The sequence below is a fragment of the Phodopus roborovskii genome, unplaced genomic scaffold, assembly GCF_943737965.1.
Source record: "Phodopus roborovskii unplaced genomic scaffold, PHOROB, whole genome shotgun sequence".
NCBI lineage: Eukaryota > Metazoa > Chordata > Mammalia > Rodentia > Cricetidae > Phodopus > Phodopus roborovskii.
Genome location: NW_026126433.1, coordinates 38,044,835 through 38,116,327, shown reverse-complemented (window position 1 = coordinate 38,116,327; position 71,493 = coordinate 38,044,835). Strand labels below are relative to the sequence as shown.

At 46.0% G+C, this 71,493-nt stretch overlaps 1 protein-coding gene across 1 annotated transcript; it reads left to right on the top strand.

Annotated features, from left to right (window-relative positions):
• Positions 1-11,861: 11,861 nt before the first annotated feature.
• Positions 11,862-69,687, top strand: Uck2 (uridine-cytidine kinase 2). The gene is made up of 7 exons (XM_051186191.1): positions 11,862-12,320; positions 57,801-57,960; positions 58,722-58,818; positions 61,934-62,076; positions 66,135-66,232; positions 67,638-67,686; positions 69,413-69,687. The coding sequence occupies exons 1-7, from the start codon at positions 12,222-12,224 to the stop codon at positions 69,550-69,552; spliced, it is 786 nt and encodes a 261-aa protein (XP_051042148.1). The 5' UTR covers positions 11,862-12,221; the 3' UTR covers positions 69,553-69,687.
• The last annotated feature ends 1,806 nt before the right edge of the window (positions 69,688-71,493 follow it).

The following is a 71,493-nucleotide window of genomic DNA, read 5'->3' as shown; positions in this document are numbered from 1 at the left end:
CAGGGACAGGTGGATCTCTGTGAGTTCGAGGCCAACCTGGTCTACAGAGCGAGTTCCAGGACAGGCTCCAAAGCAATATGGAGAAACCCTGTCTCAAAACACCAAAAATTAAAAAAGAAAAAGCCTGGTACGTGTACCATTATGTCTTACATAAAGCAAGTTACAAATGCTCCTCTCTGGCAGAATGTGTGTGACCCTGGTGTTAACTCTAATATGGGTCACTTTTCTACTGCTTGGTAAAACACAACCAGCAGGGTAACTTGCAGAAGAAAGGCTTTATGTGGGCTATGATGGTAGAGTGAAGTCTTGATGAAGCAGAAAGCCAAGCTCACATCTTCAACCTGGAGCAGAAAGCACAGAGAGCGCACTGGGAATGGAGGAGGCTTTAGAACTGCAATTCTGATTCCAGGGGTAAACTTTCCCCAACAAACTGCATCTCCTAAGCCTCCCCAAACACAGCCATCAACTGGGGACTGAGTGTCCACGTGCTGGACACTACAGGGGATAGCTTGCTCAAAGCACCACGTTCTATGAATGTTTGGTGGAATTCTCTGGTGAAAATAACCAGGCCTCCTGGTTCATTTTGTTTGACAAATTTTGAATTGGATGCCACTTTTTCCAGAGGAGAGAGATTCTATGCAGCATGGGAAAGAAAGCCCCCAAAACTTTGCCTTTCCAGCAAGAATGGTGAACTGATTTGAAGAAATTTAAAAAATATATATTCATGTGTTCGTATATATGTATGTGTGTGTGTGAGTGAGTGAGTGTGTGGGTATGGGAAGACCACAGTATGGACTTGGAGGTCACAGGACTAGGTCTTTCCTTCTACCATATGAGGTAAGTCCCAGGGACTGAACTTGGATTATCAGCCTTGGCAGCAAGAGCCTCTACCCACTGAGCCATCTCACAAACCCAGTGTCAGTTTGAGATGGAGGTTTTGCTTCAAGGTGTAAAATGGTAAGAAACTTAACATGTGCATCTTGGTAAGAACACAGGCAGACCAGGAGCTCTTCATAGCTCCTTGGCTGAATGGGACACTGAAGGGACTGAAGGGACTGAAGGGACCTGGAGAAGTCCAGCCTCAAAGTCCTTGGCATCCTCCAGTCCACATGCACACAAGGTGGGTGCCAAAGGGCTCAAAGTGTGAGTGCAGCCCCTGCCTATGCCTTTGCATGGCTGCAAACCTAGGCAGCTACTGAGGCCAAACAGCCAGCAACTTAGCCAAGAAGGCAGGCGAAGCAGACACAGTAAACCAGCAAAAGCTAGACAGTGGAGGGCTGGTGGAGTCCTCAGCAGGGTAAAGATATTGCCACCAATTGTGCCAACCTGACCCACATGGTGGAAAGATAAAACTGACTCCCAAAAGCTGTCTGACTTCCACATAAACTCTCTCTCTCCATCTCTCCCTCCTCCTCTCTCCACTCTCCACTCTGTCTCTCACCATCTCTCTCTCACACACACACACATACTCTCTCTCACCTACTTAAACAGAACCATGAAAACACCAATAAATGAATGCTCGGTTGCTGAAACAGAGTATATAGTTTAAACCTAGATATGTTATTGGAAAACAAGAAAAAAAATTAACCACTAGAGGGGTATAGTGTTGCAAACTAGTAATCCTTACCCTTGGGAAGCTGAGGCAAAAAAGGATTGTGATTTGGAGGCCAGTGAGATGCCGTGGGTGTAGCTGGGTTAGTAATTTGTCTAGCATGCATGAAGCCTTAGAAGTTGGATCTCTGGCACTATATAAATGTCTTGTTATGGAGCGTGCCGGAAATCCCAGTACTCAGGGAGAATCAAAATTTGGTCACCTGAGTCTGAGGCCAACCTGGGCTGTCAGGCCTTGTCTCAAAGCAAGTAAGGACTGAAGTAATGAGTCAGCAATTCACAGCACTCCAGGCAGACAGAGTTTCCAGCACCTACATCCAGGAGTATCCCATTACCTGTAACCCCAGTTCCAGGAATCCAACACCCATTCTGGACTCGGAGTGTCCGCACCCATGTGATGCAGATATGGATGAGCAGGTGCGCGTATGGTGCGCATACACACAAAGTCTTTACAACACACACACACACCAAAACAAATTCTCAACCCACAGTTCTCTAGTAAGACTTTTTGTAAAACAAAATAAAGTCATTAACAGATAAGAAAAAACACAAAACAAAAACCAGAAAGAACACGTGGTTGGCTGACCTATTACCCTGCAAGCAGACCCATCATAGATTGTTAGCCTGGATAAGGTGGCAAGCGAGATCCTATTACAGGCTGTCAACGAGAGACGTAGTTTAGATTAATGAGCACAAGTCTATTAAAACTAAAAGTCTGGGAAGGACACACTATATAAACAGTAATTAAAGAGTTCTGGGGCAGGCCAGTGGTGGCGCATGCCTTTAATCACAGCACTCAGGAGGCAAAGGCAAGCAGACCTCTGTGAGTTTGAGGCCAGCCTGGTCTACAAAGCAAGTTTCAGGACAGCCAGGGCTTTAATATCAGACAAGCTGTTTTGGGTTCAAATGGTTGAACTCAGGGCCTCTTGCATGCTATGGAAATGTTATACTGCTGACTGAGCTATGTCCTGTGGTTCCAAATAGGTTTAGAACAGAGGATTTGCTAAGGACATTTTCTTTTTCTTTTTTTTTTTTATTTAATTTTATATAACAAAGTCCAATTAAATGAAAACAAACATTTATACACAATATTTGGGAATTTGGGCGTCGTTCTTTCCAAACTACTTCCTGCTGGTAATGGGCACTGTCATGGGGGATTCGAAGAAGATTCAGATATCCTGGCTGTAGTCTGTAGGGCTGTTTTGTCCAGCTGTTTTGAATGTAGGATCTCCTTGTACTCTGTTTCAGGCAGTCTGGCGTGATCAAACCAGCTAGGGACATTTTCTAATAAGAAGTAATATATTTAAAAATGGAAACAATGGAGGCTGAGAGTTTGCTCAGTTGCTAGAGTGCTAGCCTAGCGAGCATGAAGCCCTGGATTTGATTCCCAGCACTGAATAAAATTGGGCATGGTGGCCTGTAATTGCAGCCTCTGGGAGGTAGAGTCAAGAGCAGAGCATCAGAAATTCAAGGTTATTTTTGTCTGCATTGTGACTTTGAGACCAGCCCAGCATATATATACATGCTTCTAAGGAAAGAAAGAGATAAGTAGAGTGGGAACATGTCTTGGGAGGCTGAGAATAATGAATTTGAGGCAGTCTAAATTATAGCAAGACTGCTAAAAAAAAGAGCATCATATACATGAAGGAAAAATGTTGATGTACAAGGAAAAAACAAAGTATACAACTATTCAATTTAATATATTTTATTTTTTTAGACAAAATATTGCTATTTAGCCGTGGTTGCCCTGGAAATCATGATATAGACAAGGCTGGCCTTGAACTCATAGAGATTTTTCTGCCTTGCATCCTGAGGCAACAATTTGAGCTTGACATTTTACTACTTCAGGCCCAGTGTATGTCAGCCTGAAGTGCCCACTTGCCTACAGGACCATACATAGCCAAGATGCCCAGCTCTTGGGCTCTGAGACTGACGGTTGCATTTGCTCCCTGGCCAGTGCTACCTTGGTCTACTTCCAACCAATGAATGGGAGGAGTTGGGATACCAAGTCCATTTCCAGGAAACAGCTGGCTCTTCTGATTGTCAACAGCTTCAGCTTGAAAACTCCTAACAACTTGGTACAGTCTTTCTTGTCTAGGAGTTTCTACCCGGTCTTGCTTTTGCTCAGGGCATAGCCTGTATTGCAATTTGAAAGCTCTCCTAGGCTCGCTCTGTATTTTCTATTCTACACAATCCCCTTATAATGTTCTTTGAGTGTGTAATTTCATCTTGACACCTGTGTTTTGGAGGGAGCAGACCAAGAAGACAGGCTTTGGCGGGGGCAGTGAGAGGCTCAGAGGGCCAAGGCACTTGCCAACAAGTCTGAAGACCTGAATTCAGTCTCCAGGCTCCACATAGTGGAAGGAGAGAACTGACTCCTGAGTTATTCTCTGACCCCAACACACTTGTTCATCTGTGCTGAAGTAGGTCAGTGTCCCTCTCCACTAAATAAAAATATGATGATCTTTGCATGAGGATCTCTTCCCTTCCTGTCTTCCTTCCTTCCTTCCTTCCTTCCTTCCTTCCTTCCTTCCTTCCTTCCTTTCTTTTTAAATACATGGTCTTACTATTTACCTCTGGGCATGCCAGGAGCTTGCTATGTAGACATGGTTGGCCTTGAACTCACAGAGATCTGTCTGCCTCCTGTGTTTGGTTAATCATTAAGGTGTGCCACCACATCTAGTGTGATCTCTGTCTGTCTGTCTCTGTCTCTCTCTGTCACTGTCTCTCTTTTTGTAAAGAAAAGGTTAGTAAGATGAGGATTTCAGGCTAATTCACATCTGCTCAGTAGAAGGAGAAGGCTATCCTTCCTGGGAAGTGGGTGTGGATTCCTTTAATCCTGACACTCAGGGGATGGGGATAGGGGGTGGGATCAGGAGTTCAAGATCATTCTTAGCTACACACACAGGGAATCTGAGGCCAGTCAGGTGCTACAAGAGAACCTTCCTCACAAGAAAACAGCTACAACAACAAAATAAATCAAAAGGCAAAGTCCCAAACCAACTCCATAGAAAGATTTCTCTGGCATTGACCTGTGACAATATCATTATTGGGAAATGCAACGGAAGGGACTGATGTCCTAACTCAGTACTGCAGGCATTTCACAGACAAGGACAAAAGGACACTTGCAAAGACCAAAGGGTGCTAAATTGTTCTGACACTTTACATAAGGATCCTGGGAGGAAAAGTGGTATTAAATTCCCAATCATTTTTCTATGCATTTGTCCATTTATGTTGCCAGTTCCTAACCTCTCCCTTGCTTTTTTAGCTACATGGTTTCTCTAGCTCTGACTGGCCTCCAATTGAGAGAGATCTGTCTGCCTCTGACTCCCAAGTGTTGAACCCAACTGGGTGTACCACCACACTGGACTCTCCACCTTATTTCTCAAGCCACGATTTCTTAGTGAACATGGAGCTTACTGATTTGCCTGCACTGGCCGGCCAGCAATCCCTGGGGACCCTCATGTCTCCACCTTCCTAGCCCTATGTATGGAGGCATGCTGATTCTGTACTTTGTGTGGGTTCCGGGGATCTAACTTGGGGCATCATGCTTTTGTGGCAGAATGTTTACTGACAAGAACATCTTTCTAGCCCCTCAATGTTTTACAGTATGTTCAAGATTATGAAACCATTACAACCTAAGGAATTCATAGTCACTAACCCATTTCCCCCCAAGATAATTTATTTCTGACTTTATACAGTTCCTATTCTGATCATTCTTTAAAAAAAATGTTTTCACAAAATTTAATTATGTGCATACCTGTGTGATAGGTTTAGTTGCCTGTGAGTACAGTGTCCCATGAGGCCAGGAAAAGGTGCCAGCTTCCCTGGAACTGGAGCTATAGTGGGTTATAACTGGTTGACTGGGTACTGGGAGCCGAACTCAAGTCCTCTGTAAGAACAGCAAGTGCTCTTAACAGCTGAACCCTCTCTCTAGTCTCAACATTATCCTCTTGTTTGTGTTATTGCTACTTTGAGGCAAGGTCGCTATAGCCCCTGTACAGAGTGAGACCCTGTCTCAATTAAGTGGTAGCTCTAAACAGATAAATAAAACATAAAAAGTGGTACATGTTAGTGGTGTATTATGGAATGTTTATATTTATTGTATAATGTAAATATCAGCTTAAACATTTGATTCTTCAACTATTTATCATTTCTTTTTATTTGGAGTTTTTTTTATTATGTGCATGTATGTCCATGCATCGTGTGCATATTTATCTTATCTTTATGAAAGGACAGTATGTCTTGGTGTTTACTAGAAAGAGCCCTTGGGGATTAGGAATACTTCCTTTTGGAACACCTAATCCCCAAATTGTATATCCTGTGTAATGCAGACAGCTATGAGAAAGAGCAGGGATAGGACATCTTAGCGATGAAAGTGTGGTAGTTTGTAATGATTTTCACAGCCATTCTGCAGTTTGTTATCACTTAGCAGTGCTAATGTTTACAGACTTGAAATAACTTGCCAAAAATTACAAAGCTAGAAACAGGGCCGAGGCTGTGGCTTGCTTGATGGAGTACTGTTGTGGAATATTATTTTAATGGGGGCAGAGACATGTTACATTTGCTTATGCTGTGGAATATTTAACTGTGTGCTACTTTTGTTTGTGCTGCATTTGTTTAATGATTTAAGGATGTTTGTTTAGTTATGTAAAGATGTGTTGCTATTTCATCTTGCCTGCTTGAGGCACCTGCTTGGTCTCATAAAAAGCTGAATGGCCAATGGCTAGGCCGACAAAGGATAAGTGGGGCTGGCAGGCAGAGAGAATAAATAGGAGGGGAAATCGAGGCTGGAAAAGAAAGAATGAGAGGATGCGAGAACGAGGGACACACGTGGGGCAAGAAGCCAAGCAGAGGCTAGGCAGCAGGACATAGAGAAGCCGTGAAAGTAAGACATGTAGAGGTAAGAACGGTAATGAGCTCAGAGGCAAAAGGTAGCTAAAGAGAAACAGGTTAATTTAAGAAAGCTAGCCAGAAACGTGGCTAAACTAGGCCAAACACTCAAAGCTATGTCTCTGTGTCATGATTTGGGAGCTGGTTGGTGGTGGCCCAAAAGGAAAAGCCTGGTACACAGTGCTGTTTGCTTAGCATGAGCAAAGCCCTGGGTTTGATCCCCAGCAGTACATGAACAGTGCTCTGCAATTAAAGTTTGTAAATCAGGCCGGCCTGGGGTAGGTGAGACCCTGTCTCAAAGTTATCATCAAAGCCAGGACATAAACTTGGGTTTTCTAACTATCTCTTCTTGTCCTCAAGCTGGGTCAGTGGTTCACTAACTTCAGTGGGCAAAAGAATTCTCTAGGAGCTTATGAAAGACTGCTTGGAGGCCTATCTGATGATTTCCTGATTCACAACTTCTGGGGTGGAGCCCAAGCATTAGCATCTCCAGCCGCACTGGCACTGTTGGGAGATGGGCTGCAGCAGCTGCTGCTGTTGCTGCTGCTACTGCGGGTCTGACACTGCACTGTGTCGCTCCCCCCCCCCGCCCTCCCCCTGCCCAGGCACTGTGCTTTTATGCCCGATAGCATCAGCAGCATAAATGATGAAGGCCATGGGGTGGAGGTTGAAATGGCCTTCCTATCAGAAGGTCATCTTTTCAGAACAGTTATGTATGGCTTGTCAAAGCAACTGCTAACTGAGGGAGAGGTGGAAAGAAGTGAAGGCAACAGAGAGGACAAAAACAAAACAAAACAAATTGTTCAGGATGGTGCTGAAATGTGGTAGCCTCTTTTCTTCTGGTGGGGGTAGGGGGGTGAATAGGCAAATGGAGAATTGGTCATTGTTCCTGAAGCACTTGCAGGGAGAAATATTCAGTTGGCTTTTCAGAAGGAGGGGGAGCTGGTGCTTCGGGGAGAGGGGGCAGGCAGACAAAGGACTGTCAACAGCAGTGTCTCATTGCTCTTTGGCTACAGCTGTAGCTGCATACTCATGCTGACTTCATTCCCAACCCTTATCCAAGCCAGGACTTGAGCTGGCTGAATCTGTATAAAGGAAAAAAGAATGATTGTAGATAACAAGAAAACACATTTTCTTGATTCTGTCGGAACTCTTAATAAATCCATGTATACACATATGCTACACACACACACACACACACACACACACACACACACACACACACAATTTCTTTTCCTTGATAAGAGGGTCAGAGGGCCAGACTGAAATCACTTAATTCGGATATGCAGTGTAATTGCAGAGTGAGCATCCCTGGCTATGGGATTTGTGCCTGGCTCTCAGGAGAGGATGACACAGCACAGGGAGCAGCAGAGGCAGCCTGCTTTGCTCTATAGAGAGCAAGGCACTTAAGTCCTTGTTGAGGTCACCGTCCTGAGAGCACTCTAAATACTTGAAACAGAGGGCAACTTCTGTGTAGGCAAGCCAGCCCTCCCTAAGGACCTGGAAAGGAAAGTGAAATCAGTTTTGTGCACCTGCCCTCCTCTGCTAACCAGGCCTTACCTTTACATAGAAAGCACCCAACATTTACAGAGAGTTATTGTGAATATTCACTCCCATACAGAGGTCAAATACTATTATTAAATTAGTGTTGAGCAAGGTACAAAGAAATGTGTTGAGTTAACTTAGCTGTAAGGCAAGCTCAGCTGCAGGCACCACGGGGACTAGCTGTAGAAAGTTCCTGTGTAGTTCTAAAGAAGGCTTTGGAAAGTAGGAAAGCCGTCAAGCATGGCCGCAGGGTCTATGAGGGACTAATTTTACCCTTCATCACAACATGGAAGGCTTCTGGTGAGGCTCTTATTTTATGCTTCATCACAATAGGGAAGATGACAAAGCAAGGTCAGGGTGTGGAGAGGGGGTTGCAGATGCTGTGGGGGTGCAATGTGTGAGAAGAAGCAACAGAGAGCCAAGGACCACACTGACGATACTGACTTTCCCTGGGCCAGCTCCATCCATCCCACAGGGACGGTGGAGCTTCTGTATCTGTTCCTCTTAAAAGGTTCCGAGAACTTTTTATACTGTTACCTAGGGAATCAGTTTGAAATTTTGGTGGAGACAAATGTAACAGCTGGGGGTGAGGGATTCAAAAATAAAATCAGTAGAAGAGTATGTTGGTCAATTCCTCTAACCCCAGCACTTAGGAGGTAGAGGTGGGTGGATCTCAGTGAGTTCGAAGTCAGTCTGGTGTACAAAGTGAATTTCAGGACAGCTAGGACTGTTACACAGAGAAACTCTGTCTTGAAAAAAAAAAAAAAGTTGGTACTTTCTTTGTGCATTGGTGTCTTGCCATGGGTGTCTGGTCCCCTGGAACTGGAATTACAGTCATGAGCTGTCACGTGGGTGCTTGGAATTGAACCTAGGCCCACTGGAAAAGCATTCAGTGCTCTTAACCACTGAACCATCTCTCCAGCCCCTTTTTGATATCTTTTTACCTTATCCTCATTAGTTCACTTTTTCATTCAACACCCATACATCAAATGCATCCTACTTGCTTGTCATTCTCCTTGGGGGACCTTGGGAATGCAGAAATAAGATGTCTCATTCATCCAAGGAACATTCGCTGAAGCCCTACTATATGCCAACCACTGTTCTAGGAGTTTGGGATGTAGTAATTAGGAGGGGGAAGGCAAGAAATGTCAGTTCAGAGTAGGCTAACTAAAACTATCAAATAGGTCCTCAGACAGAAGTATCTTCATGGGTAGAGGGATGGGAACATGACTAATCACATGATATCAGTGGTGCATGGATGCTAGGTATATTGTGGGTTTTGTTGTAGTGCTTTTGTTTTTTTTAGTGGTGGTTTGTTTTTGAGACAAAGGAGTCTCTCTATGTAGCCTTGGCTGTCCTGGAGTTCACTATGTAGACCAGGCTGGCCTCCAACTCACAGATATCACTTGCATCCAGCCTAGGTATGTTGTTTAAGATATTTCAAACACATTTGAACATTTTTGTTTTAATGTATGTTAAAGCTAGAAGAGATTTTGGAAAAGTTCATGATGTGGCCTTTTATCTTTCTCTTCTTCTGAGCTAGCTCCCTGCTATCCCCATGCTAATCTGTGGACTCATTGGACTCTAACAGGCTCATACTAGGTTATAGAGACCTGTAAATCTTTGATATTTCCCCGGAACAGACTTTTGGTAGAAGACAATCCACCTACACTACCTCGGCTATTTGATGGGATGGGATCTAGCCAATCTCTCTCATATGCCACCTGCAGATACCAGGCAGCCCCTCTCATCTTGGTTTCTTCACACTGGAGTTTAGTGTTGATGACATAGAGGAAAGACAAAAGGATGTTTGTAAGCTGGACATGGTGGATGCCCGTAATCCCACCATGTGGGAGGTGGAGATTGGAAATCAGGAAGGTCATCTTCAGCTAAGTAGGGAGTACAGGGTCAGGGTGGGTTAGATTCTATTCTCAAGCTGGGTGGTGGAGGCACAGGTCTTTAATCCCAACACTCAGGAGGCAGAGGCAGGAGGATGTTTGAGTCTACAGTGCAAGTTCCAGGATGACCAGAGCTACAAAGAGAAATCCTTTCTCAAAAAAACAAATGAAAGATCCTATTTCAAAAGAACAAAATGTCCACAAAACAAAAAATGTGGTTTTTTTTTTTTTTTTTTTTTTTTGTAACAGATTTCTCTTTGTAGCTCTGGTCATCCTGGAACTTGCATTGTAGACCAGGCTGGCCTCAAATTCAGAGATCCACTTGCCTCTGCCCCGTGTTGGGATTAAAAGTGTATGACACTACCACCCTTCCTAAGTCCTTAGTGTTTTTCTACTTAAGAATTGGAAGTTTTGGGCTAGACAGATGTCTTAGAAGTTAAGAGCACTGGCTATTCTTTCAGAGGTCCTGAGTTCGATTCCTAGCAACCACATCTATAATGAGATCTGGTGCCCTTTTCTGGTATGCAGGCATACATGCTGGCAGAATACTATATATATGATAAATCTTAAAAAAAAATAATTGGAAGTTTATAGCCAGGTGGTGGTGGTGGCTACACAGAGAACCCTTCTTCTTGGGGAAAAAAATTGGAAGTTTCTTTTTTTGTTCTTGAAGTCAGTATGAACAAAGATGTGGGTCACCATGCCTGACTGTGCTTGATACCCTTTAGCCATGTTTTCAAAAATAGTATTTTCAAGTCAATGTGACAGGCTCTCCTAAATTTTTACCCTTTTAAAACTTAAACCTTGTTTTATGTATATAGGTGTTTTTCCTGCATGTATGTCTGTGTTCCATGTGTGCCTGATACAGACCGGGGACAGAAGTGGGCATCAGACCCTCTGAGTTACAGTCCTGAGCTGGGAATTGTATCCCAGTGTCTCTGGATGATCAAAACCGCTGCTTTCAATTGCTGAGTCATCTCTCCAGCCTCTTAAGATTTTTTTTTTTTTTTTTTTTTTTTTTTTTTTTTAGGGTCCTATCAGTTCACTGACAAGGTTCACTTAGAGTTCAGAGAAGCAGAGATTCTAGTCACACCTTTCAGGTGTGCCCAGAAAAACTGCCCTTTCTGGTTCAGTCCTTTAGTAATCTTTTCAAGCCCCAGTACAGGCTCAACAGTGATATTAATTTATGCCCAACAAAAATCCTAGGGTGTGAGCATCATTATTATTCTCATTTAATAGATGGGAACCCTAAGGCACGAATCATTTGCTCATGGACCTTGGTGTGAATGAAGAAATCTGGCTCCGGAGATGAGGACTACACCTTAGTATTTATTTGATAATGTATTCCTAACCAAGTGACAAATGGCCTGCCTCTAATAAACTAGGTCATCAATGGATCTAAATGGCATCGTTATGTTTCTATTTTCATTAACCCTAGCTTCACAGGGATGTCAGTCCAGGATGCTGTGGTGTGGAAGGGCACTGATTTTCCAGGGAGGGGAAACCCTCCTCGAGTCACCCTTCTTTTAGGGGGTCACACGAGGATAGACCTGCTAAAGAAAATGGCACTTGGGGGTTTCCAAGACAGAAGATCTCTAAGTCATGTGGCTGACACACTATTTTAGCATATGGGAGGTGGGAAAGGGGAGTCTCCGAAAACACAAGTTTTCTTGTGGATAAAGGGTCCAGGCATTAACTATGCTCCATCTCCATCTTCCCAGCCTTTTCCAGTTTTGCGTCTCAAACCTGAGGCACTTCCTCCATTCTCGAATCTGCTCAGCAGCTTCTTTTGGTCTCCTTTGAAACAGGAGGCAGACTGGCTCATTAAAACGCTGACCAAGCCTGTTTGTTCTCCCAGGCTCCGTTCGGGAAAGGGTTAATCGGGCGGGTGGGGAGGGGAGTGGCGCTCACACCTTTCCCAGAGACCTCGGGCGGCGGCGGCGGCGGCGGCGGGGCCCGGGCGGGGCGGAGGCTGGGGCCAAGACTCCTGGCGAATAGCAGCGCGCAGCCGGCCCGGATTGGAGCAGCCTCATCACGCTGACCTCTGCCTGGGATGTAAACCCCGAGGGCCGCCACGGGCACCGCAGAGCTCTCTGCACCTCCGGGAAAGCCACCTCGGCCTCCCCTCCCAACCTCCTCCCCGGCTCCAGCCGCGGCCAGACCAGCCTCGACCTCGGCAACCAGCGACCGCTGTGAGACGCCGAGCGAGCCCGGTCGCGGGCGGGGAGCGTGCGTCGCTTCGTAGAGGCTGCGAGAGGAAGAGCGGCGCGAGTCATGGCCGGGGACAGCGAGCAGACCCTGCAGAACCACCAGCAGCCCAACGGCGGCGAGCCCTTCCTGATCGGCGTGAGCGGGGGCACAGCCAGCGGCAAGGTACGGGTTCCGCGCGCCCTACCCGCTCGGCGGGCGCCACACGCGGGCCGTGGCAGTTGCAGCCTGCCACCGCGTGGCCCGCGCGATCCTCGCTCCCGGACGCCGCGCTCAGGCGCTGCCAGCCTCGCTCAGGCTTGGGGCGCGGCGTTAGGGACCGGTGGGGTACTGGGACGACTGAGGGTCCCCCCCTCCCCGCAGGGATGGTGCGCTCCCTCGCCGGTTCCCGGCGGCGGCTGCGACTCGTGGTTAGGGTCCTGTGGGGGAGGGGCAGAAAGCGGATGCTTATTGTTTTGCAAGTCCGGGTTGGGGACGAGGCTTTCGGGGCTCCCCCACGAGCCCCTGAATTCTCCGCCCCGGCCTGGCCCTGGCCGTCTGCCCAAGCCCGTGGGCTGCAAGGGTGGCGGGGATGCGCGAGATGGCGCGCCGGCTGCGGGAGCCCACATGGGGGTTGCTGGGCTTTCGGGGAGCAAGGCAAACCCGGTGGGCGCTGTCGCGGGTGGGATGACAGTAGGGGTTGGGAAGAGAAAAACGGGATCATTCTCAGTGAGAAAGTTGTTCTGGTTTCTTGCTCTTCGGCGTCCGGGTCTCTTTCTCCTTGGATCCCAGGGAAGGACTACAGATTCTGACTTTACGAGGAACCTCTGTCCTTCCACCACCCCCGCCCCCCACAGGGACAGGAGTCTTGGCTTAACCTCGGGTCTTTTCTGCAGGTGGAGAAGGGTGGAGCCCTCCCAGATGGTTCTTTCTTTACTCCCCTCGCTGCCTTTTCAGATGTGGCTGCTTGCTCGCCTGCCGTTTAACAGCCTTCTGGTTCACTGGGCACTCGGACTCCACGAGGGGCGCCTTGTGGGAGCTGGGCGCCGCGTGCGGCCGCTGGTGAGGCGGGATCGCCCGTCCCGAGGCTGAGGAGCGCGGAGCAGGAAGGCTGGATGGCGCCATGAGACGCGCGCCACGCGCCACGCGGTTTTTTAGCTTCCAGCCCATTTCTCCTTGGCCCCTCCTCCATTTTGATTTTTTTTTTCGTATTTTCCCTCCAGGTCTGGAGTACTTTAGGCCAGCAGCCCAGACTCAGCGTTGTGTGCTGTAGAACTCCAGTGTTAAGTTCACCTCGTCTTTAGCTTCCATGGCTAGCGCTCCACAATGCTGTTTATGTCTCTGAACTTAGGTTATTTGCCCCTTTGACTTATAATATGTTAAGTTTAAAAAATACGTTCTTCATTAGTGCGTCTAGGAATGCTAGACAAAACTAGGGTGCCAATCCTATCAGGACTCCTTATCAGCTCTTTTTGGCATTACCTCTGCCACCCTGTTCCCCCAGTGTTCCTGCTATAAAGGGGCTGTATTCCCAGAGTGATGGCCTGGAGTGAACTTGGGGGTAGCATGCTAGCCTAAAGTCCACTCCTTAGTGAGGAAGAGACCAAAAGTGGAGAAGAATGGAACATTTAGAAACAATGACCTTGGTTATCACCTGAATAATTCAGTCACCACAGAGGCAGAGAACATCCTTATTCTCTGTTACTTAACTGTTAAACTGCATTGGAGGTTGATGGGAGGGTTGGGTTTTAAGGGTCTCCTAGACAGCTGGAATGGGAGGAGCAGTTAGCCACTGTGGGAGTAGCCAGCTCTTTGCTAACCTCAGCAAGGAAGAAGAGGAAGGGAACTCCCAAGGAGAGAAGGGTCTCTTTGTGCAGTTTTCAAAATGTACATTTTGCATATGATGGTTTGTTATAAAGAACCGAGTGTGTCTATCAATCTATTTTAAGGCATAGTCTCCTGGCCTGCTTGGAACCCTTTATGTAGCTAGACTAGGCTGGCCTCTCTGGGAGATCCACCTGTCTGTCTCTGCCTCTTTAGTAGTGGGATTAAAGGCATGGGCCACCACACCAGGCTGTGTGTGTTTATTTTTTAAAAAGTCCAGCTGCATGTGGTTCCTGATGGAATATGAGGCCAGCCTGGGCAACTTAACAAAACACTGTCTCATTGGACTTCTAAAAAATTTCATGTTGTGGTCAGTTTGTTGTAATTATGCCATAATTTTATTGTTCCAGTCTTTAATTATTTTCCCGCTGAAGAACTGGATGCTTCTTTCCACCCTTTTTGTTTTGAAGTCTGCATGAACAAAACTGGATTTCCTTTGGGAGTCTCAAATCTGGTGCAATAGGGGCTAGAAGCAAGGCAGGTTTGATACCCTGTGTTCTGGAGAAAGGACATTGGAAAAAGACAAAGGGGTTGAGGTAAATGGCAATTTACAAGGAACCTCAGACCCTCTGGAGGCCAACAATCTAATTACCTATTTTAAAATTTATGTGTTGGGGTGGTCTTGTTGTACAGGGCTTGCACATGCATTGTCTTCATGTGTAGAAGAGCAACATGAGGCTGAGCTAATAACGTCTGCTGATCACATAGTTAGTGGCAGAGCTGGCACTAGAGCATCACTACCCAGTCCCTGCTGCTGGCTGACTTCTTTAAGATCCGAGACACAGAGCTATAGTGTAGCTTCACACTGTCAATCCAGAAAGGGAATATGTGGAGAAAGCTGGGAAGGAACACTGGGGCTCACAGCTACTTAATTAACCCACAGCAAATTGGCGGTACCTTGAAGCCCTACATTATATATAGATCCCAACTTCCCTTTCTAGTCTCTCCTGAAGAAAAGACCACTTGTTGGAGGTATAAGAGGCCTTTTCCTATGAGACTCCCTTGTCTCAATGTCTTGGCTGTCCAGAGTACAAATATTTTATCTCAGACTGAATAATGATTACAGCTCCATGTATTGCATTGTATATTTTATTTATTTATTTATTCATTTATTTTTGAGAAAGGGTCTTTCCATGTAGTTCAGGCTGGAACTGGACTAACTCACTGTATTCCAGGCTGGTGATCTTGCATGCTAGGATCACACAATGTACTGACACTCCACTCTGTGCCACTTTTTGAGATTTGTTTTATAGATGAAGATGAATGAGAAATTTAAACTTTTCTAGGCAGACCAAGCAAGTCACTGTTAGGTCATCTTAAAATTCCCCATTGGTGTTGGTGGTGGGGAGATGGCTCAGCTGATAAGGGCACTGGTTGTTCTGGGGTTTGATTCCTAGCACCCCAGTACTAGGAGATCTGATACAATTTCTGGCCTCTGCAAGCACCAGGCAGGCAAAAACATTCATACACTTAAATTAAGCTGGGTGTGGTGGTGAACACCATTTTACCTAGCACTTGGGAGGCAGAGGCTGCTGGATCTGTGAGCCAGGCCAGTATGGTCTACATAGTGAGTTCCAGGTCAGCCAGGGCTACACAGTGAGATCTGCCTAAAAAAAAAAAAAAAAAAAAAAAAAAAAGTACTCACTAAGGGATGTAACTTCATGCTAGAGCTTTACCTACTATGCATAAGGTCCCCTAAAAACCTCAAAAACATGAAATCATTCTATGTAGTGGGTAAGAAAGTTTTTCTGACTTATCAAAAGCCAGACTCTTATTTCCTTCTAAATAACAGGTCCAGATGATAGCAAGAAATAACATTGGAAGGGAGGCAGAAACAAGCCCCCACCAGCCCACCTGTCTTTGAATTTTGCTCTTGACCCTGACCAGTAGAAAAAGCCCATGGCAGGGGCTTATGGATCTGCTCCTCGTCACACCATCCCAGGTGGTCTTCCTTGTGTTAGCTCTTGCTGTCACCCCTTTTCACACACCTTGATGTCTCTCCATGGTCCTGAGAGTACAGGTCAGAAATTCAATAGCGTGCCCCAGGGGCCTTCTGATGCGGTCCTGGACTGTGTATCTTGCACATGTCTAACTAAACTGCCTTCACTCATGCCAACGTGTTGCTCATGTCAACACGTGTCTGTGGGTGTCTCAAAGGGTGGGGTGCTTTTCTAGAAGAGACAGTGCATGTTTTGACTTAGGGAACAGAGGTGGGACTGGGATCCATTTCTTCTGAGTCTGCCTCATTTGAGTTTTTCTGTGAGCAGTGACCACCCCTCAAAGGTATTTTTGGGGAGGTTGGGCTGTGAGTAATACAGGACAAGCGGTCCCTTCTGAGGTGTGGGCTGATAGCTCAGCTTGACTGTGTGTGAGTCAGCACCTGCTTTTGGGCTGCTTCAGAATGCTGTAGGGCCATGTCATCTTTGCTTCTGCTGCCTCATTCCTGGAACCTCAGCTGCCCCCTTCTGTCCGATGGCTTATTCCAAACTCGTCCAGGGTGTGGGCTTTGTTCCCCGGGCTGTTTCTTGGGGCAGGCACTGTGTGTTTTTCCTCACCTTAGTTTTGGTAGTGCTCTGAGCCCTGGTGCCTTTCTGCCATCTGCCAGTCTCATGCTCCTGCAGCCACTACCTCTAGATGTGCCCTGCTTTCCGTCCTACGAGGTCCTCTCTCCTGCCTGCATTTATTTCAGTGCACACATCCACCTTGTGGAATGAAGGAGCCTCCTGCAGCAGCTCCTCTTCCCGGCTGCCTTCCTCCCCTTGCTTGATTTGGCTGAGTGTCTCTGAAGTGTCCTTTCTGATGCTCAGCCCCTGTGCTCATTGGACTCCATCTTGGTATATGTGGCTTGCTTAAGTCTTGGGCTTGATGTAATTTCTTTGTAGAATCTTGCTTTAAATTTTCAAAGGAGATGTAGTCTGCACGTGTACAGACACGGTGGAAGGAGAGAATTGACTCCTAGTTCTCAGAGTCTAGCTTTTGTCAGCTTCTGTAGTGCAGACAGCTTGCATTTGGGGATTCCACTGGAAGTGTGAGATGTGACTTTTTGTGCTGGTGGGTTCTGTGATGGTTGAAACTGTTCAAGGTCTTTGAGGGTGTCTTTTTTTTTTTTTTTTTTAAAACATTAAAAATGTTTGAGGGTGTACTTACAGTGTATTATATTCTTGTCCTTAAAGTCATTTTTATCAGCTTTATCATGTTTGTCTATTCCGAGTATGTATGTATGTTAGTATAACCCATGTTTCTATGAACTGACAGAATAGGGATAATGAAGGAAGGAAATGGTGAAAAAACATTTAAAAATGTTTCTTCAGTGTAGAGAGCCTTTCCTTTTTTCACTCTGTAGACCAGGCTGACCTCAAACTCACAGACATCCACCTGCCTCTGCCTCCTGAGTGGTTTCTGTAACTCACATGGTAGAATAGAACTGAGTCCCAAAAGGTATCCTCTGGCCTTCATATGTATGCCATAGCGTGTGCCCAGACACACACACGTATTTTTAAAAGGCCCTTAAAAAATACCTGAATGTTAGGTGAAACAGAGCAAATTGTTTTATTCTAATTTGAGTGAGTACAGGTGTGCCAATGTCATGGCCTGTGTGTAGAGGTGGAGGGTGGAGCATGAGAGTACTGGGAGTTGGTTTTCACGTTCTAGCAGCTGTGATCTGGGGATTTAATTTAAGTCTTCAGGCCTCTAGTAAGTTCTCCACATGGTAGCCATCTGCCTGGTCCCCTTCAATGTTTATTTATCTGTTTGAGATAGAGGCCTGTGTTTTCGAGGCTGGCATAGACAGGACTAGCCACAAGCAATTTTTTAAAAAACATTTTAAAAATATTATCTATTTTTAGGCTGGGCGTTGGTGGCACACGCCTTTAATCCCAGCGCTTGGGAGGCAGAGGCAGGAGGATCTCTTACTCGAGCCCAGCCTGGTCTACAGAGTTCCAGGACATGCTCCAAAGCAATACAGAGAAACCCTGCCTCGAAAAACAAAACAAAACAAAACAAAAAAATTTAAAATATGCATTGGTGTTTTGCCTGCATGTATGTCTGTGTAGGGTTGTTGGAATCCCTTGAGTTGAATTGCAGCTATCTCCAGCCTCTTTTTTTTTTTTTTTTTTTTTTTTTTTTTAGGAAAAGTCCACATAGAGGTCACAAGGGGCTGTAAATGGCTCTGTTGTGTTGACTTTCCCTGGGATGTATTTTCCCTAGCTGGAGGTGGTAGCACAGTTATCTCTGGGTCTAATTGTCCTGCCAGTAGACTGGTTGTGGCCTGCTCTCTCTTGATTTCCTTGAGTGTTTGCTCACAATCCTTGGAAAGTAAAGGGTATGTGAAGAGCTCATCTGTGGCGTGGATGGTTAAAGAATGGAATGCTTCTTCACCTACTTACCTACCTCTTCTAACAGCTTTTTTTGTGGTGTTGGGGTTGAACACAGAACCTCATTTTGAGCATGCAGTCCCCACACTGAACTACCCTCCCGGGACTGTTTCAGCGTCTCAACCCGTTTGCCTTGACTGTTGCTGGAAGATGTGGGCAGTGCTGTTCACACTTGTATGTTCTCTTCGTCTGGAAGGGGCTGCTGGCATATTCTAAGTCAGGCATGTTAGTATTCAGGCATCTGTACTGGCCTGTCCTCGGAGTTTTGACAGGATACACCCTCAGCTGCAGCCATTAAGAGCACCACCTGTGCACATTCACTACCATATTCCCTTTTAAAAGGGCCCTGCCCACCTCCCATCCATCTTTCTCTCTTTCTCTCCCCCTCTGGTCCCCTCTGGAGACCCACTCTCTGTCTCCTCTGTTCCCTTCTCTCTTTCCTTTCTCCTCTCTCCTGCTGCTCCTGTCTCCTGAGGCTACTTTCCCCAGCTTCCCCTTTCCCCCTTTTACATCCCTTTCCCTAATAAAAAGCTCCTCTGCTTGAACTCTGTGCTTAGCATCTTTTTCTTAAATTACAACAATGTGGCTTAATGTAAGTGCACTTGTTTGATGGCTTAGAAAAATGATACAATAAACTGGAGAGTGACTTGTCATGTTTTCACAGTTGTCATCTGTTTTGTTTAGGCAAATGCTTACTGATAGGAACTGGATCTTCAACCCAAGAGATCCTTCTAAGAGTTGACAGTTGTAAACCCAAACAATTATCTTCTAGGCAAAGGTAGATCTGTTCTGCTCTGGTCAGTTATCAAGGGCCTCAGCAGGGGCCTTTTATAATAGGGATTGGAATTGGGCCCTGCTGAGCAGTTACCCTGTGGGAAAACTGGTAGGGTGTTTTCTTCCAGACACATACTTCTCTCCCCTCCCTCTACCCCCTCCCCCCTTCCCGGTCCTCCCAGTGTTTCTGGCCAGACTGTCAGGAACTCAAACTCACAGAGATTAAAGACATGTGCCATCACTCTGTGTGTGTGTTTGTGTGTGTATGAGAGAGAGGGAGAGGGAGAGAAAGAGAGAGGGAGGGAGACAGAGAGAATGTATGAGGATTATGTTGTGCAGGGGTGCAGAGATGTCTGAAGAGGGTGTGGCCTGGAGCTGTGTAGGTGCTGGGAATGAAATACAGGTCTTCTGCAGTAGTAAGCAGTCACAGTCCTCCAGCTCCGCCATCACAAATCTATTAGAATGGAAAACACTATACATGCTCACAGTTCACACTGGCTTTGTGTACCTTTCAAAAAAAAAAAAAAAAAAAAAAAAAAAACCATTCAAAATGCAGTGTCTAGGATCTTAAGGGGAGTTTATAATACATAGAATTATATTATCACCTGTCCTGAAGGAACAGTGATCCTCCAAAGGAGACAATACAGAGTGACACATAGTGTTTTTAAAGTCTCTGATCCAGTGGAGGCACACCTGGTTCCCCAGTAACACACTAAATGTAGCAGCTAATAAGTTTCAGCCTGGAATGGTGGAGCACACCTTCCGTCCCATCACTAGGGAGGCAGAAGCAGGTGGATCTCTCTTGAGTTCAAGGCCAGCCTGGTCTACTACCTAGTGAGTTCCATGACAGAGCTATATGATAGATCCGGTCTCAACAACCCTCCTCCACAAACAAACAAACAAAGACTTGTGACAGTATGGGTAATGAGTAGTTCTGACTAGGACTCAGCATTCAGGGTTGGAACTGGGGCTGCAGGTATCCCACAGGCTCACCTCTGCAGACAGTGTGTTGGGAACGGAAACACAGAAGCAGCTGTGATAGCTCTCAGAAGAGAGCTCGTGCTGCTGCTTTTGTGTGATGTATTGATCGTCTGAGGGGACTTTGAAATGTCTTCAGAAGTCCCATTTTGGGGAAGAGACTGCTTCTGGAGCCTTGCTGTATCTGGTGGCTTATTGATTGTTGTCTGGAGGTCAGATGTGCTATTTTGATTAGCCAGTGGCTCTCTTGTGGGGAAAGCAAACATTTGAGAGCAGAACAATGTGGATAGGTACACCACATTTGAATGAGGGAGGCTTGAACACTGCTCCAGAGAAAATGCAAGCCACACCACACCCTGTAGCTGTACTGACCTTTTGCTTTCTGGATGAATGCAGGGGAGGCACACATTGCTTGAGAAGAACTCCACCCAGCCTTCCAGCAGAGTGTGTTCTTTGGGGGTGGGGCAGGGTTGGGGCAGGGGTGGTGTAGCATGAGAATTGAGGTTTTCATCATGAAAGGAAGGTCTGTGGTGTTGTGTCCAGTTTGCATAGAGACCCCTCAGGCTTGTTGTTGCAAACGTGCTTTCAGGTGAGGTGGGAACCCCTGGCTTGGTGAACACACATAGCCTTGGCACTCTGTCAAGCTTGTGTTCCTGATCTGGCCTGATCCATTTTCATCTGTTTCTTCTGAACCCATCCCTACCTCTGTGAAGAGGAGATAAGGTCTAGCTTGTTGTAATTAAGCATGGCCGCCCAGTGTATACATAGCAGTGTCTGAACTGGGGTTACACCTGCATTCACAGTCTAGAGCCTGGTGCTGTCGTTGGAATAGCCCCTTTGATCAGTCTGTTTTGTTGAAAATACTCTCAGGGTTTGTTTAATTGGGGAACACTTTTTAAAAATAATGTATTTGTTGATAAATGTTCACATTGTTGAATGGCCAAACCCCGTAACTGACGCCTCCATCACCTTGCTGTTTGAAAACACTTAAAATCTAAACTAAGGGGTGCAGCCAGGTGGTGCTTGGAATGGAGTACAGAGAGCAACGAGGTTCCTCTATTGTAGCCTCCTTGCCACTGTCTATTGGATGTTCATGTTCATAACTTAGGGCATTAGCCAGAGTGGACTTCTCAGTTCACTGTCTCCCCTCACCCCCCTTCATTCTCATGTGTTCCAAGCTGGCTTTGAACTTGCTATGTGGCCCAGGATGACGTTGGGCTCCTGCTCCTCTTGCCTGCACAGCCCCACCCCACCCTGCTCCCCCTTGCCATTGTAGCAGTTACTTTTCTATTGTGATAAAGCACCACGATCCACCGAGGCCGTTTATAGAAGGGAAGGTTTACTTTGTGCTAGAGGGTTAGTGGCCATAACGGACAGCAAAGACAGCATGGCAGGCAGGAGACAGACATGGCAGCTGGAGCTGAGCTCCTGTCTCACACCAAAAGCAGGAAGCAGAGAGCTAATTGGGAATGGTGCCTGGCATTGAACCCTCAAAGCCTTGGTAGTTACTGTACTTCCTTACTCAGCAAGGACATACTCAACTGCCCAAACAGCGCCACTAACTGGGCACCAAGCGTTTCAATCCGACCACAGCAGCTGGTTTGTTCTGTGCTGGGGTACAGCCCAGGGCTTGGTGGATTCCAGGCACTGTCCTGGTTCTTTTATTCTAATTAGCAGTTGTTTGCTGTATGCCTTAGCTGGGCCTTTTAAAATCTGATTTAGTTATTTTTATTTAATTTTTTGGTTTGGTTTTTCGAGACAGGGTTTCTCTGTGTAGTCCTGGCTGTCCTGGAACTCAGTTCTGTATGTAGATCAGGCTGGCCTGAATTCACAGAGAGCCACCTGCCTCTGCCTCCCAAGTGCTGGCACTAAAGGTGTGTGTCACTGCAGCCCGGCTATTTTTACTTTCCTGAGGCAAAGTCTTGCTATGTAGCCCAGGTTTACTTCCAACTGATTGTGGAAGTCGCCCGCTTCCTCCCTCCTGCTCCCACCTCCCCAGGGCTGGCATTATAGGCATGTGTCTTTCAAAAGTATTTCAACTTAAGATTTAAATCGTGAACCTTTTATTACCTGTGGGTGTGGAACTAACTGCCTGTGCCCTCTCACTTTCGTGAGGCTTCCAAGCATCACGTTGAAGTAGTTAGGCCTTTGTGGCAAACGCTTTCACCCCCTGAGCCACCTCACTGTCCCTACAACTTGAGGGGAAGGCACAGTTTAACCTTTAAAAATTACTTTAGTTAAAAACACACAGTATACCAGTTTATAGGTGTGATAATCTAAATTGCCACCAACTGAACCCACCCATGTTAAGTCCCAGCCCCTCATCATCCTGCCTCCCATGCCCTAGTCACTACTACCTCTATGAATGATGTCTTGATCGTCCCCTTAATCCCCCAAGGCAGGGTAGTGTTTTACTATTCAGTTTATGGAGGTCTGTGTGACTGAGGCACTTACGTGGTGTTCCTACATAAAGGAAAGGCATAGATATGAAAATAAGATAAATAGCACTGACTGTTCTTCCAGGGGACCCATGTTCAGTTCCCAGCACACATGGTGACTAACAACCATTTGTAACTCTAGTTCGAGGTACTCCAGTGCACCCTTCCAGTCTCCAAGGACCCCAGGCACACACGTGGCACATATACATGCAGGCAAAAAAAACAATATGCACATATTAAAAAGAAAAGCAAATAATAAAAAAAAAAATATTTTTGAGGCAGGGTTTCACTATTTAGACCAGGCTGGTTTCAAACATCCAGAGATCCACCTACCTCTGCCTTCTGAGTGCTGGATTAAAGGCATATGCGGCCATGTCCAGCTTAATATTTTTGTTTTTTTGTTTTTTTGATAGAAGAAAGTGGTTTCTATGTGCTTAGCATGTTGTGAGCCATGCGTGGCTGTGCACATCTGTAATCTTACTATTGTGTGCATGGAGACATGCACACATGTCTAAGCCTTGGAATCTACAGCAAGACCCTGTTACAAACAAAAACCACAGTGACTCTTTAGGAGCCTTCACTCCTTTATACTCTGGAAGGAAGAAGGCGCTTTCTTCCTCAGCTAGGCGCTCTTCACTTGGTACATACGATTTGAATGTTGATCGTGTGCTGGGGTTCTCTAAGGTATGGAGTATGGCAGTGCCTGAGAGAAAGCCCCTGACCCCAGAGATCCCCAGGGATCTTGCTCCTTGTCAGGTTCTACATCATCCCTGTTAATCCAGCCCATGGTATAATGCCTGGTCACTGGGTAGGTGCTTCGAGCACATCTGCTGAGGGGGACTAGATTGGGCCCCTTAAGTCATTTCCTGGAACATTGTTCTTGTGTCATGGTTGACTGTCCCTGTGATTTTGTGATTTCAGGATAATGGGTGCAGGTTCGCGCTTTGCATCCTCAACTTCGTGCATGGTGATTGAGGGGCTGATGATGTGGTGGATGAGTGCCACATGAGTGGTAGTCAGGGCTGGGCAGGTCAAGAGGAGCTGGAGAGTGTTAATGTCTATGAAGAAGCTTTTCTAGCTGGATTCGAATGCAGTCACCCAGTCTCTGGATCCTGCTAAAGCCATGGGTTCCTAACCTCACCTTTCTGTATGGCATGGCTGCTCTGTACTCTGGGAAGCGTGTCTCCGGGCTCTCTCACTGCCAGCTGCCTCTCACTGTTCTCTCAACTGCCTCATGTATTCATTCTGCCTGGACAGGGCTCCTGGCTCAGAAGCCCCTTACTTAGCTCACTGCTTTCCTCCCTGTCTAGAGTCTGTTCTCATTTGTCAGTGATTGTCTGGTCAGTCATATCTTGTGTCGGCCCCTTCTCATTTTTTCAGCTGTTACTTTGCATTTCTACTCAGTGCAGGAGAACTGGGATCCTGCTAATCCTTGCCCAGCTTCCTCACCACAGACCTTACTGTCCAACCTGCACGTTCTCTCCAGCCATGAATGGAGAGACACTTTGTCACCTCTGTCAGCCTGCAAATCCACGTCCTCCCACATCCGTCCAGGCTGCTCATCCCATCAGTTCCACTTGCCAATCTTTCCTGGAATCTTACCCTGCTTCCATCATTTCCGGACAGCATGACTCTCCAGTGGCTGACTTCCCAATTGGACTACCTCCAGAACATTCTCCACATTGCTGCTGGAGTGATCTTTAAACAAATACAGCTCTGATTCTGCCCATCACTCCCAGTGCATTCTTTGTGGTTCTGCCTCTCTCCTCTCCTGCCCTCAGCATTCCGCCCTCCCCCCACTAGGCTGTAATCGTAGTCTGTCATTTTCCACACACCACACCTGTCCTTCCCCTCCCTAATTGCCAGCCACTTCCGGGGCCCTGATCTCAGCTCTGCTCCACACCTGTGAGCTCAGAGCTGCCTCTGTTGAGCATTCTTCCCCTCTTCTTCCACCTGGGCAGCTTGTGTGCATCTTCAGAGCCCTCTTCAGCTATCCTCTTCCTGTGCTTGTACCTGCCACTCCACTTACGTCTGGACTGGGATTCCCATCCTAGGTGTTTATCTTCCCAATAGGAAGCTATAAGGACACAGCTCTAATGTCTGTGTAAGATGTAGCCGGTGCCCAGGCGCTGGAGACAGTGTATTCAGGTGTCCCTCCTTGTTGTCAGTGGAGTTTGTCCCTTTCCCCCCATTCTAACTTTCGAATTTGAGATCTGAGAAGTATAGTTTCACATGCTAATTCTGGGAAAAACCAGCCTTAAACAGACCCTGTGTCTGTGGCAGAAACCATAGCTCTTCTGTTGAGCGTTTGGACAGATGTTTGAGCTTCAGGAAGTTGTTGGCTCTGTTTTTTGAGGTGTGGCACAGCCCTTGACTTTATTAGGGAGAACAACCTTTCCCTGGTCTGCTCCTGTCCGTCTGTCCCCCACCCCAGACAGGGTTTCTCTGTGTAACAGCCCTAGCTGTCCTGGAACTTACTTTGTTCACCATGCTGACCTCAAACTCAGAGATCTATCTGCCTGCCTCTGCCTTCTGAGTGCTGGGCACACCTGGCTTGTTTTCTCTTTCTTAATACACTTTTATTTAACACACACACACACACACACACACACACACACACACACACACACACACGAAGCTTTAGGGCAGCTAAGGTTACATAGTTGAGATCCCTTCTCAAAAAAACCTTAAAACAACAGAATAAGCCTCCAGATAACAGTGAAAACTAACCATCACCTTTTGTCATATTTATTCCATCATTTCTTCTTCTCTTCTATGTATTTATTTAGTGTTTTTTTTCCCCCGAGCATGAATGTGGAGTTTAGAGGATAACTTGGAGGTGTAGGTTCTCTGTGGGTCCTGGAGATCAAATGCAGGTTAGGCTTGGCAGCAAGGGCCTTTACCCACTGCACCATCCTCCCCAGCCCACCTTGTTTCTCTTTAATATAAAACACGTGTTCTTGTAAAGCCCTGACCTAGTGCTGTGAAGTCCCCTTACCATTCCATCTTAATTTTCCTTCTGTCGCTGACACCACCTAAAGTTCCTAATGTTTGTTGTCCCTTTCCTTTGAGTAAGCTCTGCTTATAATGGTGTCTGTGATTCTCCTGCATCAACTGACCAGTTTATGTGGAGGGTTGTGGGTGGGGTTTGAGATATTCTCATGTATCCGAGTCTGGCCTGGATGTCACCCATGCAGAAGGATGATCTTGATTTTCTTGTCTGGATGCTGGGTGCACACCACCATACTCAGCTGTAGGTTTGTAACCACAGTTTATGGGGTGCTCAAAATGGTGTATGAATCACTCTGCCAGCTGACTGCATTATATCCCCAGCCAATACCTTCTACATTTTTAAAATGTGGTTCCAATAGATTATCAAATTTGAACCCATCAAAGAATTTTGGGCTAGGTGTGGTGGCACAGGCCTTTAATCCCAGAAGAGGTAGGTAAATTTCTGAGTTCTAAGGCCAGGAGATCTACATAGAGTTTTCCAGGTCAGCCAGGGCTACATTAGTGAGATCCAGCCTTAAAAAAAGCAAAAACAAAGCAAGCAAAAAACAAAAAATAAAAAACAACAAAAAGAGTTGATCTGTTGATGAGGACCAGATTCTTCATATTGATCTTGAGACATCCAGGGAAGGGAAAGGAGGTAAACATTGAATTTATCACTGTGAACTGTGTAGTAATCAGTCAAGCTTGTAAAATGAAGCTTCCATAAAACCCAGCAGGGTAAGATTCAAGTCTGACCGCTGGATAACTGAATGGGCAGAGATGCTGGGGGGAGGCACCCACACAGTTCGGATACACTGTGTGCCATGTGCCTCTTCTGCTGACTATTCAAATGGTCTATAATGGTGAACCTAGGAGATCTCCCTGGGTTTTGTGGTCTTCCCTAATAAACTAATTTTGCCCAAGTAGGGAATAGGGCCACACAAGCTGGGGCTCGACTTGAGTGTCTGAGGTGGGGGAAGTCTTATGGGCCTACGTCCTTAAACTGCAGAGCTGATTCTGTCTCTGGGTTGGGTTCATGAAGGCAGTTAATTGTAGTGCACCCATCTAGTCCGTTGGAGAGTTGACTGGTTGCTGATGGCAGAAATTCTTACATATTTTGGTGAGCAAGGAGGAAATACTCTGTAGGGAGTCCAGAGGGGGAGCTAAGGCAGTAGCTCTCAAAGGCTTTTCTTCATTTCAGTTGTAGACACACATTTCTGTACAGAGCAGTACTTACAAGTTTTCTCTTTCCGATAGGGTCCCACTGTATACTTGGAACTTCTTCATCATGAGTGCCAGGATTACGGGTGTGTGACACACACACACACACACACACACACACACACACACACACACACACACACACCCCATACCCCAGGATCAAACCCATGGCTTCTTGCATGCTGGGTAAACACTCTTCCAACTGAGCTACAGTCTTAGTCTTTGTTTTGTTTTTTAAGTGGAAGGTGACTGTGTCTCACTATGTTGTCCAGTCTGGTCTCGAACTCCTACTTCAGTCTTCTTAGTGCTGGGACTACAGGCATTTACCAGTTTGCCCAGGTAGATTCAGTGCATCTGTAGAAAAAAAAGTATCCTCCTTGGCAAACACATTTCTTCTTTCTTTTTTAACTGACTCTCTGGGATATGACATTATCTTGACTATGTGGCAATCAGATGGATCCTAGCTTGTTTTACATGAACGAAATGCCAGTCTCCTTGAAGTTTGGGAAACATTTTGGCCTCATCAGCAATATCCTATCAGGAGCACTGCTGTTGGTGTCTACAGTCATTCATGTTCTGTGGATTTTGACAAGAAAGTGGCTACCCTGTGAGGAAAGTTAATGTTCTAGAATATCCAGCATATCCCTTCTGGAAATTTGAGTACCTGTGTTATTGACTGAGTTGGTCTGTTTCCTTTTGTCAAAACAATATACCCAAGGCCAGGTAATGTGTAAAGAAAAGGGCTCGTTTACTTTGCAGCTTTGAGGCTGGAAGTTCCAGGTTGAGTGACCCCATCGGTTTGGTCTCTGATGAAGGGCCTCATGGCTGATGGTGCCATGGTAGAAGCCTGTGTGAGAGACAAGAAACCAAAGAGTGTAGATGCCAGGCTTACCCTTTAATAACCACACATTCTCAGGCATTAACCAAGTCCTGTGAGATCCACCTTAATCACTTCTGAGAACCACGCCACTACCAACTGTAGATCCACCCATTGGAGGCCCCACAGCCTTCCAATACTGTAGTGCTCAGCGCTGAACCTTCTACATCCATGAACAAACCATCTCTAAACCAGAACACTGCTGAAAACACCTGGGAAGGTTCTGGCCCTGTGTTCCTACTCCTGAAAGTAGACAGTTTCTCTGTAGGACAGATTAGTTAGAATATCAGGGGAGAATGTCCTTAGGGAGCGGTGTTCATGGGCAGTTTCAGGAAGGGCCAATTATCCCCTGAAGCTGCACGTGGGATTTTGTTGAGCACACATTTCCCAGGACAGGCATTGCATTCTACCTCCCCTGTGCTGGACCTATAATTTGATTTTGAGTTAATGGGATATTGTTTCTTTGGGGACAAGGACATTTGATGCCGATTTGGTTATGGGATTTGTGTGTGTGTGTGTGAGTGAGAGAGAGAGAGAGAGAGAGAGAGAGAGAGAGAGAGAGAGAGAGAGAGAGAGAACAAGTATGCACATTGTTGTATTTTTGTAATTTAAGAAGTAAAGTGATGCAAGTCAAGTCAGAGAGAGCAGTTTGGATAGTAGTAGTTCTTGACATTGTAGCTCTTGACATTGCAGGGGTTCTTGGTCATTGTGAAGCTATGCCTGCCTGGTGTCAAAGGAAAAGCTGACAACCTGGCATTTAATTGGCTATTTTTATTTTCTGCTGCTTCCACAGCCTGTGTGTGCCTGCATGTCATTAAGAATTTAACCGATTAAAACACATGTGGGGTTGAGATGCTTGGGTAAAGAAAGACTCTTGCTACCAGACCTGACAGCCTGAGTTTGATTCCTGGGACCCACGTGGTGGAAGGAAAATTGACTCGCCTTGAAAATTGTCCTGACCTCTGTGTGCATCCTGTGGCACCTGTATACAACCCCCCCCCCCCAGAAATAACTGATATTATTTCTTTAAAAAAAAAAAAAAGATTACTTTTGTAATTACAGAAACAATTGTATACACCACCCATCCCAAATTATAAGGACAGGTAGATGGCTTGAGAATTTGAGGGTTTAGCCCATTATCACATGTCTGGAAGCATTGCAGCAGGCAAGCAGATACGTTGCTGGAGAGATGGCTGAGAGTTTGAGATTTGGATCCACAGGCAGCAGGAAGAGACTGGGAGACACTAGGCCTGTCTTTAATGGTTGAAACTTCAAAGCCCACCCCCAGTGAAACTTTCTCCAGCAAGGCCACACCTACCAACCAGGCCACACCTCCTAATCCCTGTCAAGTAATGCCACTCCCTAATGTCCAAGCATTCAAATCTGTGAGCCTATGGGGACCATTCTTACACAAAATCTGAAAGGGGGCTGGGGATAAAGCTCAGTGGTATAAGGCTTTGTCTAGCTTGCGGAAGGCCCTGGGTTCAAGGGCCCAGTAATAGACAAAGTATATGTATGTTGCTGGGTGTGGTGTCACACACCTTTAAATTCCAGCACTGTGGTGGGAAAGGCAGTTGGATCTCTGAATTGTAGGTCAGTTTGGTCTACATAGAAAGTTCATACCATCTAGATCTGCACAGTGAGACCATATCTTTAGACAAACAAAAACCAGACCACACACTCACACACCCACACACAATATCTCAGTCTGCCAAGTCCTGGGGCAATGATCTGGGCCAAAGGTACTTACTTCCTGTGTCACTTTTCTGTAAAGTGGGTTCCAAGTCAGAGCTTGCCTGTGTTGTGAGGACTATGCAGATTACATAGCTTAATACAGGGAAGGCAATTATGAATGGTTGCCTGGTGCAACAGGGGCAGTTTAGGCATCATCTCATGGTGATGATGATGGTGGTGGTGACAGATGGTTGATGTATTTCTGATGATAACGGTCATGATGCTGACAGCTACCCCTCTTGAAAGCCCTGTCCCCCCAGATCAACAGTCCTCCCTGTATTGACTCATCCTGTTTCCCAGAGAATTCCATTCACCCCTTCTGGTTATTTCTCCTTTTATTTATCTTAGCATTTCAAAACAAATCAAACAACTATACTGTCATTTCTCCACCCCCTCATCTGTATTAGGCAGTTTTATTGACTTCCTTACAGAAGAACAGATTAACTGGTCCTTCTCCATTTCCCATGTCTCCTGATTTATAATTTTGTAGGAGTTTGGTTAAATTGACAATATTTACATTCTCACGAATATTTTAACTGTTAAACTGAATTGGAAAAACAGACCATGGGGCTAGAGAGACCACTCAATGTTTAGGAGCACTTGGCTACTCTTACAGAAGACTGAAGTTCCATTCTTGTAACCCACAAGGCACTCACAGCTGCCTTTATCTCCAGTTCGCCAGGTTCAGTGGCCTCTCCTGGCTTCTACACTGTGTATACACATACAGGAAGGCAATACTTATGCATAAAATAAAAATAAATCTTTTACAAAGCAACAACAAACCAGTATTGAAGAGTATTGTGGACAGACAGCCATGGGCCATGGCCGCTGAGGTCAGCCTGGTCCCTTGTTCTCTGAGGTGCTTGTGCTGATTTGAGTCACCTTGCTTTATATGTACTTTGAAGAGTTTCAGAGGTTTAACTTAAACGTAGGTCTTTCTACATAGCCCTCCTGTCTCACTCAGTCTTCTGAGTGTTAGGAGATTAAACTTGTGGAGAGATATTCATGCTTCTGGATGTTTGCCTTAGAAAGGGGTGATCAGCAAGTCTGCACCTTTTGATACCATCTGTCTTTCCAAACCGTATCCTTAAGCTGAGATTGCCATCTATGGTTAGGAAGCAAGCCTTCACATCTTCCAGAAAAGGTTGTGAGGTCACAGGGGAGCATGCTCTGGACTGTCCAGTTGGCTGTGGTGATTTACTTGGTAGTTTACCAAGTAAGGGAAGGGTGAGGGTTAGGAGCAACTAGCACTTGTGGCTTTCTTTCTTTCTTTCTTTTTTTTTTTTTTAAAGAGCTCTGGTGGTTTTATTAAAGGAAGGCTTTTCTGGTTTACTACTTCTCACCAGTCTGTTCTGGTGATGCTTCTAATAATATCAGAGTCACCTGGGTCAATGATAGCCAGTGTGCATACTCTGTAGTATTTTCCACATGCTGTGCCCAATTCAATGTTATTGCCACTGTAGTGATGGACACCGGTTTTAGCCAACATGGCATAGTATTCTATTTCAGATTTCCTCAAAGCCGGGCAGTTGTTGGCGAGGATAACCAACTTCGCTTTGCCCTGTCTGATCATCTTGAGAGTCTGTTTGTATCCCAGCACGTACTTCCCACTTTTCATAACAAGCTGGAGCCTAGAGTTGATGGACGAGGGACTTTTTCGTCTTCTTTGTGGCCACCATCTTCCTGCCTTAGGTGCGGGACAGCCCCCAACCAAGAGCAGCCGCCAAGATGGCCGGGGATCGAGAAAGGCACTTGTGGCTTTCTTGAGCTCAATCTTTTGCCAACAAACCAGATGCAAGAGGTCAGGTGACAGAGCCTGGGTCTGGGAATCTGAGCCAAAACCCCATCATTGCAGCATGTGGTGGAATTGTGGGTTCCTGGTCTGGGAGATGGGGGTGTGTCACATGAGGAAAGCAGAGTGTCTATAATTCAGTCCTGAAGGGATCTGCCCCTTCTTCCCCTCAAGGGTGCAATGGGGCAGGGCAGGGCAGGGCAGGGCAGGGCAGGGCAGGGCAGGGCAGGGCAGGGCAGGGCAGGGCAGGGCAGGGCGAGCCAAGGAGAAGAGAGCCAAGCTGGATTCCCTTAAGGAAGCCATGCTGGACACTAATAATAGTTCGACCCTAAGTGACCAGATCCATCAAGGAGTAAGGAACTCATATTTTCTGAACACAGTTCTTTTTTTTTTTTTTTTTTTTTTTTGCCTGTGCCCCTAAATGTTGAAATGAGGGAATAGGAAAACCAGGAGAAATGGAAAAGTTGCTTTTATTAAAATTTTCTTATGTATGTGTGTGTCAGTGTGAGCACACACTTCCTCACCCTTTGAGGTCATTTCTCTGGACTGTGTTGTTTCTGAGGGTCTAGTTCAGATCGTCAAACTTGGCACCAGCCAGGCAACTTTGCCCACAGAGCTATCTCTGCAGCCCCCAAGTTACCTTTAGACAGTAAGCTCTGGCTCCTGGCTGAGCAGCAGAGGGTGTGGCTCACGTAGCCTTGCTCTCCTCTGTTCTCTCTGGTGTCTTGCTGTAGTTTCTTCATCCAGTCTCAACCAAGTTTTGCTGAGCAGCTCCTGGCAAAGCCTTGCCTCTGGAACTTGGTTATCTTCCAGGAAAAGTAGACACAGTTAGTTAATCGTACCTATTCCTCAGTCTGTCTGGATTAACAGGTTAGATGGTTGACTTGGTGACTCCAAATAGCTTGAAATAGTGAGAAGACCCTAATGTCTGTGTGTTCTTCTCAGAGCTGCATGGAGCCACTCCTAAGAGTCCCTTCAGGCCATGCAGCCTGCTGTCTGCCTGTCTTGTCTGAGGACCTGGGTCATGCACTGGTGCTGCAGAGTAGTAGGATGCTTTGTAAAGGCCCCATGTGTGTTATGTGTGTCTCCTGTGAAGGCCCCATGTGTGTTACGTGTGCCCCCTGCTGCCCCCCATCCTGGATTGGCTCCACCCCTCCCCCACCCCCCATTTCTTTGTCTTACCTTCCCTTTGAACATGTGAAAACTCATCCTTTTGTGGTTCTGGATGTGGTTCTCAGTAGTGACCTTACAGCCCAAGCCTAGATGTTCCATACATTGTGGATTCCTTTGAACAGTATGGAAGGTCCTTTTATAGAGTGACAAGGATCAAAGCCACACTAGTAAAGTTGTCGCAGATGATTTTGTGTAGATACTCTATCCCGCCCCACCACCCCAAGTGTGTCATCTGCCACACTAAGTCTGGGTGTCTGGGGAGAGGGAGAGGATTGGTATATACGTGGGGCAACTGGGCCAGGAAGTAGGTGGCCCTGTAGATGAGGCCCAAGCTAGCTCTAACAGGCACACGTCTGTCAAACATCAGGATCATTTTCCTCTTAGACCTTACTTCCAAGGTTGCCCCTGCCAGTGTCCTGGCTCCTGTTTCGTTAGTGTGAGTTAGTTGTATGGATGCTAGGCTCTCAGTCCTGCTTCCGTGTGCACCCAAGCACAGGCTTTGAAACTGCACTGGCGTCGGGCTATGGGGCTCATGCCTGGAGATACCATATGATCACAGCTCTCTCCTGGGTCTGACCAGAAATGGTGATTCCCGCCCCCTTCCCACGCAGCTTCCCTCACACACAGTGTCTTTTCCACTCCACCAATAACTATATTAAATTCTTTATTCTCCTTCTCACATTCTTTCTTTATAGGTCCCCAGCACTTAGGAATCCTTTAAAGGGGCTGTGGAGATGGCTCAGTGGTTAAGAGCACTGGCTGCTCTTCCAGAGAGAGGACCTGGGTTTGATTCCCAGCATCCATCCAGGTGATGGCTAACAATCATCTGTAACTTCTTCCAGGTGATCAACACCCTCTTCTGCCCTTGTGGGCAGTACATACATGCAATCAAAACACTCAGACACATACTTTTTTTTTTTTTTTTTTTTAATTATTGATTTGGCCTGTTTTGTGTGTTTGGCTGAATGGATATTTTGTAACAGTTGGAAAAGGTCTCTGAGGGTCTGGAGAAGATGACTCTGCCTGAGAGCATTTGTCTTTCTTGTAGAGGACTGAGCTCCCACATGGTAGCTCCCAACCATCAGTAACTGCAGTTCAGAGGACCTGATGTCCTTTCCTGGCTCCCATGGGCATGGGTATGCTTGTGTACATACATATGTGCAGACAAAACACTCATACACCTAAAATCAGTCTAAAAACAGATTTTTGAGGGAGAAAGAGACTGATTTGAATGAGAACGGGTCCCATGGGCTCATAGATTGGAATGCTTGGTCACCCGGGAGTGGCACTATTTGAAAGGATTAGGAGGTGTGGCCTTGTTGGAGGAAGTGTCCCTGAAAAGCTAGGCCTGATTGGCTTTCCCTTCCTGTTGCCTGTGTATCCAGATGTAGAACTCAGCTTCTTCTCTCACACCATGTTTGTCTGTGTGCTGCCACACTCCCCACCATGATAAACCGTAGATGCCTCAAGTGGATGCTTTCCTTTGCCATGGTCTTGGTGTCTCTTCACAGCAATAGAACACTGACTCTAACACAGAGATCATAGCCACACAGTTCTGCGATGCTCCCCACCATGATAAACCGTAGATGCCCCAAGTGGATGCTTTCCTTTGCCATGGTCATGGTGTCTCTTCACAGCAGTAGAACACTGACTAACACAGAGATCATAGCCACACAGTTCTCTTTAGTGTCACTGTTACAATAATTCTATTAATAGTTATGGTCAATTTCTTATTATTATAAACTAAACCTTATCCAGTGTATGGTTGTATACAGGAAAGTGTGTAGAGCTCATTGTTAATCTGAGTTCAGGCAGGAAAGAGGAGACTACTGCAGTGCAGAGTGCTTGACAGCCCATGTTTTCTTTCTCATTTGTTTTTCATCATTTATTTTTCTGCACTGCTGGGTCTTAAGCCAGAGCCTCACCTCTGCTGGCCAAGTGCTACTGTACTACACTGCCAGCCTACTCTTTTTTTTTTTTTTTTTTTGGAGACAGGGTTTCTCTATAGCTTTGTAGCCTGTCCTGGAACTTGTTCTGTAGACAAAGCTGGCCTCGGACTCACAGAGATCTACCTGTCTCTGCCTCCTGAGTGCTGGGATCAAAGGTGTGCACCACCGACATCAAGCTGCCTATTCTCCTCCCCCCCCTCCCCCCCCAGGACAAGGTTTCACTGTGTATACCTGACTGGCATGGAATTGCTGTGTAGAGGAGGCTGGCCTCATAAAAACCAGGCTGATCTCATTTTTACAGACATCAGTGCTGGGATTAAAGATGTGGGTGACCATATCCAGCATTCATTCTCTGTTTTAAGCTGTCTTACTATAGAGGGAAATCAATGGAAAAAAAAAAAGCCATTGTTTTCCTCTGGTATGGCAGATCATGATGAGACAGATCTGTCTGGGTGTGTTAAGAAGTTCTTAGCAGCAGGCCTCAGTGTGGAGGGCATTTGCAAGGTGTCAGGTTTTCTGAATTCAGTTCACAAAACCTCATTCCCGGTCCCTGTCTGGATGGCTTGTTATTTTACAAGAAAGACGGCCCCAAAATATGACATTTATATATAGCAGCAGCTCCTGCTTCCTCCCATCTTGCTGCAGAGTGGCACCCACAGTTAAACAGGTCTCAACAGCAACAGACTCCAGCATGGCAGGAAGTAAAACTGTCTCACATGTATATTCAGTCACTTTTTTTTTTCTCCTGCAAGCTCCTTCTGTCCTGCCTAACCCACATATCGTCTGTGAGCTGAGTTGTACATTCCAGGGCTTCTGTGGGTGTCTGAACAAACGCAGGGCTCCAGAACATCTTATCATCACCACAAAGGGACACTGGGAAGAGGTACAGAGAAGTGGGACTAGTCTGCTCAGATTCTGCATGCCCCAGTGCAAGATGGTTAACTCCCTTGTGTGTGGGTGTGTGGGTGTGGTGGGGTTGCTGAGGTTGCTGGGCATTAAACCTAGGACCTTGAGCATGCTAGACAGTACTCTACCACCAATCTGTACCTCTAGTTGAAATCTCTGGGTTTTGATCATCTTTGAAATGGAAGAGCATCCTGCCTATGGCACCCTTGGTGTTATGAGAATAAAAGGGGAAAATAGGTATACAGTTTTAAAACCATGAAGAATTCTCTATAAGTGATTTTATATGTATTCCAGTGCAGCATATCATGTAATTTAAAAATATTTCTATATATGTAAAACCTAATTCCAAGGGGGCTGTAGTTCCTTAAATAAAGTGGTATGATATTTGCAAATGACCTGTGCATGTTCTACCGTGTACTTGTTAGCTTTTAACAATACTGCATTGTATTTATTTGTTGTGTATGTATGTGTGTATGTGTCTGTAGGTGAGAGGGTACCTTGTAGGAGTTTGTTAGCTTCTTTTTTTTTTTTTTTTTTTTTTTTTTTTTTGACAGGGTATCCCTGGTAGACAGGCAAACTTGGCTGGCCTGGAACTTGCAGTATAGACCAGTCTGATCTTGAATTCAGAGATCCACCTGCCTCTGCTGCTGAGTGCTGGGATTAAAGGTGTGTACCACCATGCCCAGCTTTTTCTAAGCAACTTGTAGTGGTCTTCAATGTAGTGACTTACATTTAAATTTTAAATAAATATTTATTGGGACATGGTATTTTCCTAGTTACTTTCCTACTGCTGTGATAAAGCACCATGACCAAGGCAACATATAAAAGAAATTGGGAGTCACAGTGCCAGCAGGTTGTGGAGTCTGTGACCAGCCTGGTGGGAAGCATGTTAGTGGGCAGGTGTGGTACTGGAGCAGTAGCCTAAGAGCTTTTAGCTTGAGACAGCCACAAGGGAGATGCGGGAGAGGGGGTACATGTGAGCTAGCACTAACTGGGAATGGTACTCCTAAGTGATACTTCTCCTCCATCATGGCCACACCTCCTAATCCTTCCCAAATTGTTCCACCAGCCGAAGACCATTCAAATATATGATCTTATGGGGTCCATTCTTATTTAAACCTCCATGCATAGCTTATATAACAGACAGACTATAGCTGAGTACCTCACCCATTGGCACTTAGTCTGTCATGGGGTTGGGGATAAAACTCAGGACCTTACAGGTGTTAGGTGCTCTGCCCCAGAGCCCCCACCTCCAGCCAGTTGTAAGTCTTAAGGCCATAGTTGATGTTCTGTGTATATTTATATTTATGCTGTAATTGGCAGGGAAGTATCTTGGAAGGAAGAGAGACTTCAGATGATTTCAGTCAATATTTTGGGGATTGTGACACATGATCATGACAAATTGCATCTGTTCACTTTGCCCGGAGTGAGTTCCCTGCTAGCCTCTCATCAGCTCTCTGGCTTTGGGCTTACTGGGTGGAAGCTGGAAAGCTGTAGTCGATAATTAACTTGAAACACACTCCCAGAGTGGATGTCATTCCTCTGGCAGCTGCACATGTTAACTGGGGCAACTGTCCACAGCCAGAAAGTTAAGGGTATGTGTTAACTAGGGGCCCTTGACAGGCCCCGGAGTTTCTTTTCGGTTTCCACTAACACATTGACACTGTCCATTATGGGAGGTGGTGTCATGTGCTTTGGCCTCTTACCACCTGCAGAGATGATTTAAAGATCTCTGGAAAGCATTCAGGCTCAGCACTCATGGCTCACAGTTGTTACTGTTTCTTACACCTGTCTTCTCAGCTGATCCTTAGTCCACCAGAGTTAAGTGAGGAAACTGTGATGCTCATCACCCTCCCCACCCACCAAAAGAGCTGGGGGTGTAACTCAGTTTGGGTGATTTTGCCGGTGTCTTCAGATTTGTTGTTCCTCTAAGTCACGTGAGAAATTTCAAAGAAATGAGCTATAACATTTTAGTTTTTATTTACGTATTTATTTAGTGGGCAAGAGTTTTATACAGCATGGGCTGATCTTAAACTGAGGCCCTCCTGTCTCAGTTTTGCCTGCCCAGCATGCTTGCTTAGCATGCAGGAAGCCATGGTTCGGATCTCTAGCACCACATAAAATTGTGTGTGGTGGTGCACACCTATAACCCAAGCAGGATCAGAGGTTTAATGTCATCATCTCGGGCTACATAAGGTAGGGGCTAGTCTGACCTACAGGAAAGAGACCCTATCTCAAAACAACAACACCACCACACACACACACACACACACACACACACACACACACACACACACACACCCTCTCCCCCATAAATTTATGGTAAAATTAAGGCTGAGAAGACAAGTCTTCCTAAGGTACCACAGCTGGTTTTGACTCCTATATTATACCCAGCTGGTCTGAGCTCATCAAGGCATTCTTTGGGCAGTCTGTTAGTCAGGGTTCCCTAAAGGAACAGAACTAATAGATGTATTAATTATTATATCATAGCAGGTTATTAGAGTGGCTAACAGACTGGTCTGAGTAGTTCAATAATGGCTGTCTCCTGACGGATAGGTCAAGGACCTGGTAGTTGTTGAGCCCACCATACTGGATGTCTCAGCACTGTCAGTCTGGTGCTGGAGTCCCAGGAGAGTCCCAGAGAGTGGCCAGTTTTTAGCTTGTGATGGAATCCCAAAGGAAAAAGAACAGAACACCAGTGGAGAAATGCCTCAGGAACAGGGTGGATGGACTTGGCAGGGACAGTGAGCGCAAGCAGGCAAAAAGCAGCCACATTCTTTGCCAACATGTCACGAGAATAGTCTCTAGCCCAGTTCCTAATGTTATTTCACCCTGAAAACCTTGAGCTGGGCCTCCGTAGTCCACATGGCTCTTGGCACTACTGCCCTCTAAGCGCCTTGCTAGAATGTACTATGAAGTTTTCACAATTTTCAGTAAAACATCATGGTCAGGCCTGCTACAGCAATATGCAGTATCAACCTGTCTCAGTTACTGTTCTATTGCTGTGAAGAGACGCCACAGAAGAAGGCATTTAATGGGGGTGGTTACAGTTTCAGAGGGTGAGTCCTTGACCACCATGGCACAGAGCATGGCACCAGGTAGGCAGACATGGTGCTTAAGCAGTAGATAGCTACAGGGTGGGGGTGGGGGAAGAGGACACACACACACACACACACACACACACACACACACACGAGATCACGTTCCAGTTACATTGACTCTGTTATGCAGTTCACTCTTACGCAAGTCCTCAATGAAATACAAAATGCATAGCTTAAGGAGAAAAAGAACAACAGGGAATTTAATGTTCAAGCTTTGGTTTGTGTTGAAGCAGATAAGGAGAAATGGGGATAAAGGCAGTGGCACTCGCAGGGTAAGAACCCACCCAGCTAACCCTGCAACTTATGAGAAGAAAAGTGATTAAGACAGGCATCCTAAGTTGTAAATATACCTGACTCATTCCCTGGCAAGCGAAGATGTGCAAGGCAATAGACAACTGATATGAGTGAGCCACATGATACCGAGTGCAGAGTAGCAGGGAAGTACCACCACATTGGTAGCAGATGTGCTGGGGAGAGGCAGGGGAGGAGGAAGATGGCAAGAAAGTGATGACTGAGCAGGAATTAGCCAGGATGAGAAGGAGGGTGGGGCCAGGCATGGGCAGGGTGGCACTGGAGACAGCTGGCTAGATTATCTTGGAAGGCTGTGTGTGCTCACACTCAGAATGCTGTAGGAATTGGAGACAGGTGTAGCAGTTTGGGGTCAGTTTGACAGACATAGGCTAATAGCACAGCTCTTGAATGATTGATGTACCATTACCATCATCAAATTATGGACCAAGTGTCTAGAATTGGCTCTCTGAGAAGGTCAGGAATGTGCATTGAAGTAGAACTGGGAAAAGTCTGATCCTATCAGACCCCTTCAGAAGCTGTTTTGTGAATATATCAGGCTTATGTGTGAGATGGGGATTTGAAGGACCATTAGTGTCGATGGAGTGTTCCAGCCACTACATACAGTACATAGTGGACAGCCTGTGTGCTGTGTCCTGAGGGGTGAGGCACTGGTTAGTTTTCTGCTACACTGGAGAAAGCAAATGGAAGCACAGGGCAGCTCCGAGAAGCCGAACAGTTTTCCCCGGGGTTGCCTGGCTAACAAAAGGTGGAAACAAGGATTCAAGTGTGGGTCTGCCCAGCTCTTCCTCCAAGCCCTATGCTTCCATGAAGGTGGGTGTATTAGTAGTGCCCTGCTTGTCCTGCAGAGTGGCTGTGAGTCCCCATCTGCCCCCATGGCAGCTTTGCTTACATTAGCTGTTTGCTGACAGGTGAACAAGCAAGCAGCCAGCTGTTCTGTTTGGTCTGGGATCTTGCCTCTGGAGAGAGTGGCCAAGTCCTGGTTTTGAAGCAGACATGCTGGCCAAGTCCCCAAATCTACTGAGCTTACAGCTCCTGCCTCACATCCCAAGCTGTATGTCTCTTGCACTGACCCCTGCTTGGTCTTTATTTACCTCAGTCAGCTTAGGAGAGACCCAGCTGGAGAAGGAGGCAGGTTTAGCACTTTGGGTATTGGTGCCATAGAAACTTTACCTTCCAAGGAGATGTTTGCAATGGCCTGCTCAGGCACCATTCTTGCAGACGGATGAGGCAGGGAAAACTAGCAGACTAGGCCTCTACTCAGTGCAGAGCAGTAGTTAACTCCTGAGGGAGTTGGTACTATTTTATATGTTCATCATTTCAAGGCCCTTAGGGACTATTGAGTTAAGCTGTGAGAATACTGCTGCTGATTAAATCATAAATTCTTTAGATAACAGCTTCTTTTAGAAAAAAAGTTAAATCAACTATGTTGTGTATATATATATTTGTTGCCCACAATCCTTGGTGATCAGGAGTTAACCTGTGGAGTTAGTTCTCCTACCATGTGGATCCTGTGGATTGAACTTAGGTCATGAGGCTCAGTAGCAGGTACTGCTGTCCACTGAGCCATATTGAAGGCCCTAGATTACATACAATTCTTGAACTGTCGATTGTGACCTGATATATGTAGGCTGTGTAACTCAATGTAGGGGTGGCGGCAAAAAAATGTTGCAACAGGAAAATGCTTCTAAAAGCACAGTGACTAAAAGTTAATAATAAAAAAAAATGAATTGGTTAATGATCATGGCGCTTCCAGCAGTTACTCCGAAGCCGCCTTGGTTCTGAGCACTGAGTACACTGTTGCCCTGTGTACCGCTGCCAATCAATCCGAGACTGTTGAACCTCAGGAACTGCAGTGTTTTTACCGAACATACGAAGTGCTCAGGTCTTCTGGAAACTTAGTTTATGAGCAACAAAGACTTAATATTTCCTGATGTCATCCATCAGCATGTAAGTGTTAGGTCAGTATATCTTGGATTTTGTTGTGTTGAAATGCTTAATTTTAAAAGTTGCTATTTGGGGGCTGGAGGGCTGCTCTTTCTAAAGGTCCCGAGTTCAATTCCCAGAACCCACATGGTGGCTCACAACCATCTGAAATGAGGTCTGGTGCCCTCTTCTGGCCTGCAGGGACACATGCAGGCAGAACACAGTATACATAATAAATAAACAAATCTTTAAAAAAAAAATAAAAAAGGAAGAAGATATTAAAACAAAATAAATCTAATAAAGAAAGAAAGAAAGAAAGAAAGAAAGAAAGTTGCTATTTGGCTTGCTGACTTGAGGTTTCTTAATCACCTCATGACTTTTGTTTAGAATTTGGAAAGAGTTCATAAACTTTGGATATGTTATTTAACAGTTATCTGTCATTTTGTAATTATGGGATAGGGTTCTTCAGCAGTACCAAATATAGAGTAAAAATAGTAGTTCTGAAAAAATGTTGAAGATGATCTATGTCCTTCATTATCAAATCATGAGCCAAGATTTAGTCAAAATTTAAAGCTTTTTTTGTATGTGAGTGTTTTGCCTACATGTATGTGTCTATGTATCACATGCATGCCTGGTGCCCTCAAGGTTCAAAAGAGGGGCTTTGAATGCCCTGGAACTGTGTTGTGAGCCATCTTGTGGGTTCTGGGGACTGGGTCCAGGTGCTCTTAAATCTAGGAGTCAACACTAAAACCTCAGCATGTAGGTATGTGTGTATTTATTTATCCATTTAGGCAGACAGGGTCTCACTATGTAGTTCTTGCTACCCTGGAACTTACAATGAAGACCAGGCTGCCCTTGAACTCACCTGTTTCTGCTTCCCAAGTGTTGGTATTAAGGGTATACATGTGGCTGAGATTTATGTTTTTACAAAAATAATTTAAAACTACTTATTGATCACTCTTCACCACTGTTTACAAGTAGGTAAATAGCATCTAGGTGGATAAAACTCTGATACTGCAAGTTTATTTTCCTGAGTTTCTCTGTAGAAAGTAAGGAATTCTTAATGCAAAAAATAAGCAAGCCTATCCTTCATTAACATTCTTTTATCTTTAATGAATGGCAAAATTATATATTATCAAGAGGCTTGTTTCAAAATAAACCTCAATATTGAATAATAAATATTTGATCTGTATCTGGGGTTGTATAAAATTTCTCATGTAAAAGTGAAATGAGTTGAAGAGATCTTGCTCTAGCATGGCACCAGCTGCATGCATGGTCAGGTGGGATTGCTTTTGTTGCTACAATATATCAATAGTTGTGTATTTTGAAGAAGAAGGATGTTAACTGAGTTTCATCATCACTAACAGGGATAAGAACTGAAATCCACCAAGGGTAAGCTGTCCTTTCATTCTCTCATCCTCCCCTGTAGAGAAGGCTGCCTGCCCTCCGGGAAGAGAGGTGACACCAGTGGCTATATTATCCCGAATTTTCTGGTTGTCTGGAGAAGGAACCCCTTTGTTCCAGCCCTCATCTCCTTCATCTGTCAGAGGCTTGCTTTCTGTCCATGGGTGTTGCCAGACTTGCTCTGGTCTTCTGGATGACTGTATTATGTTCCGGCTCTCAGTGAAGTGACATTCTGTCCCTTCGGGCTGACATCCTTGAACCTGTAAATAGTACAGTGTCCTCACACAATGGGTTTGAGGGAGAGAAAGGTGTGTTGTGTCCCCTACTCCCCACTCCATCTCCTCTTTGCCTGCCACTGGCCTCCTGAGCCTGCTGCAGGGGCCTGGCGCCAGGGTCCCAGCCTCGTTATGGGTGCCCAGCTCTCACTCTTTGTGTTGTGCCTGGAGCCAGAGCCTTCAGTGGTCATTGTTTAACTCTGATGCAGGCCCAGATCCCTATATGTCCCTGGGATCCAGACCCCCAGACTTGGATCATCATAACTGCCCTTGATGCTGCAGGGCAAACGTGAGGCACTCAGCCTGCATCTCTGTTTCAGGCTGGATCAGTCACTCTTAGAGTTGCTGCTCTTTTCTGTGCATGTTCCCCCCCCCCCCCCCCCCCAAGTCACACAGCACTCCTGGAATGCCTCCTTTCTCTCTTGAAGCCCTTGCTTGCTCTCACCATTTTCACTCCCTGGTTTCTGTCAATGCTGTTAGACCCCTGACAACTGATGACGAGAGCATAGGGTGTTTCATTCAGACTTTTAGTGCTTACTGGTTTACCAGGGGTAAATAGGGACTTAAAACTGCTCTCGTTGAAGAAAAAGAAAATAATAAGCTACTGTCTGTCTCTCTGCTAGGTTTGTTAGTAACAGGGCATCATCGATTGGGTAATTTGTACACAGATACAGATTGCTCACAGTTGTGGGACTGGCAGAGTCATTGTCTGGTGAGGGCTCACTGCATCATAGACAGTGCTATTGTGTACTCTCACACAGGAAAGGCCCGAGGGCTCCCCTAACCCTCTTGCCTAAGGGCACCATTGGAATCTCACATAATTACTTCCCAGAGCCCTTCGTTTTAGTGCCATTGCATTGAGGATTAGGTCTCAGCAAGTGAATTTGGGGGTGGGGGTAGGGTAGGGGGCAACCATCAGACTCTAGCAGCAACTTGTCAGACGAGTGAAAAATAGTTGGCTCTGGCTTATATTATATGCCTGCCTGTGCAAGACAGCTGTCCCCCAACGGGTCATCTCACAGATGGAGAGAGTTGATTGGGAGGAGGGGAGCCACAACATCTAGAAGTCAGACATGGTCTGGTTTTGTCCTTGTCACTATTGTTGTTTTCTCACTTTATTGTTTCCCCTCCAGCAAAGTCATGCCATCTCCTTTCTAGTCAGTTATCTGATCACTTTTTGCTTAGGAGGATGATAATTTTCGGGCACTCCTTGAGATCAAAGGGCTCTGATGGAGACCTTCAACATCTTTATTCTTTTATGATTCCCTCATTGGACACCCTTGCCAGATGCTTGACTGGAAAACACTAGTCACCTGGTTTAGCGTGCCTCAGTCTCTTTGTTCACATGCCTTTTCTTTCTCACTTTTTTTTTTTTTTTTTTTTTTTTGAGATGGGGTCTAGTCTGGTTTTGTAGTCCAACCAGGCCCCCTGGGTGATGAGATTTCAGGTGTCTGCCACTGCACCCAGCTGCACAGTCCCTTAATCGCTTTCTCTTTCTTTTGATTATTCAGTCTCAGGTGATAAAACTCTGGGCTGCTAATCTTGCTTCTGGCCCCAAGGGTGTCTTCATGCAGCCTGACAAAGCAGCCTTGCCCTTTCCCAGTCATCTGGGGCAGGAACTGCTGTATGCTCAGAACACACAGTGGGGTGATTATTGGCCAAAGCAGTCTTAGTGACCCCAGTTAGGGGCAGGGAGCACTGGAGGCCTCTTGCTGTCCCCTCCAACCCCCAAATCTGGAATCTGGAGGTCACTGGGGCTTTCAGAAATGTGTATGTTCGTGCATGTGTACTCACATGTAACTAAAGGACAAAGGGCAAACTTGGGTGTCCTAAGGCACTGTTCATTTTGGTTTTTGAGGCAGGATCTTAGGTGACCTGATCTGGCTATGCTAATTGGCCTCTGAACCCCAGGGATGCTCCTTGTCTCTGCTTCCCCTGCATTGGGCTTACCATGCCATCATGCTTGGCTTTTTAGGAAGGTTCTGGGACTTGAACTCAGGTCTTTATACTCATAAAATAAACACTTCACCACCAGAGCTATCTCCCCAGGCCTAGGTAGTCTTGAGCTCAGGAAGACTTGATCTTTCAAAGAAATGATGGGAAGTCTTCCCAGCACTCTATTTTCATAAGAACAGTTAGAGAATGGAATGTAGCAGCCACTGAGGCCAGCATCCATGATGTCCTTAACTGCAGGCAGTGGATATTTCTGATGCCCATCAGATCAGATGGTAGAGACTTGACTCTCCAGCCCCTGGTGGTTCTAGTTTCAGTTAGGTAGTCTGTGTTATTGCCAGGTGACCTTGATAGGACACTTACACCCTCACCATTTTTGTCATGGACAGGAAGACACTGAGGAGCGTTGTGTGACTTTTCTTTTGTAGCCTTTTAAAATGTGGAAAAGAAATAAAGAAGCCTGTTAGAATTGTATGTTGAAATAGAGAATAAAGGATGCAGTTTTCCTGTGTAGAGAAGTTGATCAGGCACTTGGTTCAGTAGAGGTCATTTTTACTTGCCTGGCCCTCTGCCGCCTCCTTCCTGGAGGGGAGCATAGGAAATGTGGACCTGCAGGTGCAAGGGAAGTTGCTGAATAGCGATTATGATGCCCTTGTAGAGCTCTGGCCTCCAGATCATTATTATTTTAGTACTTGAGAGGGCTCATCTCTCAGGGTACATAGAACAGGGCAGGGGAGGGGTTGGGAGTAGATGAGGCTGAAGAGCATGGCAGGCTATGTTGTGTGTTGGGGAACAAGCTGTGCTATGAGCATATACAGCAAAAACAAAGCAAAAAAAAGCGGAGGGACACAGGTTGTTGTATCTGCAAGCAGCATCAGTTGCATTCATTAGTGTCTTCTATGCTGCCTTAGGCGGGTCTCAGTGTTCTATCAGCTGTGTGGCTTGCATTGGCATTTGAGGAAATGCCAGGGCTAGGGTGTGACCACTGTGGAGTGCTTGTCCAGAGTGTGAAGTGCCCTGGGTTCTACAACATCAGCCAGAACAATTAGGCCTGGCAGGTTCCTTGTCCCAATGTTAGGGGAAAATGTGTTCACTGTTCCATATAGTGAGTGCACTTTCTGGTGACAATGTGTCTAAGTTGGGGACTGCAGACTATTTCAGAAAGAAGGGAACATTCTTTTCAGTCCAAGGGCTTCTGTGGGGTAAGTGGAACAGTCATTGGAATCAGATCCTGCGCCCAGTTCTGTGGTTACAGGTACATGCCACCATGCTCATTTTGTTTTAAAACATGGGTGCTGGTGATCAACTTTAGGATCTATCCCTTTACCCAATGAGCATCTCCTCCATGAGTTCATGTGTGTAAATAAAATATACACATGTCTATGAGCAACTTTTTTTTTTTTTTTAGACAAAATTGAGTTTTTTTTTTTTTTTAAGATTTATTTATTTATTATGTATACAGTAGTCTCTGTCTGCGTGTATTCCTGCAGGCCAGAAAGAGGGCACCAGATCTCATTATAGATGGTTGTGAGCCACCATGTGGTTGCTGGGAGTTGAACTCAGGACTTCTGGAAGAATAGCTCGTGTTCTTAACCACTGAGCCATCTCTCTAGCCCTGGAAATTTTTGTTTGTTTTTATTCCCATAGAATGAACATGGTAGAAATTGAATTTATTGGCTGAAAAGATAAACCGTGTATACTCTAGCCTAGCTGTTGCACAGACTTCTTGGTGCTAGCTGCTGATAGCATCCGAGGAAGTTTCCCAGGTGCACCATTGCTGGGATTGCTGCACTGTGGGCAAGCATGGTGAGCACGCGGGCAAGAAGCTGGGAGAACAGCAGTTTCCAGCATCATCTCACCTTCCCGCTTTTTCCCCCCAGGATGGCACACATCTGTTTTCAATGCTATGCAACCTCTATCCCCCTCAAGAGTCCCACTTCACAATGGGAGTTGGTCATATACTGGTTCTTTTTCTTAAAATGAAACACTTGTTAATGAATAAGCCAGTTCTAAAATCAGGAAAAGGTTACAGGATGAGACCTCTCACAGCCAACTGTAGTTCAGGGCCTTGACTCTCCCTGGCATTTTTACAAAGGCTAACCAGATAGGGTTCCTGCTTGTGATTTATTTAGATAGGTAAGAGACAGGGAAAAGAAAAGTAAGTAAGCGTGTGTTTGTGTGTGTGTGTGTGTGTGTGTGTGTGTGTGTGTGTGTGTGTGTGTGTGTAAAAGTTGTGGTAAAATACACCCAATAAATTTGTCATTTTAGGAGCATTCTGGGGATTAAGTTTGCAGCCATCACAGCTATCTATCTCTAGAACATCTGTCTTCTCCAATTTAAGCTCTGTACCTGCTAATATTAGTTTCCCCTCTCCCCAGGTCTTGACATCATCATTCTACTGTATTTCTATGCGTTTGACTACTGCAGACACTTACAGTATCTGTCATTCTCTTTTAAACAAAAGAGGAGATCTGTTGGGCATATGCTCTTGCAGGATGAGCAGCTGGCTGGGTTGGGTCCACAACTGTATAAGGTCCATAGCTAGATCCACAGCTTTTCCTGCAGAACAAACCATGCTGTAATCACTAACTCAGATTTTGACTTCTGCCCTATCATGAGGGCAGTTCTGCTTGTATCACATTAAGTAAGGGACTAGGATGTGGGTTCATTTCTGCTTGCCTTTTGATCTTTCTGGTCCTTTGTTCCAGACTCAGACTTGTCAAGCACATGGCTGGCAGACACACATGACTTCTACCAGGCCTGTCAGAAACAGCTCGTCAGTTGGAAGAATAAATACCCTGCATCTGAATGAGCAAATTAAATTTGATCTCTGAAGGGTGAATCTTAGTGTAACCACAAAATTCCACTTCTAGTTTCTTCATGATCAGATACCACAGAGAGTTTCCTAGAATGTGGTCCTCCTTGTGTGCTACTAATGTTGTGCAATGCCTATCTATTGCAGCTGCCCGGCCAGTTTCCAGGGCTGCCTTCCTCTTGCTTTTGGCCATTGATTTTTGTCAATCCTGGGTGCTCTTCCACCTTGGGAGGGTTCCAGGAGCCTTGGGTGATGCTGGTGAAAAGGGTGGAAATGATGGCTGGGTGTGGTGCACACCTTTAATCCCAGCACTTGGGAAGCAGAGGCAGGCAGATCTCTGAGTTTGAGGCCAGGACAGTCAGAGCTACACAAAGAAACCCTGTCGTAGGGATGATGATGATGATAGAGAAGAGAAGGAAATGTGAGGACTAGTTAGTACCTATTTTTTTTTTTTTTTTTTTAAAGATTTATTTATTTAATTATGTATACAGTGTTCTGCCTGCAGGCCACAGAAAGGTACCAGATCTCATTGGAGATGGTTGTGAGCCACCATGTGGTTGCTGGGAATTGAACTCAGGATCTTTTGAAGAGCAGGCAGTGTTCTTAACCACTGACCATCGCTCCTGCCTCTAGTATCTGTATTTTTGACTGCCTTATTTTGCTTAGCACAAGTTATTATCGAAGGCTGCATTCGGTTGTATGTAGAGCCTGCCTTTTGTTTTTGTTTACCCCTGCATCCGTCAGTGGTCAGATGGGCTTGGTTATTGCATTTACATCTTGACGGTTGTGAGCAGTGCTGCTGTGAACATGAGAGTGTGCACATGCATTTCAACCTCTGCCTCCAGGTTTTTGGGGGCACGTCCAGATGTGGAGTTATGATAGCACATGGTGATTTTTTTTATGAATAAAATTTTTAGGCATTACCATACCATTGTCTACAGTGGCTGCACTATTTTTTATACCAGTCATAAACACAAAACTTCAGTCTCCCTGTGTGTTTCTAACTTTTTTTCCTTGAAAGTATTCTAATGTGTGTGAAAGGCTATTTCCTTGTGGTTTTGGTTTGCATTGACAGTGGGTTTCAGTGTTGACCTTCCTTTGTGTTTTTTGTCTGTTTGCAAATCTTTGGGCCATGACTTTGCCCATTTTATAATCAGGATTTTGGTTGTTGTAGTAGAAGTTCTTTATGTGTTTAGGACACCATTCCCCATCCAGTATGTGAATTCGAACACTTTCTCCCACCCCACAGGATTCCTTTTTACTCTGTGGCTAGTACACTTTGATGTACGAAAGTTTCCCAGTTGTCATGAAGTTCAACCTTCCTGATTTTTGGTTCACTGCTTTGGCTATCATATCTCAAACCATTCCAAACCCTGTGTTAGGATGTTTTTGCCTCCTGTGTTTTCCAATTATTGTGTAGTTTAGCTTTTCTTATAATGTAAGCAAGGAAGGTTTCAGCTGGGTCTAGGGAGGACTGCTAGGTCTTCTCAGTATCCCTGGTAAAGGGAAATTTTCTTAGGGGAAAGAAGATTGCAGCTGCTGTTCAGGGGCTACTAAGCTGCACTCAGCGTCTGCCAAGAGGGTTTTTGCTTAAATGATGCAGGAGGGAGAGCTTCCCACCCTACTGTGGACCGATAGCGGGGACACACACACACACACACACACACACACACACACACACACACGGGAGTTTTGCTGGGGGAACTCTACAGGAACCATTGCCAACGAGATACAGGAAGTAGATCTTGAGGGAAGTATGAGCTTGTTCAGGATAGATTAGAAACACACATTATTGTTTCTTAATTTTGCATCTCTAGTTATATATGTGGCATTATTTAATCAAAGGCTTGGGGCGTGGACAGAAACTCCTCATTGATCTTGTTAAGGCATGTAGTTTTGGGTGAGTGTGAGGAGTGTCTGTGTGTGTATGTGTGTGTGTGTCTGTCTGTCTGTCTGTATACACTTACATGCATGTTTGTGTGTGTGTGCACTAGCTATTTCCTGTGGTTAGGGAAAATAAGATCATACTCAACAGAAGTGGAAAATAGTTCATGTGTTTAAAGAAGACAAGAACCTTTGTCTTCGTCTTTCACATTTGCTGGGGGTTCCTGCTCTTTTAGCATAGGCCTTTCTCCAGTGGGCATCTGTGAGCCAGCAGACTGGGAGCAGAGTCTGGGTCTCTGTCCTGGTGGATTCCATGGGGCACACAGCTGCAGGTCTGTCTGGCACTTTGCGAGTGTTCCTAGGAAGCTCCTTACCACCAGCTCGGATCTCATCTGCCCTCTGTGCTCCCCATGGGTCTGGCCCGTTTACAGGACCAGGAGCTGCTGGATTGGTGCTTTCTAGTGGTCCTCCTGTGATCTGTTTGGAATTTTGGAGGCAAACAGGATGAAGGAACCACCAAATAATAAAAAGGGCATGAAATGGAGAAAAGATTAGAAAATCCATGGGTGAGGAAGTATTTTTTTTAATGTTAATAACAATATCTTCATTTTTACTTTTCTAACTAGGTGTGCTTTTGTGTATGTAAGGTGTTATATATGTGTGCACATTGTGTGGGGAAGCCCAGGGTTGATGTGACTTTCCTTGTTCCTGCTCCACCCCTGAATTTCAAGACAGAGTTTCTCATTGAACTCAAGAGACTGGCTGGCCAATGAACTTTTGCCTGCCTCTTACCCTCAGTTAACCTGTGAGTATACTGTCTCCTTCAAGGATTAATTATTCTGCCTATCTCCTTTGCTTGGCTTAAGGGAAGCCCACTTCCCTAGGGATGGTCTCTGAGTCAGTGATTGAAACAGCCCAACTAGAATGTTAGGTTTCCACCCAAGCCATAAATTTCTGTTCTCTTGACCAAGAGTTTTCTATTCTAACAGCAAAGCTTTTCCGAACATGTTCATAAAAAGCTTCATGATGATGGTTTCATTTCTTTGGAGTACAATTGCAGGAACTTATAGTAATTACATGATTAGTTTCTTTTGCTAAAGTAGACTTTTTAAAAACAATTTTAGCTTCATAGAACAATTGATCAGTAAGCATAGGAATTTCCTTTATTTCACCCCCCCCCCACACACACACTAGAGTGGTTCATCCAGTGCTTTGTGAGCCCACTGTGGTACAACATGATCACTAAAGCCTGTTGTTCACATTAGGGTTCACTCTTGGTGCTGTGCATTTTGTTATTTGGACATGCCCACTACTTCAGTAGCAGGGGAACTTGACTGCCCTGATAGGCATGAGGAAGAGATGGCTAAACAGGGACTAACTCCTAGCAATTTCTCATATTTATACTATCTCCGTGTTTTGCCTTTTTAAAGACATGAGTTAGTTTTTATGTGTGAGGTTCTAGAGGAGTTTGGGGATCCTGGAGGCAGTGATGAATAAGGAAGCCAACAAAACTGGTAAGGAAGCATCCTAGAGAACTGACTGCTAGTAAAGGATTTGAATTCTTCTCAGGAGTTATGATGAATGAATGAGTTAGTAAAGGAAGACTTTCCAAAAGGAGGAGAAGGGAGGTGGAGAGGAATGTGCGGAGGTACTCGGCACATGCTATTTCCTCCCTGACACCCTGCACTTGGGCGTTAGACACTGATGCTGGGTGAGAAGGAACAAGGAATTTGAAAATTGGAAAATGGTCCCTTCAACAGAGCATTGTTGTATTGTGTCTATATGAATTGTTGGTCCATGTGATCCTTCACTAGATCTGCCTCTTTTGCCTCATTTAGTCATCTTCCTTTTTTCATAAGTGTATATTGAGTGTACAAAATGATGGGCTTTGTGGATTTTCATAGGTGTATAATGGGGTCATAATTGCCCCATTACCCTCTCTTGCCCGTTGGTTATTGCGCATGAACACAAGAGGCAGTCAGTGATCTCTCATTTCTCAGCAGATCACTCCTGTAATAGGTGTTTTTCCTGTGTTTAAGAAGCCAGGCTGTAGTGGGTGGGTTTTGTATCCTCCTGGGGCAAGGGGCCTTGTGTTTTGTGTGTCACCACCCTTGTTTGTCTCCTAACGCCCAGGTAAAAGAGGTAAAGGAAACGGACCAGTCCCACTTGTGTCCTCCAGGCAGAAATCATCAACCCTTTAGTGTGATCCCTCCCTCTGCTGCAAGCTCTCAGAAGGGAGGGACCTTACCCAGCAGATTCAGCAAACAAAGCTAGCTAGCAGCAAGCCAGGTCCCTTCAGTTTGTGCGTGGCCACAGATTTCATGTTCATCTCTAGGCTGAGGACGAGGAGGCTAAAATAGTTCATTTCTTTATACAGAATGGCTGTTTGCAAGGGTAACATGGCCACCTGAATCCCACGCACAGTGCTGCCTGGGATTTTGCCTTTGAACAGCTGGTAATCAGACTGGATGACCCTAGACCTTGGTTTTATGTGAGCAGTTGTCTTTTTGCTTATATTGATGATGTAGAACTCCACAGCATTTTTTTTTTTTAAAGATTCATTATTTTATGATGAATGCTTTATCTGTATATACAACTGCTTGCCACTGTAGATGGTTGTGAGCCACCATGTGGTTGCAGGGAATTGAACACAGAACTTCTGGAAGAGCAGTCAGTGCTCTTAACTACTGAGCCTCAAACCCCACAGCTTTTATTGCTAACCAGTTTGTCTTTTAGCTTTCCTTCGCCATGTTTGCCATTTCACCCTTGTGGCAACAGTCATGGTATTTGCACCAGCCTGTATTTTTCTCCTTTCCTCTTACACACTTAACTCATGGCTGTTAGCTTGCTGTTTGGTAAGAGAGTAGGAATGCTGCTGTTCTTGGTCTGGTCCTCCTTCTGAATGGGGTCCGTCAGTTCATGGCAAGGCACCAGCACAAGTGTAGCAGTTAATATATGATGAGCCTTGCCACACCACTCATTTCCCTCTAGAACACAACAGGGACTTAAGCAAGTACTCAGACAGCCTTTTAACCAGAACTAATTGTAGACCGAAGTGGCTTCCCTTCCCTTCATAGTGAAGTATTTATCAGGACAAAGAACTTCCCAGAAGACCCAGCAAGAACCTGAGAATCTGCAGGGGCCATACCTACGATGCTTTGCTTTTCTTCTATGTTCTATTTTAAACACACCACATCTGAAGAGTCTTGGGGCTCCAGGAAGAGAGCTTTCCATCCAGTCAGAAGCGTGGCAGACCCAGCAGTGAGTGCAGTGATTATGAGCATCTGTCCTCACTGCAGCCTGTCTGAGTTTGCAGACAGGCCCAGCTGCTTTTCCATGCCTGGTCATGGGCCGATTACTTAATCTTTCTCTCTGTGACTTGTTTCCTATTGGGTAAGAGAGGATAATGACACCTACATCATAAGTTGAAGGTTAAGGTGGCTCTAGCCATGGGTTCTGTGTCTTAGGGTTTCTATTGCTGTGATGAAACACCATGCTTTTGTGACCAAAGCAACTTATTATTTGGCTTACACTTCTTTATTGGCTGTTCATCATTGAAAGAGGTCAGGACAGGAACCCAAGCAGGGCAGGGACCTGGAGGCAGGAGCTGATGCAGAGATCATGGAGGGTGCTGTTTACTGGCTTGCTTCCCATGGCTTGCTCAGCCTGCTTTCTTATAGAACCAGGACCGCCAGCCCAGGGATAGAACCACCCACAATGACCTGGGCCCTGCCCATCAATCACTAATTAGGAAAATTACTATAGGCTTCTCTGCAGCCTGATTTTTATGGATGACTTAGGTTGTGTCAAGTTGACATAAAACCAGCCAGCACATTCTGTGTCTGTATTTCAATCAAACTTGGATGGATGGATAGATAGAAAGAGAGCGAGCTAGAGAGATATTTAAATCACATTCAGACTTGAGCACAACAGATGCTTGTGTAACTTTTGCATTCATTAGGTATTATAAGCATTCTAGAGATAATTTATAAAGTCCACAGGTGGCTGTATGAAGGTACTATGTCATCTTACACAGGGAATTTGAACAGGGAATTTGCAAGGTTTGGTGTCTAGGGGAGTTCCTGGAACTGATCCCATTGGGGTATCAAAGAGGAGTGACTATGTGAAATCCTCAGCATGGTTCTTGGTAGTTAGTATGTTCTCTGGGAATGCCATTCAGTCTGTCTGTCTGTCTGAGGGTATTTTATCACATTGATAGAAAATAAAAGTAGAATATTGCCTGAAGTCATCACCTTCTGATATTGTCATCATATTCACAAGTACATTTCAGCATGACTTGGGAGGATATATTGTGACCATAGCATGCACCATTACTCTTAATCTGATTTGTGATTATTTTACTTTCAGGCTTCTTTTATTTAGCTACTGTCCATCTTTAATTGCTGCAGGGTGGCTGCTTAAGCTCCAGCTGTCAAGTCTACACTTGAACAGGAAGGAGGAACAAAAAGAGGGCATACTTAATTATTTAAGCAGATCCCAGGAACCTTCTGATTAAGACATGCATATTTAAGTGACCAGAATTTGGCATGATGGCAGAGTGTAAGGAAGGGCAGGGAATATCAGTGCTGAGATTCAAAACACACAGCCAGCCATCTCTGTGAAGTATTTATAAGTGTGTTTTGTATCTGTTCAGATGGAATCTAGAAGGAGAATAATCTAAGTCAAGGCTGACAATAAAGGAGCGGTGTAAGCCAAGCAAGTTCCAGGACAGGCTCCAGAACAATACAGTGTATGCTTTAAAAAGATGCTAGATTTAAAGAGAAGGAGGACTTCTGTTGTGCTAAAGCCCTGCCAGTCCCTGGGAATTTAAAAGCCAAGTCACAACTGGTCCTTGGGCTCCTGGAATTCTCAAGTTGTTGGAATGATCTGTGGCCTCTTTGGGGTATCCGGAGACCCTTATACTGTAGTAGCAGCTTTCTGAGTTTCTCATCCAGATTGTGTGTATGCCTTACAGTTGGTGTGCTTTCTGGTAGTTTGCCTGCTTGGCAATGCATGGTTTTGGACCACCCACTCCAGGGAAGCATTTGAGCAACACCTCTCTACTACTGCCACAGGGTTGATTTGCTCCTCTTTGAATCGATAGATTTTTTTATTCTGTTGTGGCCAGAGCAAATTACGGGTGTTTTGATGTTCTCACGCTTGTAAATTAGAGCCTCTGGGTTGTGTGGGGAACACCCCTGGCCCCAAAAGAGCCATGTAATGTCTGGGGGCCATGGTGTTTTCTTCTTGGAATGGACACCATAGAACTTAGTAATGATAGTAACGGGGGGGGGGGGGGGGACTGAGAGCAAAGGGGCCAGATGGCTGTTCATGCCTGGCCTGTTCCCACCACCAGCTGATGAGGTCACTTGAGTTCTGGGCAAGTGTTAACTCAGGGGAAGGAAGTGTTGAATCTGCATGCCTGCTGATTGGCTCCTTTAAGCCTGGCTAGTGACCCGGCTTCAAAGCTTCACTCCCTTTGATTCTGATGCAACCTTCCCAGAACGACAGGCAACTCAATGGGATTGTGGCACACTGGGCAGAGTGGACCTTAGCCATAATGTCTCTGTGAGGCTGCTGATGAGAATTGCTGCTCCATTCTTCAAGAGACACCCCCAGTCTTCTGTCCTTTCAAGGGGTGGGGCCACCAGAGCTCTCCAGGTCTGGCCTTGACCAGAGCCCGTGCATCCAGGGGCTCAGAGGGTGAATGGCAAAGAGACAGAACAGGCTTCAGTGCTCTGCTCCCTCAGCAGTATTGGAACTGGTCAGGAGCATCCTAAGGATTAGCTTGCAGAAGACACCCTGCTAGAAATAGAGTAGCCAGATGGTGCCTGGGCTGTGTGAACCATCTCTTGTGTGAGGAAGGTTTTAGAGAATAAGCCTTTCTTTATAGGCCAGAAACTGTGCAGCAGGCTCATCAGCTGCCCTTTTAGGAGCTGCCAGCTGGAGGGTCCTGGTGACTAGCTGACAATTCCACGGGGCGGTTCGAGCATCTCTGAGAAAGGAGTCCATTGTTGAGCACATCTGGTGTACTCAGCCTATAGTTACTGGGTCTCAACAACTGGAACTGTTCTGAACATAACATTTCTAGAACTCTTGTGTATGAACTTTTCACTTCCTTTTCATAGACACAAGTAGTGAGTTAAGGATGCCATGGGGCTGGACACTGTCCAGCAGTGTTCTGTGTCTCCCGTCTCTGCCAGGGTGTGCTGGAATTGGAAGAAACTTGTGGAGAATATTGGAGCCGATCTCAAACCCACTTGAGTTCTGGAGTGATGAAGAGGATTGTGTGTGTGAGCATAATAAGCTTAAGGTCAGCCAGACTCTGTGCAGGTCATGTATTTGGTTGTATTCAGACAGTAGCTCACAGTTGCAGTAGGCCTGCCCTACTTTTTAAAAATAAAAATTTCAGAATAATTTTAAGATTTGTTTATTTTACTCTTTGTGTATGAATGATTTGCCTACCTGTATGTCTGATGCCCGGGGAGGTCAGGAGGTGTCAGATAACCGGAGCTTGAGTTAGAGATGATTGTTTGAACCACCACATGGGTTCTGGGAATTGAACTTGAGTTCTTTGCAAGAGCAGCAAGTACCGTCCTCTCCATGCAACAGGGTTTCTCTGTGTAGCCCTAGCTGTCCTGGAACTCATTCTGCAGACCGGGCTGGCCCCAGAGCACTGCCTGGCTGAAGACCAGCAGGTACTCTTAACTGCTGAGCCACTTCTCTAGTCCCCTCTTGTCAGTGTGGGAAGTGGCAAGAGGATAATTGTTCTGGTGACCCTGTGATAAGGGTGGAGATATAGGGGGTGTGTGACACACCCCTTTAATCCTAGCACTCAAGAGACAGAGGCAGGCAGATCTCCCTCAAGGCCTCTCTGGTCTACAGAGGGAGTTCCAGGGCAGCCAGGGATACACAGAAATACCCTGTCAAAACAAAAGCAACCAAACAAAAAAAGGGTAGAGATATGCAAAGCTAGGCTGTGTGCTAGCCTCCCCCAAGCTGTGATAGGTATTCGTGAGCTGTTACAGGGTGTCTGTTAGAGAGATAGGCCCTGGCTTTGGGGGGCTGGACTTAGAATCCTGTCATCTTCAGACTAGTGTATTAATGTATGGTTATAATGAACAGAACAATGTCATGCTAAAAGGGCAGAGCCCAGTTTGTCACTAAAGTAATAGTTGTTATTTTGGTTCTTTTGCAGTAGGGTCTTACTGTGTAGCCATGCTAGTCTTGATTCTCCTACCAGTCTCCCAAGTGCTACTACCATACCCAGATAGTGATTATTTTTAATTTGATATAGATGTTATGGGATTTACCATGGTATACTTACCTTTTCTAATTTATATGTGCAGTGCTCAGGATTGGGCTAAGACCCCAATATGTTAGGCACAGCCTCCATCTTAACTTTTTTTAAAAAGATGCCCTGGCTAATTTTATGTCAACTTGACACAAGCTAGAATCCATTGGAAAATGCCCTCCATCAGAGTGGCCTATGGGCAAACTGTTTCTTGTGAGGCTGGCTAGCTTTATACTTTTGGCAGTGGTAGGTGGGTCAAAAATACTTAATAGACTCAATTTTTCTAAAACCATGTAGGTAATATAAATACAAGGCTTCATGAAATTCAGACTTCTGTGTAACTAACAGAAAAGGCTACGTTCTCACCACCTTGGAATTTAGGGTTCAGATGCCAGTTAGGAAAAGGACATTCCAAGCCTACAGATGTTGAGTATGTGCTTACATTTTGTGGTAGCATTTTTCTGTCCTGGATTAGAGAGCTTCAAACCTCACCTTCTCCATTTGATAGTGTCTCTTTGAGGGCAGGAGAGCATCTCAGGGAATGAATCTCCACTCAAAGTCCAAATTCAGGGAGTGCTAGGATTAAAGGTGTGAACCACCACTGCCCGCCACTTCTGGGAGCTTTATTTATTTATTTAGTCTTTTGAGACATGGTTTCTCTGTATTCTTTTGGAGCCTATCCTAGAACTTGCTCTGCAGACCAGGCTGGCCTCAAATTCAGAGATCTACCTGCTTCTGCCTCTCAAGTAGCTGGGATCAAAGACGTGTGCCACTAATAATGCCTTGCTTTTATTATTAAAAAACTTTCTTTAGTGCATGTGTATGTACATGTATGTGGAGGTTGGAGGAAGTTCATTCTTCCCTTTCACCACATGGGTCCATACGTGTGTACCACAGATTGTCAGGCTTGGTGACCAGCACCTTTACCCGATGAGCCATCTGTCTGGTCAGTCTGATTTTGGAGTGATCAGTGTTTGAAGGTTATCTTTTCGTTTATATGCATATATGTGTATCTGCATTCATATGAAAGCCGGAAGAGGCTTGTTGACGTCCCAGGATTTGGGGATACAGGTGAATGTGAGCCACCACACCTGGGTGCTGGTGATCAGACTCGTTCCCTAGAAGAACAGCAAGCACTAACCACTGAGCAATCTCTCCAGCCTTTGCTGTGGCTGCTCCCTGCACTGATGGGAATGCAATGGCTGAGTGCCCTGTGCTTATTTAGCCAGTTTTTATTTCTTTGGCCCATCAGCAGAGCATTAGTTCCACTTTCTGGTGTCTTGTGTGTTTCTATACAACGGGACAAGAAGTCGGATTAATACTTGGCATTCCATTTTCATTCACTGGCTTTCAGGGAGAGGAGGTAGGCCATTGCCTGCACACCTTTTATCTAGCACTGAGTACCCTGAGTGATCATATGCTCAGGACTTGGGGATCCTTAGACCTCCTTTTAGCAGGCTGGTCCTCCCTTAGTTAGCCTTTAATTGGCCAGGTATTACCTGAGCTTCTGGCTTCTTCCCTCAGCTCTTTTATAGGGAGGCTTAGAGTGTCTTCCTTTGTCCCAGCATACTTCCATACACCTTCTCTTATTCCTCAATGTCTTCTCTTTTTACAGTCTTCCGTTTGTGCCAAGATCGTGCAGCTCCTGGGGCAGAATGAGGTGGATTACCGCCAGAAGCAGGTGGTCATCCTGAGTCAGGATAGCTTCTACCGAGTCCTCACTTCAGAGCAGAAGGCCAAAGCCCTAAAGGGCCAATTCAACTTTGATCACCCAGGTGAGTTGGGAGTTGAGAGATGTGGGTGTTGAAGGTAAGGCGGGTAGTAATTGTGTTCATGAGAAAGGACTTAGCTTCTCCCAGTCTGTTCCTGTCTACTACATAGGGCCTAATGACCATCTTGCATGGTTATCATGGGTTTAAACAGGGGAGAATGGGTTTTGGAACTCTTTGCAGAGAACTGAAGTTGTGTTGAATGAAGGTGAGTCATGCAAGCGTAGGCAGAGATGGGCCCACCCCAGAACACACAGTTGGACCTTTTGCCTTCCGATGTGTGGCAGCCTGTACCACCACCACACATGTACTATCTCATGTGTGTGCATTTGGCCCATGTGTTCTGCTTGGTGACCATCAAGAAGGGAAGTTGGGAAATCTTAAGGTGGCTCCCTAACATAAGTGAGTTTTGCTGATAGCCCAGATTACCATGTCACGCCTTCAGATAGATAGATGGTTTAGGTTTCTCATAGTTGGCAGTCAGCTCTTCTTGGCATGGAACCCATACTTGGCATGAGCCAACCCCAGGGCACCAGCTCACCTTTGAGGAGAGATGGGGTTTGTATGTCAACACTGGATATAGAATGTCAGTAGAAAACAAACAACAGATTAGTTTGCCAGAACTTGCTCACACCTGGCTTTAAGATCCAGGGAGTGTTTGTATTTCATCATGGCTGAAATTGGCTTTGGAGGGTGTTTTTGGTATGAAGTTTGCTGTGATTTTACAATAGGTGCTGTTTTTTAAAATATAGTTTAATTTCCTTCAGATGCCTTTGACAACGAACTCATCTTCAAAACACTCAAAGAAATCACTGAAGGAAAAACAGTTCAGATACCCGTGTATGACTTTGTCTCCCACTCTCGGTAAGTAAGCTGGGCCAGACCAGAGATTGTTAGCTAGTGCAGCCTAGAACATCCCAGATACGCACTCAGCTTCCTTCCTCCTATTTCCCCCTCCCCTGCTCTGCCCCCCTTTCCTTGGTGTTTTTTTCTGAGACATGGTTTGTCTTTGTAATAGACCTGGCTGTCCTGGAACTTGCTCTGTAGACCACGCTGGCCTCAAACTCATATCTGCCTGCTTCCGCCTTATGAGTGTTAGGATTAAAGCTGTGTGTCACCACGGCATGATATCTTCTCCATCTTTCATGAGGATGTTTCCAGGAATATCCTGGGTTGGTGTAAGGGATGAATGGTGTCTTGGTTAAGGTTTCTATTGCTGCGACTCAACACCTGACCAAAAGCAAGTCAGGGAGGAAAGGGTTTCTTTGGCTTGCACTTCTACATTGCTGTTCCTCATTGAAGGAGTCAGGACAGGAGCTCAAAAAGGGCAGGATCCTGGAGGTGGGAGCTGATGCAGAGGCAGGGAGGGATGCTGCTTACTTACTGGCTTGCATCCTTTGGCTTGCTCATAGAAACAGGACCACCAGCCCTGGGGTGATACCAAGCACCATGGGTTGTGCCCTCCCGCATTGATTATTAATTAAGAAAATTCATTACGGCTGGATCTCATGGAGGCATTTCCTCAACAGAGGAGGCTCCTTCCTCTCTGTTGACTCTAGTTTGTGTCAAGTTGACACACAAAACCAGCCAGGACAGATATCACAGATGTTTGTTGTGATGTGCGTTCCAGAATCTTTGCTCCTTAAAAAGATGTCATGGGGAGGTCCAAAGGCAGAACAGGGAAGAAACCAAAGCAACATCTCTCTGCTGCCATTGTTGGATGTGCTTGCTGGAGAGTATTAGGGTTGGAGGCCATCAAGTACATGTCCCAGTTCTCCAGACAGCGTCTCAATCAAGACAGACCTGGCTTCTCTACTGAAGCCCTCCTAAGGGATCCTATAGCATGGGTAGATTCTAATCTCACACTCCTTGTCACCGTCTGAGGATAAATTAGGGAATGTATATACACTTGTGGGCTGGATGTGAGTCTTCAGAGCGTGTTAACATGCCACTTCTTGACTCTGCAGCCACAAGCTGAACTTTTAGATGGCCTGTTCCCAGGTGTGGCTCCTTGTATCTGGGCTTCTAGTGATTCAGTAAATGTCCTTATCTGTGGGCAGTTACAAACATTTCTCTCGCTGGCTTTTCATTCTTCTAATTACTCTCTGCCATTTTCCTTTGAGTTGAATTCTTTTAAAATAGGAAATTAGATCTCATCATGTTTATCTCTTACAAAATGTTCTTGTCATTTTAAACCTAGTCCCTGCCTCTACATTGTCCTATTCTGCGTGTCTCAGCCCTTAGTTCAAGTGCACACACAGCCTGTGCCTTGTACATAACCCAGAACTTGAGGGTGCCTCAAGGGTTGGAGTAGAGGAGAAAGATGAGAGGGTGAAGGTACTTTGAGATAGATGCACGGTGGGACTGTCTTGTCCCCTCATTGTGGGGACTCAGAGAAAACTAGTACCAAGTATCATGCTAACTGTATCTGTCTTACTGAACCCCTGAGGACTGTGCAGGAATAATGGGAGTCTGCTTAGGAATTGGGGGCCGGGTGAAGACTTGGAAGGGGGAAGCCAGACAGTAAGAGAAAACAAGTCTCAAACCTGACCTCTGGACCCGATGCTGAAGCTCATGGAAAAGTGCAAAAACCATGTCTGGCTTCCAGCCTCTAGAGTGTTTTCAAAGTGTCTTCGTCCCTCTGTTATTGTCTTTATACATTGTGGGTTTTCTTCATCATCTTCTGAGTCTTTGTCAGCAGTACAATTTGAATCCATACTGGAAGGTGATCTGGGCAAACAGTTGTCTGCCTTGGAGGGAAGCGGTGATGTCCAGTGATGAGACACTCTAATGTCCCTGTAGGTTCAGAGGAGGACTTAGAGCAGCTGGAGGAAGAGATGAGCCTGTGGAATAGTGTGAAGGAGGGAGGAAGGCTTACAGGAGAAGGGAGGAATCAGGTTCAGCCAGGTTGCACAGAGGAGGTAGTAGTGCCCACCTGAGTCTTAGATACAAACCCAGGAGGGTACTTCTGGAGGGACAGATGTTGTCCTCTTTCACGGGCTGCTCTGCCAACCTCTCAGTGTTTGCATACAGAGCTTTTGTTGCTTAAGGATCTTAAAGTAGTTTGCGAATGTTAGCTCACTTGCTAGTTAGGCAGTCGTGAACTCCAGAGAGTTAACACAATGAGAGACAGTAGGGGCCTGTAAGGAGGTATTGGGAAGATACTTTACCAGAGGTGAAGAGTTGGCTCTGAAGGGACAAAGGGCAGGGGCAGAGAGGGTCTGTGAGGGACCCAATCCACCACCATTTTGCAATATGTCACCCACCTGGCTTTTGGAAAGTTGTGTTTACATTAGGCTTTGCCTTAGGCTGTGCAGCCTAGTATCTGTCAATAAGGAAGAGGTGGACAGAGAATTCAAACTTTGAACTTCCATCCAATGCTTTCTTGCCATCCTCCAAAACTTCTCTTTCCCCTCCCTCCCTCTTTCCTTTGTTGTTACCTCTTAAGCTGTGGAATTGCACAGCAAGAACTGACTGATTCTTGAAGTTCAGAATACCAAGTTGCAGAAGTGCCAGGCATGGCAGCATTTCTGGAGAAACCTTCAGAGAACGTAGAAGTCACACCTGCTTTTGTCAAGACAAAATGCCTTGTTTACTGTCTATTCTGTCCACACATACAGGCAGCTAGAGTAAATTATTACCCATGTAGACACACAGTGGCCTGCTCGGAGAGCAGCAGGTGGAAGAACACAGGAGATCGTGAACTAGACTTAGAATACAGACAATGCCTGTATTCAACCCATTTATTTTATTTAAAGAATGGCAGTTTCCCACTCTTTCTGCTTTATGGAGAAAGTTCAGAAGAGCTTGTCCTAGCCTTTTTAATATCTTGTCTGTGTGGTGTCCGGGGGCCTCTGGGCCTAGGAGCCAAGCTCCTCTGCTGTTTAGGTCTATAGAGGGAGAGAACACAGCAGATGCTCTGGCCTTGCTGTCACCCCGGCTCCCTGTCCATTTAGTTCATCTGCTCTGTGCTCTACAGGAAGGAGGAAACAGTCACTGTCTACCCTGCGGACGTGGTGCTCTTTGAAGGGATCCTGGCCTTCTACTCCCAGGAGGTCCGAGACCTGTTCCAGATGAAGCTTTTCGTGGACACAGATGCGGACACACGTCTCTCTCGCAGAGGTGCGTTCTGTAAACTTCAGATGGCCTACCTGGTGGCCACCTTAGAAGCAGATGGTAGGAGCCCATGAGAAGCATGTGCCCTCCTGAGTCTGAAGCCTGGACTTTCCCTTATGCAGCTGTGTAGTGCTGTGACCTGGCCAACTATATTAGCCCAACCCTAGGACATCCTGCCTCCCAGTGTTTGGTGACATTTAGGAAGGGCTTAGTCACTTTACTGTTTAGATAAAGAAGGGCTTGTGAGGTCACTAAGATGAAATAAGTCGAGTTTCCTTTGCAGTAGCCTACTTCAATGCTCAGGTCTCTTCTCATGAGGCATCAAGAAAAGATGCCTTGGTCTTGGAAGCAACTGTAGGGCACCTGGGGACAGGGACCCCTGTGCCTGCAGTGCGGGACACCTTGTTCCACCATCTGCTTCTGTTGCCTGAGCTCATTCTCTCTCCTCAGCCCTGGAGCAGACTTCCTGGCAGGCCTTCCTGAGTGTGCACCTGTGCTATGTCCAGCCTGTGCATTCTCAGGAACCCCAGAATTGAGCCATTTGCTTCCACTGAGAGACTTGGAGGAGGAAGGGGAGGGTAAGGAGGGAGGGGGAGGTTGCAGGGGTAAGAAGGGACTATGGAGCACACAACTAGAGAAAATGCTCATTATCTTTACAGACACAGTGGCCTGCTCTGAGAGCAGCATGTGGCTGGAATGTACAGGAGATAGTAAAGAAGACTTTAGGCAGTAGCTTGGGCTAGGGAAACAGCTCAGTTCAGTGGGTAGAGTGCTTACCCAGCATCTGTGAATCCTGAAGTTCAATCTCCAACACCACACAAACAGGTATCCTATACGGAGGGCCAGAAATTCAGGGTCATCCTTAGCTACATAGCAAGGCCAGTTTTTAGACCCTGTCTCAAACAGATCCTGGTAGATAAATCTGTGATTTACTGGACATTCTAGTAAATAGATTGATAATATGATATTTGAGAGAGCTGTTAACAGAACCAGTAGAACTGAGAGAAACTAGTGTGGGTTTGCATGCTCATTTGGAGCCACTCTCCGTGGGGAGCAACAAAACCCATTACTGTGTGAAGCAGGGAAGAGGGGCAGGAGAGATACGGTATTAGTTTCAGCAGCAGGTCCCCATCTAGCTTTTGTGTCATTGGCTCCAGAGTGCCCCAGGTTTGTGTTTATGAAGCCCCTGACTTCCATGCTTCTACTCCAGTATCTGGCTTGTCCCCTTACCTACAACCCATTCCTTGCTTGGTGGGTCATTGTTCCCAATGGTTGCCAAGTTAAAGAGGCAGTTTGCTTTATTGGGGGGGGGGGGGGAATCCAAGCCAGGTGAAATTCATGAAGATTCTAACTTCACTGTTCATTGGATGTGTGGCTCTGGGGCAAGTTGTGTTTTAACCTCTGAACCTTATTTTTCTATCACATAATTGGGGATGGGGGTGGGGTGGGAGTTCTGTGGCCAGTGCCTGCCTGGTCCTTGTCTGGGCAGGTTGCTGCCTCCTCAAGTCCTCTCCTGCCAAGCTGCTTTGCTAGCAGATTTGTGGGGCTTCCTATATGCCTTTTGTTTCTACAAGTTCCTTCTGTCCAGGTAGGACAAAAATATGCTTGACATATGCTTGGTGGAGTGCAGGACACTGCAGGGCAGGGGATAATCCCTAACAGTAGTAGGTACAGGGCTGGAGAACATTCTGAGAGAATTGAGTACCATGTTCCCACCTGTCTTTCCTAACCTTCTACTCTTATAACTCTTAACATTCCAATAAGGGAGGAATTGGCCCTGGCACCCTGCAGTGCCCGGGCTGCTCAGGTCCTCCAGGATTCTCTTGCCCTCTGTTACTGAGTTTTCCAGTGCTTCCCTCTCCACCCTTTGCTCTCACCTGCTCTTGCACATCAGATCAGGACAGGGAAGAGTGGGACAGAGCTGGAAGAGCACTGCTGGATTTGGAAGGGCTGAGTGGTCAGGCGGGGAACTTGTAACCTGTAGCTTCCTGCCTGTTACTTTGTCCTGTGGGGATGATTCCATCCTGCCCAGCACATGCATAGGGCTCAGGCTGGGATGGTGTGGGGGTAGGGGTTGGAGGTGTTGGGTTTTTCTGTGTTTTCAGTTTGTGCCAAGATCTTGTTCTGACTCAGCCCTTGGCCTGACTCTGCTTCCTGGCAGTAAGTACCTAAGGAGTAGGGCGTTTCAAATGCAGTGAACTGGCTGGCCCTAGGCCATGGAGCCCTCTTAGTCTGTTCAAGGTGACCACTTCCTTGAAGGCTGTTAGGGAGTTAGGTGACAGTGCTTTCTGTTACTGCATGTCTCCAGTGTCTGGGACCCATTTCTTTGATGTGAGTCCTCTTTCTTTCCCAGTTGTCCCTTTTTAACATATCATTGCATGTGTTTGTATCCTGCTGGCCTGTCTTGAACCTTATTACACCTTTCCAGTGTTCTCCCCATGCACCTTGTCCTCCTCACATGGGCTGATCTTCCTGTCAGGAGCGAGTGTGATGTTCCACACCCCTGGTTGTGCTTGTGCTGCAGTTGGTGTAGGAGGGTAGGCTTATATATCGATCATATAGTGTGCCAGCCACCATGCTGGAGACTGTCTGTACCTCCCTGTCTTCATCAGGCTGGGAATGATGCTCAAAAGCTGGGCACAGTGCCAGGAGTATGAGATCAAGGTCATCTTCAGCTACATATCTTAAGTTCAAGACCAGCCTAGGCTGCATGAGATTCTCCCCTCCCCCAATTATGAATAAGATGTTCTTTGTCTACTTTTTGTTTTAGGAAATGAAGATTCAAAGAGGATAAGTCACTTGGTTAAGGTCATAGGAGCAGGAGTTTCTGGGGACAGGACTCAAATCTAGCTCACTTTCCTTCAGGTCCATACTCATTAGATAACGAGAGCCAAGCGGTCTTGCTGTATCCCTCCCCACTGGAGCTTACTGCATGACCCATTGGCTTTTCTTATAACAGGTGAAATTACCAGGTCTGGTCTGTGGGCAGCGGGAGGTCTGTGTGGGGTATGCCCACACATGTGCCGTAGGGAGAAGGGCAGAACTTTCCAGGGTGCTAAAGCCAGTAGCTTCCAGAAAAGAATGCCTTGCAAAACAAACTCAGCACCCAGCACTCCAAGGGCAGCAGCAGCAGCACCTGATTCCAGGAAGGAACAAGCTTCTGAGTGCAGGTACTCAAGCGTGCATGCGTGCGTGCATGCAACTACTTAGCAGCATGGCCCTCCAGAGTTTCATTCACAAAAACTCCCTATGTTTGTTTATAGAGATTTGAGTCTGTTACCTGATTTGGTAATCTCTGGAGATGCTGTGAAAACTTTGCAGGTTGACAATACACTTTGAAGTGGAAGTTGTACCGAGGGCTGTGTCAGTTGACAGGACCCCCAGGATGTCTTTCTAGCTCACTTCACCAAGGGGGACTGAGGTTTAGGGAGGTCAGTGCACAGAGACAGAATCAGGATGCTCAGGCCCTTAAAATGGAATCATCTTTGCTGCAGGCCCCTTACTAGAAGGTACTGAGGGAAGATGATAGACTACAGATGGTACATCTGGATCCATCTTGGCTTCCTCTTTGCTTTGACTCACAATAGTTCAGAGTGAGGTTTTCTCATTAGTTTTCTATTTGCAAACTTCTGTGCCCCAGCAGAGCAGAAAGAGCTTCCCCAACACTGGTATTCTCGCCCAGGAGAGAATAAGGGAGTTGGGTGGCTAGCCGACCCCACAGCAGTGGGTCTTGACTTGGGAACACAGATGAGCATTCTGCAGCTCGGTGCCACCGTTCCCTGTTGTCACGACTCTCCGGGGATGGCTTGACCTTTCCTGGTTTATGTTGAAATTTTGTTTGCTTGAAACAAGAAAGCTGCTTGTTGTGACCAGGCAGCCTTTTATGTTAGGGAAACATACTGTCTAGATTGTGATGGTAGCGAGATTCATGCAACATGTTTTTCTTGAATCTGTTGCTGATCCACCCTGGGGTGAAGTCTCAAAGGAGTCCTGACTTCTTCACACAGGAGCCTGACGTGACAGGAGCACTGTGTTCTTGACTTTTGTTTTTCCTTCTCTTATAGTATTGAGGGACATCAGTGAAAGAGGCAGGGACCTCGAACAGATCTTATCTCAGTACATCACGTTCGTGAAGCCTGCCTTTGAGGAATTCTGCTTGCCAGTGAGTTGTATTCTTTGTTTCTACTAAATGTACATCCTGACATTTAAGGATTTAGCTTTTTTTTTTATGAGTATAGGTGGTTTTCCCGGTTTGTGTGTCTGTACACCCTATGCATGCAGTGCCCACAGAAGCCAGAAGAAGGCATGAGATCCTCTGGAAGAGTTCAAGGATGGTTGTTACCTGACCAGTGCATGCTGGGGCCTTTGTGAGAGCACTTAACTCTCATCATTAGAGAGATGCTGAGCCATCTTTCTAGTTCCTTCATGATAGATTTAAAAGCCCATAGGTTGCTGGTGTCTCCCCAGTTTGAATCTTACTCCTCTCTTGATCGAGCATCGTGAATTCCCAAGGGATGGCACACTAGGTTCTGTTCTGCCATCTTCTTCAGGTCACCCTAGTTCTGTACATCTCCCGGCATGCCATGCATTTGCCTGGAAGGCTATCAGACTTTGGAAGCTAGCCTGAGATAGACCTCAGGCAGCTGGAGGCTTTGGAAGGTCTGAGAAGGCGCAGAGTGCTGCCGCATGTGCATTGGAAGCTCTTCTTCCCCTTTGAATTGGGGAAGTGCTGGACTGTACTGAGATCCTCTTCCTTGCCTCCCTCCTGGCACACTTATTTCCAGTGTGACTCATGGTATTTCAGTAAACAAACAAAAATTAACACAAAACGAGCACAGCTTCACTTTTGAAAAAATTTACTTTGTATTGTAATGGTGGTGAGAAGCTGGTCACCAGGAGGGGATTGCCTTTTCTGGCTTTAACTGAGAGCTGAGTTTTTAAGAACCCTTCAGGCTTCTTAAACACTCAAGAGGTAAAACGGATCACCCTTTAAATTTGTAGTTACTGTTGCTTTGTTTTGTCGGTGCTGGGAGTGGAACCCAGGGTCTTCTCCACATGCTAGGCGAGAGCTCTACTACTGAGCTAGTCTCCAGCCCTTTATGTTTGGGTTTTTGTAATTAACATGTCTGGTTTTAAGGCCATGTTCTCTGCAGATCCTGGTGGAAGCAGATGTTAGGCATTAGTAATAAGTATTCAGGGGAAAGCTGGCTTTATAATGTGGATATAAAGTAGACATCAGGGGTAGGCATGCGGTTGAAGTGCTTTTGAGTCATCCCCTTAGTGGGAACCACTTTCCCTCTTTGATGAGTGAAAGGCTTCATACCTTCCTCATCCTCTTCCTTCTAATGTTCATATTATAGCCATGAGGGCACTTTCTTAGGCGTCTCCTTGTTTTTAGGTGCCCTTTGTAGTATTGTATTCAAAGCCTCAGGCTGTTGCCGGTGGCTGGCTGGATCTTCTCTCATCCAGGAACTGGCTGGCCCTTAACTTGTGCCATTGGAGAAGGGCTCGGGTTAGTCCCTGAATTCCTTCCTCTCTTAATGCGTTGTAAATATCTCTCTCCACAGACAAAGAAGTATGCTGATGTGATCATTCCTAGAGGTGCAGACAATCTTGGTGAGTACCAGTGGGGTGTCCTCCTGTGTCAATACCTTCTGTTCGCATCGGGCAGAACGTGACCATACAGGGTCCTGTAGTCCGTGACAGAGTCAGAAAGTTATTTCTGTTTACAAATCTAGTCTTGGGAGCAGATACTTGGTCATGTGTATATCCATGTTTGGGGACAGACATAATCAGAGAATCTCCAGCAGAAATTGAGGGCTGCAGACTCCCTTCAGCTGCCACTCCTGTAATGACACTTGGACACCTCATATCCAAGAGCACCAAGAGCACCTTTCAGTGCAGGTGGACTGCCTTCCGAATCTGATGTAGAATGCTGGGTAGAACCAGGCTTGTCCTTCTCATTGGCTACCTCAGTGGCTTCACTATTGTGGTCTTCATATGTTTGACACATCTAGGAAGCAATGGCTGTCCACAGCCTTGACCTAGTGTATCCGAGTTAATCTGTTGCATAGGACTGGACCTCATCTTTTCATTCTCTCTCATTATTTCATTTTCTCTCATTGAATAAGTGAGTTCACTGCGCTGCTTGAGTGTTCATCACAGCAGCAAACATTTCACTGTATGTTTAAAGAAAGCAGGGCCTTCTCATGCATAGTCAAGCTCAGGGAGTGTACTGTTGATTTCATCTTCCTGAGTATACCCCTCAGCTTTTCTCCACGCTGACACTGTCAGGAGTGTAGGTCCATTGTTGGGTGGTCCTCAGCTTACACAGTCTAGAGGGCTTGTCATAGAAGTGCCTCATGATGTCTTTGTAAGTCACATCAGGAAGAATTCCTTTGTTGTTTGGGGCTGGAGAGTGGCTCAGTGGGTGAGAGCCATGGCTCAAGCATGAGAGCCCGAGTTTGGATCTCAGCACCTATGTTTTTAAGACAGCCAGGAATGGTGGTGCACACCTTTAATCCTAGCACTCAGGAGGCAAAGGCAGAAGACTCTCTGAAATTAGAGCTAGTCTGGTCTAATTAATGAGTTCCAGTGAGACCCTTGTCAAATAAAACCCACCAAATCCAAAAATCCTGGGATGGCTGGGTCTTTCTGTAACTCTAGTACTTATGTGGACTGGAAACATGAGAATTGTCGGGTTTGTCTGCCAGTCTAGCTGTCTCCAGGTTTAGTGAGATAGACTGTTTCAAGGAAATGAGGTAGAGCACAATAGAAAAGGACATACCTGACATCTTCCTTTGGCCTTCCTATGTACATTCACACACAGTACCCCTCCCCATCACTCATGCATGCACACATGCACGGCAGATTTCCCCGTGTGTGTTGTTAGCATTGCTCACCTGGCTGAGATACTAAGTTTGTTTCTGATGCTAATGCAGCTCACCCTTCTGTATTGTTGCCCTGTTTGGAACAGAAGTTGATAAATGCTTACTTAATAAGAGGGACTTAGAGGTAACTGGGGGTGTTAAAACCATCTCTAGTCATCTCTATACATTTGTGGGCTGCTTGCTTTTTCTTCAGTGGGAATACTAACTAGCAGGATGTCCATTCATTGGGTCTTGCTTTTAGCACACTTCACAAAGGAGATCCTGTGAGCCCAGCTGGAGTCTCTGGAAGGTCAAGTGACTGACTCTGGAGGGTCAGGGCCACCTTCCTGGAAGTCTTTGCTGCCTGTGGTTCCTGTGTGCCCTTCCATGCACACAGACCATGCTCTCACAGCTGTGCACACATCCTCTTGCCTTCCCACACTCTCCCTAACATTGTGCTCTCTGCCTCACAGTGGCCATCAACCTCATCGTACAGCATATCCAGGACATCCTCAATGGAGGGCTCTCCAAGCGGCAGACCAACGGCTATCTCAACGGTTATACCCCTTCACGCAAGAGGCAGGCATCAGAATCCAACAGCCGGCCACATTGACCCCTGTGCCCTGACTCCAAATCCCAGCCCCCAGCTCCAAGACACAGGAGGGTCGAGAGGCTTTGGTCATCTGTACATACGCCTCCTATGAAATTACTGTATTTAAGAAAACAGCGCGGAGATGAAATGCCTTGATATTCTTGTTTTCCTTTTTTTGTACTTTGGAACAGCAAATCAAACAGAACTTGACCCTGAGCTTAAGTGACAAACTGTGCCAACTACTACTGGTGATGCCTAATTATGAATCCAACGTGTAACCAGTTATAAATACACACACACACATACATATATACATATATATATATATAAAGAATCTATTTTTGTGTAAATGTACAAATACTGTAAAGCTGTTTGCCATAAGTATTCTGCAGGAACCTGTGTGTAGGTGTTGGGCCTGGAGCCCCACTCAGCAGGGCTCTGCTCTGGCATCTGGGGAGCCACAGGAGTGGGTGGCTGATTGGTTGATGTCCCTTGCTCTCAGCACTATGGGCCTCAACTCTCAAGGCCCCACCCCTCACCCCCCCAACAGATGCACCCTACTTTGCTCTCTCTCTTTTTTGTTTTTTTGTTTTTTGTTTTGTTTTTTGTTTTTTTTTTTTTTTTTTTTTGGAGTTGAAATTAAATGTGATCTCAACTCAAAAATCCAGTCTCAGGGAAGAGGCCACTGAGGAAGAACAACCTGTCTTCATTTCTTGCCCCACTCTGGCTCTGGCTTGGTTGCCTGGGTGGCTCCATGATGCCTTCCTTCTTCTGCTGTCTCTTTCCAGGAAGCCAGAGCTGTCTCTGCTTTCCCTGGGGGTGGGGGGCAGATTTTATAGGGTCTCCTCATCCTTTGGGAAACGAAAGAGAGAGGTGAGGAGGAAGGGGCGGACTATGTCCCTTGGCATGTTGTAGACTGGGCTTTGGTTAAGGCCTGACCACTGACAGGCCTTCGCAGGAGGATGCCCCCAGGAGTTCTACCCGTGGAGCTGGCAATAGCTTTTGTCCCTTCTGAGCTGGGGCTGTACAGTGAGATACGGAGTGTCTGTGCCTCCCACCTGAGATTCTCTTGAGCAGTCTTGAGCAGTCGATTCAGGATGATTTCGTGAATTACACTGTCACCCTGTTAATGTGGTGGCTGCCTGGCAGGAAGGGGCTAGGAGAAGGGAAGCATCTCTTAGAGAGTATCAAGGGAGGGTATTTAAATCATGGGTACCTAAGCCGGAGTTTTATATTGAGGATGCCCGAGGTGGAGATTTTCAGCTTTCCCGAACACTTCCTTTTGGTAGGCATTCTTGCCTCTGCAGGAAGTTGATTGATGACATGCCGACAAGAAAGCTGGAGGAAATCGGGGCCAAGCAAGAAGGGACAGGTGTGAGATAGAGGCCTCGGTCTGTGCCTAACTATAGACGAGCCAAGGACTGTCATGCTGGCGGTCATGATCCCGTCCTGTACTTTGTGGGCCACATGCGGATAGTCACTCTGCCTGCACACTGGGGAGTCTTGTCCCTGGGTGTCTCTCAGAGCCCAGTGAGCTTCTTACTCCCTTACTATCCAACCAAGCTGAGATTCCCTCACTGTTTGAGTTCTGTTCAGTTCCCCAACCAAGATCCGAATTGGCCTCCAACTTCTGTTTCTCTATTTCAAAAACATGAACTTAGTTCTCAGTAGCACTTTGCTACTTTTCCGGAAGCCATCAGGAGGCCATGGTGCGGGCTCTGCAGCGGAGTCCCATGATGGCAAATGTTCTGGAGCAGGGAATGTTCAGCTGGGTACCTGTGGGGAGGCACACACTCACCCAGACAGATGCATCCTAGAGAGTCTGGGGAGCAGGCTTTATCACATCAACTTCTTATCCATGGTAATTCTGAGATAAAAGGTTAGGGCCTGGCCTAGGATCCCAAGGACAAGGGCCCTGGCCTTGCTGCAGTTGCATGTGCTCATGGGAAACTCATTCCTGTC

Bases quoted from the DNA above. Each gene is read 5' to 3' on its own strand.
- Uck2 (XM_051186191.1), top strand. From the start codon at position 12,222: ATGGCCGGGGACAGCGAGCAGACCCTGCAGAACCACCAGCAGCCCAAC. The intron at 57,961-58,721 runs GTGAGTTGGGAG...AATTTCCTTCAG, and splicing joins ATTCAACTTTGATCACCCAG to ATGCCTTTGACAACGAACTC. The intron at 58,819-61,933 runs GTAAGTAAGCTG...TGTGCTCTACAG, and splicing joins GACTTTGTCTCCCACTCTCG to GAAGGAGGAAACAGTCACTG.